General features: G+C 52.7%; 3 protein-coding genes across 3 annotated transcripts in view; all 3 read right to left on the reverse strand.

Moving 5' to 3' along the window:
• The window catches only part of LOC127587035 (neutral alpha-glucosidase AB-like), a 57,688-nt gene extending 32,358 nt beyond the window's left edge, over positions 1–25,330 (reverse strand). The window contains 8 exon segments of the mRNA XM_052045178.1: positions 999–1,098; positions 2,770–2,854; positions 10,809–10,874; positions 15,045–15,224; positions 15,847–15,974; positions 17,126–17,234; positions 19,430–19,531; positions 25,242–25,330. Of these exon segments, the coding sequence (XP_051901138.1) occupies positions 999–1,098; positions 2,770–2,854; positions 10,809–10,874; positions 15,045–15,224; positions 15,847–15,974; positions 17,126–17,234; positions 19,430–19,531; positions 25,242–25,270 (799 nt within the window). The 5' untranslated portion in view covers positions 25,271–25,330.
• Positions 25,331–34,696: 9,366 nt separating this feature from the next.
• On the reverse strand, positions 34,697–41,761 carry ints5 (integrator complex subunit 5). Its single transcript, XM_052045125.1, has 2 exons — positions 41,513–41,761; positions 34,697–38,036 (listed from the first exon to the last, which is right to left on the reverse strand). Exons 1-2 carry the CDS (start codon positions 41,560–41,562, stop codon positions 35,279–35,281), a joined length of 2,808 nt encoding a protein of 935 aa, XP_051901085.1. The 5' UTR covers positions 41,563–41,761; the 3' UTR covers positions 34,697–35,278.
• Positions 41,762–47,979: 6,218 nt separating this feature from the next.
• Positions 47,980–60,233, reverse strand: LOC127586916 (galectin-12-like). The gene is made up of 8 exons (XM_052044944.1): positions 60,213–60,233; positions 56,609–56,712; positions 53,859–54,069; positions 53,001–53,120; positions 50,859–50,897; positions 50,413–50,439; positions 49,436–49,524; positions 47,980–49,289 (listed from the first exon to the last, which is right to left on the reverse strand). Exons 1-8 carry the CDS (start codon positions 60,231–60,233, stop codon positions 48,956–48,958), a joined length of 945 nt encoding a protein of 314 aa, XP_051900904.1. The 3' UTR covers positions 47,980–48,955.
• Between the last annotated feature and the right edge of the window lie 715 nt (positions 60,234–60,948).

Here is a 60,948-nt window from a genome sequence, read left to right on the forward strand (position 1 = left end):
AATTGACCTGTACGATCGGTTTGCAAGAGAAGTTTTTCACTGGACCTCGGTACAAGTGACAATATTAAACCAATACCAGATGCTTCTCGACCCGCTGAGTTCTTCCAGTAGTGTGTTTTTTTTGCTCATCAATCAGTGCTTAAAGGGAGCAATGAACAATCTGCTGGAGGAACTCAGCGGGTCGAGCAGCATCTGTGCGGAGGGGGGTGGGATCTGTTGACATTTCAGATTGAAACCCTACATCAGGACTGAGAGTGGAGATGGCCAGTATAAGGGCAGGCATAGTAGTGTAGCGGTTAGCGTAATGCTATTACAGCGCCAGTGACCCGGGTTCAATGCTAGCCACTGTCTGTGAGGAGTTTGTATGTTCTCCCCGTGTCTGCGTGGGTTTCCTCCAGGTGCTCCGGTTTCCTCCCACATTCCAAAGACATACGGGTTAGGAAGTTGTGGGCACGCTACGTTGGTGCCGGAAGCGTAGCGACACTTGCAGGCTGCCCCCAGAACACTCTACACAAAAGGTGCATTTCGCTGTGTGTTTCAAGGTACATGTGACTAATAAAGAAATCTTATCTTATTTTAAAGAGGAGAAGGGAAGTGGTGAGAAAGGTGTCCGAGGTGATTGGTGGACTGAGATGGGGTGTAAGATGACAGGCACGTTGCACCAGGTAGGGGAGGGGAGTCGGGGTGGAGTTACTTATCACAGTCCAGCACTGGGAGCCCTTTGTGTTCCTGCTCATCTCCCCTGCCAGCTGTCTGCAACCTTCACCCTCCTCTTCCCCCACCTCGCTCCATCTGCCTCTCCGTGTATATTTTCCCCTCCCTCTGTATCTGCCTCCACTTCTTATTGACCTGCCACAATCTCCTCGCAGTCTCGTCTCTCCGGTTTCTCCAGCGAACGGTTTAGGCGCGATAGTGTTTTAACTACATCACGTACTTCGCATTCAGGTTAATTCCACAAGTTAACAAACTTTCTCTCTGGGCTGCCTGTGAAGTATTACCATTGGGTTTGGAGTCCGTATGAGTTTTAAATGTCTCCTCCCACATTCCAGCCTCGTCCTCGGTCGCCTCGCTCTCCTTTTGAGAATCTGCGTCTTCGGGCTGTTGGAAGGCAGTGACATTCACAGTTTACCACACAAGAAATAGGCCAAAGGCTCGCGCATTCCTTGCTCCTCCAACCCTTTCCAGTACCATGGGCTTTCCCCCTCAGTGTTCACCTCAACTGCTCCCCGTGGAAAGACTTCCACAACTCCCAAACTCTGTATCACATTTATTTTCAGTGCCCATCTCATACTTAGAACCTCCAAACTCACAGTCATAGAGAGATACAGCACGGAAACAGGCCCTTTAACCCACTGAGTCTGTGCCAACCAGCCATTTACGTTAATCCTACACTAATCCCATGTTTTATTCTCTCCACAATTTTATCAGCTCCCACCAGGTTCCACCCCTCACCTATACACTAGTGGCAATTTTTAGTAGCCAAGTTAACCTACCAACCCACAAGGGGATGTGGGAGGGAAAGGGAACACCCGGGGGAAACCCACGTGGTCACGGGGAGAATGTGCAAACTCAGGGTGCGTGCATGCATGCACGCACACAGTGCCGGAGGTCGGGATTGAACCCAGGTCTCTGGAGCTGTGAGGCAGCAGCTCATCTCTATGTCCACCTTTGGTCGGTTTATCTCAGAGCTAGGCATTTAGCAGTGACCTGATGGTAATCAGTCAAATGTAAGGAGCTGGGTAGGGTCTTGAATTTATAGAGTGTTTAAACAGATTGGGAGATGTGGATTTAAACTGCACAACATGACAGATGGGCTGGATCTAGCACCACTGTTTTGTCAGGGACTTAAGCGGTCTCTGGAATACACTGCCTACTGGTGTGCTGCATACTGATTCTCTGTGAGAAGGAGACGGCTTGGTTCTTGACTAGAGCAGAGATCACATCAGTTCAAAGATAAGCGACTTCCTAGACTAGTTCATTTCACTTACATGACCCACAAACAGCAAAAGGTGGAGAGCAATTCTCCAGAGAATTTCACCCCCTTTAACCCCAGACTTTTCACCTCTAAGAGGAGCAGCTGCAGAGATCAGAGGCAGGACCTGAACGAAAAGGTCTCAGACAGACACAAAAGATCGCAGACGCTGGAATCTGGAGCAAAGAACTGCTGAGAGGCAGCATCTGCGGAGGGAAATGGGCAGTCGATGGTTCAGGCCGAGACCTTTACTCTAGACTGTCTCACATTTCGTTTTATCCTCCTGTGCCATTCAGCCCATGGAGCCTATGCTAGTTCACAGAACAATCCCGTCTCCCACTCACTTCCCTATAACCTATTCCCTCTCACATGCCGACCAACTCCTCCCTAATTCTCCTGCTAGTCACATACACCAGGGACAATTTACAGCAACAATTAACCCGCTAACCCGCACGCCTTTGGGATGTGGAAGGAAACCAGAGTACCTGGGGGGGGGGGGGGGGGGGGGGGAAGGGGAAAGAGGGGAAGGACCTACAAAGTCATGGGGAGAGCGTGCAAACTCCACATACAGACAGTGCTGGAGGCCAGGATTGAACCTGGGTCTCTGGAGCCACGAGGCAGCTGCATTAATTGCTGTAACACTGCGCCACTCAGAGAAGTCCCTGTCGTAACTGAGTGAGTTCTTCCGCTGCCCAGTTGAACAGCAAGTCTTCAGGGTTGATGGGCTGGGTTAGAAAGCCAGGGATATCATTACCACCTCTAGCTCACAGATCAAAGCCCTGCTACCTCGGACTGACCTGCCCCACTGGATCCGTTTTGCCATCGTCAGGCTCCAGCTCCTTTTTCACTTCCTCACTCTCCGCACTTTCGTCTTTCTTCTCGCTGAAAGATGGAAAAGTGAAATGGTACAGTCCTGCAGTCACAGCCGCACATTTGTTTAAATTCTCTTGCTGCTCAGCTGTGGAAACTGCTTTGAAGGCAACGCTCCAAGCTGCCCTCTTCGTCCTGCCATCCCATCCCATCCCACCGCATCCTCAAAGACTGCCCGCTTGTGCCACTAACAATTCACCAGACTGCCTGCACGTCTATGGGTGTGAACACCAAGGACTGCCAGCTTCTGCCATGTCCAACACCAGACAGGAGCTGGGATCTGGATGAGGACAACAGGCAGAGCAGTTTCATTGGTGGTATACAGGTTGCCAAAACCCCAAAGCGTCAATGAGGTCCACATTTCACCAGACCCCATGTCCATTTAAAAAGCAGCAGAGAACCACAGAGACATGGCCCATCTCTCTGTAAAGCTGGGCAGCAGGATTTTGGCTGACTTTGGGTCCAAACTCAAAGTGAGTCCCCTATACTGACCCCTGGTCGACCAACATCTCAGGCTTCAAATGTTCACGCTCATTTCTGAATTCTTACTCATTCCTCACCTCTCCCCATCCCCAAATTTCTTCCACCTCTACAAACATCAGGGATCTCTTGGTTTCTCCAGTTCTGGGCTCTTGGGGATCCTGATTGCTATTGACCTGATACCGAGGGTTGGCCCTCCACCCTCACCACCCAAGCTCCTCTGCCTCTTTCCCCTCCTTCATCTATTCCTTCCATTGACCCAGTTACCTCCTTGGGTGCATCAGGGTTAAGTTTCAGTTGGCATGGTGTTAAAAATTAATGGAGAGAAGTTTGGCTGCACAAAGTGGATAAATCACCTGGCCCAGACAGGATGCATCCCAGGTTAGGTGACGCTGTGTGATGCAAGGGAGGAAAGAAGTCATTGAGTCACAGCACGGAAAGAGGCCCTCCAGCCCACCGAGTTCGTGCCGACGATCCTATTTCATCCTCCCAGTTACTCGTCAACTCCCCCCCGGATTCTACCACTCATCTACATACTTGGGGCAACTCAAGCATCCAATTAACCCACCGACCTGCACAGCTCTGGGAATGTAGGAGGAAACCAGAAACCCACACAGTCTCAGGGAGAGCATGCAAACTCCACACACAGAAAGAGCATCAGAGGTCAGGATCGAACCCAGATCACTGGAACCACGAGGAAGTGGCTCCACTAGCTGCCCGGTAGAGAGACCCTAGCAATAACAGCCCATTATTTTCCAAATATCTCTGGATTCGGAGATGGCGACAGAGGATTGGAAAATTGCAAGCATTCTAAAGAAGTGGGGATATACTCAGCAACACTGGGGAAAATTCTAGAAAGAAGAAACAGGGCCAGATTACCTGACATTTGGACAAGTGCAAATTAATTGGTAAAAGGCAATGTGAATTAGTTAAACATGGTTTTCCTTTAACATAGAAAACCTACAGCACAATTCAGGCCCTTCGGCCCACAAAGCTGTGCCGAACATGTCCCTACCCTAGAAATTACTAGGCTTACCCATAGCCCTCTATTTTTCTCAGCTCCACATACCTATCCAAAAGTCTCTTAAAAGACCCTATCGTATCCGCCTTCACCACCGTTGCCGGCAGCCCATTCCACACACTCACCACTCTGAGTAAAAAACTTACCCCTGACATCTCCTCTGTACCTACTCCCCAGCACCTTAAACCTACGTCCTCTTGTGGCAACCATTTCAGTCCTGGGGGAAAGCCTCTGACTATCCACTCGATCAATGCCTCTCATCATCTTATACACCTCTATTAGGTCCCCCCCCCATCCTCCGTCGCTCCAAGGAGAAAAGGCCGAGTTCACTCAACCTGTTTTCATAAGGCACTCTCCCCAATCCAAGCAGCATCTCTGTAAATCTCATCTGCACCCCTTCTATGGCTTCGACGTCCTTCCTGTAGTGAGGCAACCAGAACTGAGCACGGTACTCCAAGGGGAGTCTGACCAGGGTCCTATATAGCTGCAACATTACATCCCGGCTCCTAAATTCAATTCCACGATTGATGAAGGACAATACACCATATGCCTTCTTAACCACAGAGTCAACCTGCGCAGCTGCTTTGAGCGTCAACAATAGGGTTTTTTTTAAATGAAGAAAGAGAGGGCATTGATGGGGGAAATGCAAGGCTTCCAAAAAGGCATTTCATTAAGTACCACATAATAGGTTTGCGGACAAGATCGAAACCAAGAGAATAAAAGTTGTAGTGTCATGGCTAAAAATTTGCCTCAGTAACAGGAAATGGTAGTAATGAAAAGTTGTTTTGTGGACTTGAGGGAAGTGTATGATGAAATCTCCCAGGGAATATTTATCAATGACTTCCAAAGCTGCAGATGACACAAAATTAGGTAGTAGTGTGAACTAGTGACAGACTTCGTGGTGATAGAAACAGATTGGTGGAATTAACAGATGAAATGCAGCACCGAGAAATGCAAAGTGTTACTGCTGGGTAGTAAGAATGCGAGGCAGCGATAAAAGCTAGAGGACATCATGGTTTAAATGAAGTACAAGGACAGATTAGGGACACTTGTGTGTAGTTTGTTGGACACATTGAGGAAGTAGTTTAAAAGGCATACAGGATCTGGAAAGTAATGCCCACTAAATCACAGTTGCACCCAGTACAAACCTAGCTGTGACTGACAGTAGGGCACTGAGTCACAAGATGGACAAAGTCTCCTCAGCTGGCAGCATACGAGTGAAGGAATTTGGGTCGATTTGCTATTACCTCTTCAACTGCTAAGAGGCTAATTGTCCAGCTGAGACTGGCTAAGAGCAGGTTGCGCTTCCAACAACAGACCAATTCTTCAGTCTGGGCCATTTCTGCTAATACAATATCGAAACCATAGCAGCCACACAGGAGAGAGCACTACCGAAATTAAATGGGAACAATCGATGGATCTGACCCTGAAGACCCACATCAAATGAACTACAGAATCGGCCCAAAGTCAGGAGCCAGAGCAGGTGGATTACTGGGTCCTTCAACAGCACAGCCAGAAGAGAGAGGAAAAAGCTTTGCCACAGCTGAGCTGCTGCTGAACCCTCACTGATCCCTGTGTCACCCAAACTGGCGACTCCAACATACCCCTTGCCAACCTTCCTCCATTTTACCTTCTGATCAAGACTACCCAACTCGAGGAGAAGGACATTTCCACCATGGCTCTCAAATGGTACACATGCCCCTTAATACCGACAAATCGGGGCCAGAACCCAGAGTTACATTTGCCCTCGATTTCCTTATGTTTTCATCTACCTGAGAGGTGTTCTGCTGGAGGTTTGAACAGAGTTGATTTTAAAATCCCAACATTAATTTGCAATCAGTAGTGCCTGCTAGAACAGGAGGGAGGGTGGATTTGAACCACCCGCTATCCCTGCTTACAGCCTGCAAAACCTGGCTTTGCCTAGGAGCCTTCTCCACTCCGCACCCCCCTCCTCCCCCCCACACACCTACTCTATTCCTCCTCCTATTTGAGATAGACCAAGTTTGTCCAATCCTGTACCAGGGAGTCCATGGTCACATGACCTTGCAGTCTTCAACCACTAGTTTTTCTCAAGGACCCTTTCGCAAGACGAGGGCATGGTGTCAACCTTGCATGCAGGACAGAGAATAGTGCACACTGTGGCAGTAGCAGGCTGTTAGGGCAGTGGAACCATGCAGAATCTATTCAAAATCTCCCGATGGCTGTGCATGTCGAAATCCCACACAGTACAGAACCAGGCCTTAGGGATTCGATTCCTGGCCGTGGCAGTTGAGGAAAGGAGGGTCCCTCATTTCATAGCCCTGAGATCTTCCCTTAATCTGCTTTATTCCAAAGAAAACACCTCCAGTCAAGCTTCTTCTCATAACTAGTGTCCAGCCCTAGGAACATCTTCAAATCTCCTCTGCAACCTTATTGCAATCACATCCTCCCTGTAACATGAGGACTAAAACCGTACATAGTGTTCTGACGGTGTACAATACTGTTCAAACTCAACCTCCACCACTTGCATTCCTTGGATCTCATACTTTGTAACCGCCCCCCACCCCCACATCCAACCTTTATGAACTTCATTTGACAGGAAGCATAGCCACTGGTTAAAACGACCAGGTCACCTCTACTGTCACAGGGGCAAGAAGAGCGTCAAGAACAAATCAGAAACTTGCAAATCATATACGTGATACATAGGTAAAATACTGGTGGATCTGAAATAAAAGCAGGAAATGCTGGAATCACTCAGCATCTGTGGAGAGATAAAAGGTAACGTTTAAAGTCAACTTGATGAACGGGTCATTGGCATGAAATGTTAAGATATATCCCTGCACAGTTAAATTTCAGCTGGGTTTCAAGGGATCGGCATGCATCTTACATTGATGAGGCAAAGATATTTGTCGCACTCCAGTCACTGTTCTCGATGCATCAAATAGGGGCTGTTGGTAGGACAATCATGACACCATCTCCTCAGCCAGGAACCAACTTCCCTCCCCTATAACCAACCCCAGTCCCAAAAACCAGAGGGTTGCTGCCCAACACCCACCACACAAAAAAAAATCCTCCTGATAGGATTAGTGGAATCGGCAACCAATAATTAAACCCAGAACCTGCAAGCCAATATTGCAATCAGTGTCCTACAACATTCAGACATCTTCAGCCTGTCATGCCTCGGCACATTAAAGAGAACTGAAAAAACCGGCATTCAGCTAAACGTGGTCAGTTTCGGTACAAGTGGGTGTGCAGCCATCAAGTAGCGGCAGGCAGTTAAGCCCCAGGAAAGGTTCCTTCTCAGGGCCACTGCAGATAATCTGCGTTTAAAACAAATCCGAGAAAAAAAACAGACAAATCAGCAATTACCGTTCCAAGTGATTAGCAAACACAGGAAAGGGACAGTTTCATTCTCCAGTCACAAGGCAGCTAGAAGCGGCAGATTCCCATTTTGAGTTTTGTTTTAGGGTTGCAACGTTGTACAAGGTTTGCTCGTGCTTCCAAAGTAGCTCCTTTCTCACCTCCTCTTGCTCACAGCCCCGGGCCAATCCCGGCGACTGTCCTCTAACCAAGAGGCGGGATGGCAGATTGTGGACCGGGGGGGGTTGGGGGGTGGGTTGTTTAAAGCACTGATGGTGCCACAGAGAGGCAGGATGTGTGCATCATTGCAAAGATTCTTCTGCCCCCTACGAGAAGGGGGATCGACAAGGCTAGAGGAGGAATAGGTTGGGGGAGGGGAATTGCCAGCCTAGGCTTCCTGTGTCTCATGCACCCCAGGAACACCAAGTGAGCCACATCCCAGCAAGTTGCTAGCCAACGGCAAGGAGGAACCACAGGGAGAACAAAGGCGTTAGTAATAAAACTCCAATAATCCAGCATCCTGACCGTTTGGCATCTGATTCACTGGTTAATCTGGAACATGAGTTGGAGGACATTCACAGTGTAAGCTGGCTGTGTGGACAGAGCAGTGCTTGTCTACAACCTGCTCTCTTTCAACTCATCAGGTTCACTGAAAATTTATTATACCACCATGTAACGTGCAAAAGAAAAATATTAGTGGGAGTGACATCCAATAACCCAGAAAATCTGCCAGTCCTGCACCAGTCCAAAGGGTGCCAAATTATCGGAGCTCTACTTTAGCAGGAAGAGCAAGGGCCAGTGATAAAAGAGTGCAGATGCCACACTAGTCTACAGGAGTTACTTCTCAAGAAAGAGCAGCACCAGCAAACAATGATAATGCATTTAATACCCGCGAGGCAAAGTGGAGAAAGAAAAAGGCCAACAAAAGGGGGGGGGATGGTGGAGAGATAATTTGTTACGTTAGTAAAGCACAACAAGCAGAGAGGCAAAGCATGGGCACAGCCTAAGGCAGTCACCCTTCTCCTCAACCCCCACAACACCACTGCTCATCCGACAATCCCATCCTATTTACGCTGGATCGGATTGTAGGATAAGCAATGGGATCCTACTTCCCACCTCCTCCCGTTTTGACAGCAAGGACGTTTCTCCTAGATACCACCCCTCTGAAACAGCAATTGGTTCCTTTGTCCTGTCAGTGTCCAATCAAAACCAAAAGGTTATTTTTACTCTGTAGTTTGAGTAAGGTGGACGAGATAACTCCTGCCTAGCCCACGAAGAGCAGGATGTGCTCGGATCCCCACTGACCAGGGAGCATGCATCATCCAAGAGGCAAGTAAGCCCTCCCCTAATAACTTGAAGCTAGTCTACACAACAGCACAGGCACCATCAGGATTGGTCCAGTGGACCTCCAGTGCAGGGGCACCACTTGAAGCTTCAAATGCACTACTGCCTCCCACCCAACGATTACCTTCAGCAGATGGAGGGAGACACGAGTATAGCTGGCCAGGGAGAGTTGCTGTGGAAGTACTATTGTTATACGGGGCATCCCTCTCCCAGACTAGAGTGCTGACCAAAAAAAAACAGCAACATTCACTCTTTCACCTCCCAATTCCCCGTCCACCCCTCTCTCCAAATCCATCACAGTAGTTTTGGTTTTAAATAAAAGAGGGTCAGGAAGACACTTTCGTTGGAAAAATGTCCTTAATAGAGGGGGGTGGTGGAGGCAGTAACTCATAACATTTAAGTATCAGAATGAGCACTTGAATAGCCAAGGCAGAGGAAGCATGGTAAATGGGATTAGTATAGATTGGTACTTGATGGTCAGCTTGGACACTGAGTTCTCGTGCCGTATGACCATGAGAGAGCAGAGGCTGGGAAGGGTGGAGGGCAGGGGAGACTCTGGAAGAAAAATTGGGAAGGAGTCACCTGTTGGGTGGTGGCGAAATCCCACAGGATTGGGTGGAATTTATTATCGACCCCCTGTCCAACGTTTTTCCCCAATGGGATGTAAGGAATAGTGAAACCAGCATGCATCTTCAGTGGTGAGGTTAGGCTGAGAGAGACACCTTCAACAACACACTGCTCCACTGAAATAATCCTCAGTGACTCCTAAGGTTAAAACAAAAACCTAGCACTCAGAAGTCTAGACATCTACTCCTTCCCCTTATTCCATGGTCCACTGTCCTCTCCTATTCAGATTCCAACTTCTTTGTCACTTCCACCTCCCAGCTTCTTACACCACTCTCCCCGGCTATCGCCCCTCCTTCTTGACCCAAAACACTGACTGTCCATTTCCCTCCACGGATGCTGCCCGACCCGCTGGGTTCCTCCAGCACCTTTCTGTGCTGCTCCAGATTTCCAGCACCTGCAGTTTCCTGTGTCCACATCTGCCTTGTTTTTATTTTGGATTCTGCTCAGCAGTTCCTGACCCGGTGAGCGGACACCCATCAATGATTCAACAGACGACCCCTCCCCACAAACTCCCTTCCCCAGGGGCAGAGCTTGACATCCAATAAACACAACTAGCCTGGGAGGCTGCTGAGCAAATTACCAAACCTAACCTCTACACAACATGCCGTGCAATCAACGCAAAGCCCTTCTGGGTTTTGAGATACAGAAGTCAAATATTTATAGATATTTTACTCAGCCCATCTAGAAGCGCAGTGCAAAAGGAAAAACAAGTTGCATGCAGTTTTAACACATGCAGTGAGTGTAGCATGCTTGAGGGGTACAGGCAGCTTTGGATTCATGCTTCCCAAATGGTTCTACCACAGGGGTGTTCCTCTCTTGCCTCGCACCTGGGTGTACTGGGAGCTCACTGATCGGGATATATTGCCGCGATTAGCCTTCAGGGGCACATCAGAAAGGTAAACGAAATAGGTACGAGTCACTAGTCTTCCCAATATTTCCTCTGATTCTGTAAAATATCCTCCCCCAGGTACCTTATGGAAACTCTACATATTTTGGCTAATTTCACAGCCTGGTTTTAAAAGGGGAGCTTCCAAAATTGAGGAGCTGTGTGGAGCATTTCTTGTTTCCCCACCGTTGCACATCCCTTTAATATCGTTGCAACCCTAAGCAACAGCACAAACAGGACTGAAAAGACAGCGTTGGTGCATCATTTACCTAATGAACACGTTCTTGATCTTACTCCACATGCTACCGACTGTGCTACTAATTTTTTCCGTGTAACTGAGGGGAGTTGCAAAGAAAAAAAAGGAGGAAAAACAATGGGGTAAAAGAATAACAAAATAAAAACAAAATGAGTTTTCAGTTGACGTAGTTCAGAAGACAGCAAAATACCACTAATTCATACATTGCAGAAAGAGGAAGAAAAATCTGCCCGTCTTCTGATGCCACAACTAATGGGATCCAGTACAACACTGGAGGCTGAAGAGTGGGGAGTAACGTCGGAGATAGGGAAATGTTTGAAAGATCGAGGAATTGAAGTGTGGGGAACTGGCATAGAAGAGGAGTTGTGGCCAGCATAGATCAGCTATGATCATACTGAATGGCAGGCTAGGCTTGAGGGGCCGAGTGGCCTACTCCTGCTCCTATCCTCTTGTATTATTGAGAACCCAGCACCTTAAATCATCAGGCTTCAGTAGCTCAACGGGTCCGTAAAGCGCTGCAGCATGCAACGTTGACGTTGGGGTGATATATGGAGCTCAGAAAAATAGAGGGCTATGGGTAAGCCTAGTAATTTCTAAGGTAGGGACATGTTCGGCACAACTTTGTGGGCCGAAGGGCCTGTATGTGCTGTAGGTTTTCTATGTTTCTATGAAGAGGCTATCGAGAACAATCAGGAGCTCAAGTTCCCAATAATTACTGCAATCTCTGCCCCAGTGCGAGGTACAAGCTCAGTAGCCAGAACAGTGCTCCAGAGTGGGAGACGTGGCACAGACAACACGATCTTCAGATGCTGGGTGATATTACAGCCCAGGCCCATTCCATTCACACCTAACATCCACACTCCAGTAGGGAATGTAAAGAGGGATTCATACTGGATCACCCTCCCTCTCTGGCAAGGAGACAAAGTCAGAAGTCCAGCAGATGGAATCAAACAGAACATCTGAGGGGATACAGCTTCAAAGGGCATGGGAGCGGCAGGGAGGGTAAGGAGGCAGCGATGTGACTGCTATAATCACTGGGATGGTCCAAGGAGATGCACAACAGCTGAACTGGACAGAAAAGACCGGCAGACTTTTCCCCTCCCAAGCAAAATTAGAGACAGTGAAGACAGTCTAAAGCAATGTTAACACTTCACATATTTTTAATAAAGTGAATGGGAAAAATCCACCAATCACGTGGAGGATGCCCTGCCCTTCATACAGAAGATGCATCGCACCCTTCACTGTGTAGAAAGGTATTTTCTCTCTCTCTCTCTCTCCTCCAGCTCCTACAAGGACATAAAATTCTCTACTCTCCAGACTGACACAAGGGATCAAGTGTACGCAGTGACAGGGTGGAGACCTTCCCCACAGAGGGTCTCATCTTCAGCAAGGGGGTGGGGAAGGGTAGAATAGACAGGAAGTGGGTAAAATATTGAAAAGAAGAACATAGATTGTGAAGGGAAGTAGTGGTAACAACTCTTAGAAAACAGGGCAGTGTTTCAAGGCCAGAGTACACAGGAAAATCTAAATGGACTAGAATACAGGAGACTCCAGGAGGTAATGTTGGAGGGAGCTGAACATCGCACAAATAGCTCAGGGACAAAAGGCAAGGAGAAAGGAAGGGTAAATAGTGTTCAAACACACAGTAAAGGCTGTTGCAGGGCATGGAATAAAACCCTACTTCAATGCAAAGATCAGACACAATTTCTGGACAAATCCATGTGTCTAACTTCCATCGGTACTACTCAGGAGGAGACATCCAACATCCTCCACCATCACCAACACACCCACTGCAAACATGATCAAGGCATTTGGTTACAATGTGAACAAGCCTTGGTTCTGACCGATTCAGAGTTTAGTCTTGCCCAACAGAGGCCACATTTGGAATATCGTGTTTGGTTTTGGTCACCCTGCTACAGGAAAAGATGCCATTAAGCTGGAAAGACTGCAGGGGAGATTTAGGAGGATGTTGCCAGGACTCGGGAGACTGGGTTATGGAGAGAGGTTGAGCAAGTTGGGACTTTTTTCACTGGAGCACGAAGAATGAGGGGTGATCTTATAGAGGTGTATAAGATCATGGGGGGCATACATAGGGTGAATGCACTCAGTCTTTTTCCCGAGGGTTGGGGAGCCAAGAACTAGAGGGCACAGGGAGATATTTAATAGGAACCTGAGGGGCAAGTTTTTCACCCGGAGGGTGGTCAGTATATGGAACGAGCTGCCAGAAGAAGTGGGTGAGGCAGGTACACAAACATTTAAAAGGAACTTGAACAGGTACATGGATGGGAAAGGTTTAGATGGACATGGGCCAAACACAGGCAAATGGGACTAAGCTTAGATGGGAATCTTGGTCGGCATGGACCAATTTGTTTCCGTGCTGTGTGACTCTATAACAGATTTAGTTTTTACAATTTAATGATAAACAGTCTGATCCCAAACAAGAGGGGTAGGAGGAAGAGGAAAAAAGTAGGTGCATCGTACATTGCCTTCAGGAAAGCTATTTAGAGGATTTTATTGTAAACTTAACACATTAATGATCTGGAAGCAAGCCAAGAAGGTTGTGTTATAATAAATATAGTCTTCATGGAAAGCTAAAGGATCAAAACTTAAAAATAACTTCTTCACCCAGAGGGTGGTAGATCTTCAGAAATCTTTACCCATGAGGGCTGTGAAGGCTGAATATATTGAAGACAGATGGATAGATTTTTGGATATGAAGGGAATCAAGGAATCCGAGGTAATGCCGAGAAATGGTACTGAGGTAAAAGATCAGCCATGATCTTATTGAATGGTGGAGCAGACTCAAGGAGCTGAATAGCCTGCCCGCCACGTCTATTTCTTATGAAACTACAAAGTGATACGATGAGAGAATAAGACAATAAAAGAAAAATTTACATTTGGCATTTTCCAAATGCAAGGTAATAAGGCATTTTTCATTAAGAGTGAAGAGACTCATTTCCTTAAAAAGACAGCAACAAGGTAACTGGGCACTAAGAATGCAAAAAGGTGATTACTTAAAAAGGTAACGATGAGACTATGTAAAGGACACAAGCCAAGTGGAAGAATGAGAGGAGACCTCATCGAAACTTACAAATTTCTTAAAGGGGTTGACCAGCCAGATATAGGGAAGGCATTTCTCTCGACTGGGATTCCTGGACCAGGGGCACAGTTTTAAAATAAGGAGTGGGTAACTTAACATCAAGATAAGAAGAAATTGTTTCATAAGAGGGTGAAACCTTGGAATCCTCTACTCTGGAAGCTTAATGTCACGATTGTTCAGAACTGAGGTCGATGGACTTCTGGGCAGTAGGCAAGTCAAGGGGTGTGGGGATAGTGCTGGAAAATGGGGTTGAGGTGAGAGGTGTGATCTTGATGTATGGTGGAGGCGGGTTGAAAGGCCACATGTCCTGCCCCTTCCAAAGCTTTAATAGGGGCTCACTCACAGTATTGGGCTCCACACTGTGGCAAAGAACATTACCTCCGTGGCAAGTTGACAGATTCAAAAGCAGGCTGGTTCTCAGCATGAGGAGATAAATATTTATCTGGAGTTATTATCACTAGAACAATGCACGTAAAGGTGGCGGGGGGAATAATGGTCAAGAAATCCTGAGATGGTTTGGCAAAATAGATAGCAGACTGTTGCAGTATGAGAGAGGGGGTGAGGACTCCAGAACAAGGGAAATGGAATCAAGATTAAAATTAAAAGATTTAGACCAGAATACTAGAGAAAGTTCACAACAGAGTTCAGAGGCTGGTGAATCAGTTCTAACGCTTAGAAATAAAGGGGAAAACAGTATCAACCTTCAAGATTAGATTGGACAAAGGACCAATGGAATACAAGAGCAGGGCGAATAAACATGATAAGAGCGGTTTGCTCACACGGAGAGCAAATACAGATATGGACTAGCCAGGTGGAATTGACCAGTTTCCCCGAGATTAAATGTTGATGTATTTTAAGGCCTGACAGTAAGATGGTTAGATAGCACTCAGGCTATAGCAGGCCAAGAGATAAGTAAGAAACATTCAAGATTTTTGGGTGGTTCTACTTGAACTGAGCTTAGAGTCACCACAAAGTTGTTCTAACAGATGAAATAATGAACTTAGGTGACACAAGCAGAAAATAATAATAGAAATAGTTTGCCTTCGCTCCAGGGTTGCCAGTCTAGGAGGATGGTGGAAGAGAGAGAAAGGAAATGGTGAATATTTTCCCCCCACCTGTTTATCGTTAACAGAGGCAGTCAGGTACTCACGAGTCCTTCCTCTTGCGCATGTGCTCGAACACCATCAGTCCCCGGGAGTTGATACTGAGCAGCAGCTCGTTCCCAGTCATGATGTCCATCCTGAACGGTTTGGAGGTGATGATCAGCTTATACAGGTTGTTGCCGAAACCCAGCTCTAGGCTGCTTTCGTCCTTCCCGATAACCGTTAGGCTACAAACCAGAGACAGCACCGTTCATTTCCAATGCTTCAGATCAATGTCAGAGGAAAAGCTTACAGATGTGGGTGCACTAACTGACCTTGGGGGTGGGGTGGGGTGGGGGGTGTGGGGAGTGCAGAGTGCTACCCTTTCAGTCTAACCAATCCCCATCTGTATGGGACCCCAGCTGAAAAGTCAGTGTTTCGCCAGTGGTCTACCCTATTCAGAAGGACTGCTGCACAATTCACTGGTAGAGTAGGGCACAAAAGGCACAGCCTGTAAAGCACAGTGGATGGGGAAATGCCATCCAAGTTGTTTACTCTACATACGTTTTGCAAGGGACACGTCCTTATTGACATCTAACCCCAGCGATGCAAAGCAAGGTCTGCAATGAACAAAAGGAGCTGCTCATTCATTTAACAAGATGTTCGATAAAACCTTGCACACTGATGGGCTGGGCAGAATATACCCTGCATCTAACCCATGCAACACCAGCCACTGCTTTCGCTTCCCAGACCAGTCCTGATCACCTCAGGCCACAACTTAAGTGGCATTAATAATCACAATTATGGGAATTATTTATGATTGGAGAGGAAAACAAATCAAGCAGCCAACTAACAATGTGTACAACTTACGGTACAGTAGGTGGATCTTGTACTAATACATCTTGGACCTCGTATCTGGGTTTCAATGGAATCAACTCGTTAATTTTAATCCTGGTCATGTTGCCTTGCAGACCGTACACTTCAAGCAGTAGAGGAACCTGCAAAAGCACACATACACACACAAGCATACTGACATCTGTGTACAACTCCAGCAGGGCGGGACAGTAAAACGCAGTCAGGTGTGACTGGAAGGAACGTCCACCCCTTCCCAGCCCTCGCCATTTTGTTTTAAGTATAAATGTTTATTAACTAAAAGCACTACAAAAGGACAACCAGTGTCAATACACTACAACTAATACAGAAAAAGGAGAAAACAAACTAAGCATCTACATAACTACAGCAAAAGAATGCTAAACACCCGTGAAACGCACACGCAACACAGCAAAGATAAACACCTGCCAAACGCACCATGCAACACTTCAGAGAAGAATCACATTCTCACCGTCCATGACACACACAACCGCTGAGGGGGCCACTAAGCGTGGATCTCAACCAGGGTGCCCACTGAGACCGCGTGCTCCCTGTCCAAGGACACCCACGCATGGGATTAAGCACGGAAGACAGGCAGGCAGGCAGGCTGACCAGCCGGAACCCTCGGCTGCCTGCCGCTGGGACCCGTGGATGGCCAGCTTGGCCAGGCCCAGCAGCAGACCCACCAGGAGATCCCCCGCGCGACCCACCAGGAGATCCCCCGCGCGACCCACCCCGCGCCGCACCGGGTGACTGTGGATCAGCAGCGTCGGGCTGAATTGCAGCCAGAACTTGAGCAGCAGCCCCTTCAGATACGCAAAGAGGGGCTGTCAGCCACTGCATTTGCTCAACAGGACCCTGTTCCACTTGCAGAAGTTAAACGGCGCTAACAGCTCTTGCCCTCAGCACGATTTTTAATCAGTTATTCGCCCTCCATTTTCCGATCTGATCGGCTCTGTGCAAACCCTCCCTTTCTGGTTGTGACCGGCAGTAAATGGATGCTTGGAGGAGGATAACAGGACACGGGAAGCCACAAGTAAACCATCCCCGAAAAGGTTAGAGTTTGTGGCTTTTCCAGGTTAACCATCGCGAGCTGGGCAGTGGCCATCTTGTCATTCCCAGAGGTGGGAAAAGGAAATGGGCACTCGCTGAAGCATGCGATGTAGAAAGCATACAGGCTGCCCACTTGAAATGATTGTCTCAAGTCCTTACCAAGCCTCAGGTCTTATTGTGCCCATGTGAACGACCTGCTTTATCCATGCTCCTTGTAGGCACTCACCTTATTGACTTCATTGATTAGCTGCAGCTTGATGCTTTTCTCAGTCACCTCCAAGGAGTTGAGCAGCGCTCGATACGGAGAATTTTCTGGTTTAATGTTCCTTTGTCGTCTGGAGAGAATGCAAAAAAGCTTCAATACCGTGCGCCAGAAGGTATCAGGCGTCTCTACCCGGTTTAGGTTTGTTTCTCTACAGCAGGACGCAACCCCCAGTCAGGTCAAGTTGCACCAGTAGTTCCAGTGAGCTTATCAGACAGGAGGAGGCAGTGCATCAGAGCAGGCATGAGCGGCCAAACGGTCTGCTCCTTCTTCTATCGTGGGTGGGTGGAAATGAGCTCGGACTCAGCAGCATGGTCCTGGATTCATTGGATAGGTTGTGTAGGAGATGGGGTTCCTGGAAGTGCGACCCTAACCCTAACACCTCCGGCCTGACCTCCGACACTGTCATTGTGGAATTTTCACATTCTCCCTGGGAGCGCTTGGGTTTCTCCCGCTTCCTCCCACGTTCCATAGATGTGCAGGTCGGTAGGATTATTGGCCACTGTAAATTGCCCTTAGCGAGTAGGTGAGTCACAGAAATGTTGGGAGAAAAGGTTACAGGGTAAATTTAATGGAGGGATGGGATTGCTCTGAGCTCGCATAAACTCGATGGACTGTACAGCCTCCTCTCATGCTGATCCTCTGCCTTCTGGCCTTCTTAACATTAAACTGTCATAAAGGACATCAACTATCTTTTCCAAACACAGAATCAGACCCTTTTGACGTCGTAAAACATCCCGGGGCACTATAAAGGGGAGTTAAAAAAATTGACTCTAAGCCCGACAAACAGATAATAGGGCAGGTGACCAAAAGCGCAGAAGATGGTTTTAACAGGAAGAGGGGTGGAGAGAGCTAGCGGGGGAATTCCAGAACTCGCGGCCCAGGCAGCAGGAGGTGTGGCTGCCAGAAGTTGGGCCGAGGAAGACGAGCAGCCAGAACCGGAGGGAGGGTCTTGCCGGACTGACTGCAGAGATAGGGAAGGATGGAGGCCATGAAGGATTCTGAGAAGGGGAAAGAACAAAACAAAAACACAGCAGAGGGGTTGCAGTTCAGGTCACTGAGCACAAGGGTGGATGGACCGACAGTGCTCACAGTAAGATTCAGATGGACAATGCAACTGGCCTGGAGTACCACAAGGAGCCAAGGACAGATGGAAGTGGGAAAGTGCTGCTGGCAGACAATGCCAGCTCATTCTGGCATGGAAGGTCACCCAGATTCTCAGCTACTCACCCAAGATGGACTCTTGACCTCACAATCTACCTTGTTATGACCTTGCACCTTATTGTCTACCTGCAATGCACTTCCCCGTAGCTGTGACACTTTACTCTGTACTGTTATTGTTTTTACCTGTACAAACTCAATGCACTCTGTACTAACCCAATGTATTTGCACTGCGTAATGAATTGACCTGTACGATCGGTATGCAAGACAAGTTTTTCACTGTACCTCGGTGACAATAATAAACCAATACCAAAGTACTTGACACATCCAGTTGAGGCCAGCAGCTTGTGAAAACAACACAAAATAAGGAGTAGACCACTCGGCCCCTCAAGCCTGCCCCATCATTTAATGATCATAGCTGATCTGCCCCAGGCCCCAACTCCTCTTCCAAGCCAGTACCTCAATGCCCTCAGTTCCCTGATCTTTCAAAAATATATCTACCTTGTCTTTAAATGATCCAGCCTCCACAACACTTGGGGAAGAGAGTTGCAGACATTCACCACCCTCTGAGTGGATGCATCACAGTTTGAATTAACCACCCATTAATCTTGTAACTTTGTCCCTTTGTCCAAGACTCTCCACGCAGGGAAACATTTCAGCGTCTACCCCTTACGATCTAATAAGTTCATCCCTCATTTTTTCCCTAAATTCCAAAGAATACAGCTCCAATTTCTTTAGCCATTTATGACAGGGCAGCCCTCACATCCCAGGGAAGTGGCCGAGTGAAATTTCTTTGGATCACAATAAGAAGCGTCACAGAAACACAGCACTTAAATGTCACCAAATTGCAAGCCTCAGGCTGAGAAAGGGAAGGTCAGTGGGTAGATTGCCAGGAAGAAAATGAGGAACAAGAGTCTGGGGCACTGAGATAACGTTCCTTCACATTATAATGACAATACTTTTTACCTGAAGGTGAAAAAGAAGAGCCATTTACTGCTGCCTAAACATGTTTCACAGACCCTTCGGAGACCAGCAAACAAGGATGTGGAAAGCCTGCATCACTTAAGAGAAATACTGAAGACCGTGATGGATTTACTCAACACTTACTTGCAGAATGAACTTTGTTCACAGGTCTTAAAGTTACTTCTGTCCACAGCTTCTGTCAGAGCAATGTAAAGAGCCACCCAGGCCAGGAGTATCTGTCGGAGGCTGAAAGTGAGACATTGAAAATCAGACCGTTCAGTGCAGAATGACAACACTCTCTCCCCACTGCACCCCACCCCATCACCAACAAAACCCACAAGTACCTTCAGAACAGGCAAGGTAGTGTAGCGGTTAGCGTAACGCTAATACAGGGCCAGCAACCCGGGTTCAATTCCGGCCACTGTCTGTAAAGAGTTTAGACATTCTCCTCAAGTCTGTGTGGGTTTCCTCCGGGTGCTCCGGTTTCCTCCCACATTCCAAAGATGTACGGGTTAGAAAGTTGTGGGCACGCTATGTTGGCGCCGGAAGCATGGTGACACTTGTGGGCTGCCCCCAGAACACTCTACGCAAAAGATGCATTTCGCTGTGTGTTTCGATGTACATGTGACTAATAACGATAGCTCCTCTTATCTCAGATGTTACATTCCCAAAGGCTTGTGATAGATTCTAACTTGAAACCTTGGCTGACACTTCAGCACAGTACTGAAGGACTGGTGTGGGAGGTGGAATCTCTCAGACAACAGAGAGCCAAGGCCTCAATCTGCTTGGGGGGTGGTGGTAATCTCCTGGCACTATTTTGATGGCATGATAGTGCAGTAGTCAGCGAACTGGATTCAATCATGACCTCGGGCGCTGTCTGTGTGAAGGTTAAACATTCCCCCTGTGACTGCACAGGTTTCCTCCTGGTGTTAAGGTTTCCTCCCACGGTCTAAAGATGTGCTGGTAGGTTAGCTGGCTGGTATAAATTACTCTTAGTGTAAGTGGTGAAAAGAAGCAATGGGGAATTGATGGCATACGTGAAAGAATAAATTGCAGAGATACAAGGAAATGTGGGGAATGGAACTGATGTGCTTGCTCTGCTGGGAGCTAGCATGAACTTGATGGGCTAAATGGGTTCCTTCTGTGTTGTTACAATTAAGTAAAGGGGAATTTTCTGCTTCCAGTATCCAGGGCTAAACATTTGTTATACATCTTTCTCCTCAGTCCTTTTACATAGAATTCACATCTTCAGAAAGAAAGAGCTGCCTGCTGACGTACTCACCTACAAGGGCCCTAACGGGAGAACCACCATCAAATTAACTGAAATAAAAATGTTGGGAAATAATCAAAGACCCCACCCACCCGGGTCATTCTCTCTTCTCTCCTCTTCCATTGGGTGGAAGATACAGGAGCCTGAGGGCACGTACCAGCAGACTTAAGGACAGTTTCTACCCCACTGTGATAAGACTATTGAACGGTCCCCTTGTACAATGAGATGGACTCTGACCTCACAATCTACCTTGTTGTGACCTTATTGCACTGCACTTTCTCTGTAGCTGTGACACTTTACTCTGTACTGTTATTGCTTTTACCTGTACTACATCAATGCACTCTGTACTAACTCAATGTAACGCACTGTGTAATGAATTGACCTGTACGATCGGTATGCAGGACAAGTCTTTCACTGTACCTCTGTACAAGTCACAATAATAAACCAATCCCAATACTCAGATCAGGCTGCATTTGTGGAAGCATTAACTGTTACGCTCTCAAGAGTGAAGTGTTATCTGTTTCTCTCTCCACAGGTGCTGCCTGACCTGCTGAGTTTTTTTTAATAGCATTTTCTGTTTTTATTTCAGACATACAGTGTCTGCAGGGTTTTCCTCCCCCTTGCTTTTGCTTGGCAACCACTAGTTTTCCCACAAACAGAGTTAAAATTGACAATACTAAATACAGCCAGGACTTTGCACTTCCTACGCTTGGCTGTGTTTCGAGTTGCAGAATGCCAGGCAAATTCACAGATGGCTGGCAATTTGTCACAGAAACAGTGAATTGACGGCAATGTGATTCTAATTTAACAACCCCAGGCATACTCCAACACGAAATATCAGTATTCTAAACAGGTCTTGCTGTTATACAGAACACCGCCAGAAATCCCACATTGAATTTTTTTTTAAAAAAAGACACTTCTTCTCCAAATGATATGGGCTAGAAAAGCATTTACTTTCCCTCATCACCTTTGAGAAGGTGGTGGTCTCTCCCTCGAACTGCTGCATTGTTGTTTGGGAAGGAGCTCTGAGAATTAGACCCAGCAATGACAGATTCAAGTCCAGGTCTGGATGGTCTGTAACTTGGAGGGGAAACTGCAGGGGATGGTGCCCCCATGCACCCACTGCCCTTGTCCTACTGGGTGGCAGAGGTTGTGGGTTTGGGAAGCGCTGTTGAAGAAGCCCTGGAAAATTGATGGTGTGCAACTACAGATGGTCAGCCTTAGCAATAAAGCGGGAGGATGTTTAAGATGGTGAAGGGGTAGCTTATAAGTGATTGCTTTAATGTGGATGGAATGAAATTTGAGTCTTGTAGAGTCTACACTAATCCAGGCAATTGGAGTGTATGCCATCATGTGCCTGACTGGCCTTAAGAGGCACACACAGGGCAAAAACAACTCAGCCTTTCATCTGAGTCGGACCAGTCTGTGGCCAAAGGGGAAGTTTCTGACGGATGGTCCATGTTCCTTGGAGTTTAGGGGAATGAGGGGTGACCTTATTCAAACTTTTAAGATCCTAAGGGGGGGGGGGGTAACAGCGAGCCACAAACAATCTGCTGGAGAAACTTGATAGAGATGTTTTCAATAGTAAGAGGGTCACTACTAAGGAAACATAGCTGCAAAATAAGGGGGGGCCCGGTCATTTAAAACTGAGGTGTGTAGAAATTTCTTCTCTGAGGATGTTGAATCGCTGGAAGTCTCTCCCTCCGAAGACGGTGGAGGCCAGATCATTATAGAAAGTGGAGATAGATAAATATTTGAAAGATTTGTGGACTACGGGGAATTGACACAAAAGAGGAGCCGAATCCAGCATAGATCAGCCATGATCATATTGAATGACAAAGCAGGCTTGAGAGGTTCAGTAGCTTACTCCGGCTCCTATTTTTTTTGTATGGGAACTTCAATACTGTCAATGCCATTGAATACCCAGGGGAAGAGACCTCCCATTACAAAATAGTCTTTTCAGAAAGCTGTCACTTTTAACTCCATGGATAACAGGATACCTGCTGTCCCTGAATCATGAGCACTCTTAACAAATTGCTGCCAATCTCAACTATTCAACTCTCTCCATTTCTATACAGAGCTACTGGGGCAGGAAACACCCATCTAGTGATCTGCTGAATTAGGTCTTTTGGACACCTTTTAAAACAGGGAGTGTAAGGCTCAAAGCAATCTCTGCACGCCCACCTGTTCTATAAAGAGAAGCCTTGCAAATCACAAAATCAGGATAAAATAGTTGGACAATCATCACTTTTGTGTGACCGTGACACATTATTGGGATCATTTGTCATGAGAAATTTTTTTCGAAGTCTTACTTTCCAAGACATTATCCTAGAATCATCCCCAGGATCTACAATAGATGGCTGACTACATACCAAGTTCCTACCAGTCACTAAATTTTGCTGCAATTGTTTTGAAGAGATTAAGATTGTAGCAGAACAAAAAAAATGGGACTGCATTTAAGTGAACAGTGGAGGGAAACCAAATGTTTTGAATTAATATATTCATTTATTCAGTGCTGCATTAGGCAGCATTCATTAAGCAAGGAGGCTAGCAAGGCTGCGATGGGAACACAACAAATCCCTTCCAACCAGCAAGCTCCAAGTGGTTAGACTGTGTTCACTCAGTGGATGCAAGGGATGTCAGCTGTGGGGAGTGGAGAAGTGTTCCAAACATCAATCTGTTCATTTGTAATCTGTACCAACCACCACTTCAATTGATATATGTGGTAAAATCTGTTGGCAGGGGAGGTGGCGAGTTGAGAGGAATGTGGGGAAAGTGAGATGGGCCAGATGAAGGGTCTCAACCCGAAATGTCGACTGTCCATTTCCCTCCACAGATGCTGCCCGACCCGATGAGTTTCTCCAGCTTTTTGTGTCGTTCCAGATTCCAGTATCTGCAGTCTCTTGCATTTGATGTACATTGTTTAGTTTGTGAGCTTCTCGCATGCAAGGAACTCCACCTGCACGTGATGATAAACTAATCCGAGTCTGACCCCCTGCTCCGCTTCCAATAACGGACAGAGAATCATTTACAGCCACTTCAAGTCCCCTCCAAAAGTGCACGACCACCTCTTGCACTGGCCAATGAGGGGAGATTTGATAGAGATTTACGAAAGTATGAGGGGTATAGACAGAGTAAATGCGAGTAGGCTCTTTCCACCTAGATTAGGAGAGATAAGTACAAGAGGACATGGCTTTAGGGTGAAAGGGGAAAGGTTTAGGGGGAACTTCTTCAATCAGAGTGGTGGGAGTGTGGAACGGGCTGCCGTCTGACGTGGTAAATGCGGGCTCACTCTTAAGTTTTAAGAATAAATTGGATAGATACATGGACGGGAGAGGTCTGGAGGATTATGGACCGTATGCAGGTCAATGGGACTTAGTGGAATGATGTTTCGGCACAGACTAGAAGGGCTGAATGGCCTGTTTTCTGTGCTGTAGTGTTCTATGTCAGCAAAGTGGGGCTCCAAACACCCAACTTTCGGGTGCAGAGGCGAGTGTGGACGAATGCAAAAGCCTCGAATCGCTGGAATAAGCGGCAACTTGGAGGCAGCCGGGGTAAAACCGCCTCTGCATTGCAGCAACCGAGGGGGCAAAGGGTGCAGGGGGAGGGTGGCAGCAGGACCCTGTGGTTCAGCAATCAGGGGTGGGGTGGGAAGGGGGGGGGGGGAGCCCCCGGGGATCAACAGGCCAGCTCCGAGCGGGGGCTTCAGGACGGAGCTCACGGCCTCCGGGGGTAGGGGTGCAGCGTGGGGAGGGGAGGGAGGGGAGGGAGGGGAGGGAGGGGAGGGAGGGGAGGGAGGGAGGGGAGGGAGGGAGGGGGGGGGGAGGGGAGGGGAGGGAGGGAGGGGGGGGGAGGGAGGGGGGGTGGGGAGGGGGGGAGGGTGGGAGGGTGGGGAGGGAGGGAGGGGGGAGGGAGGGAGGGAGGGAGGGGGGAGGGAGGGAGGGAGGGGGGAGGGAGAGGAGGAGGGAGGGGGAGGGAGGGGGGAGGGAGGGAGGGGGGGAGAGGAGGAGGGAGGGGAGGGGGAGGGAGGGAGGGGGGGAGGAGGGGGGGGGAGGAGGGAGGGGGGGAGGAGGGAGGGGGGGGAGGAGGGGGGGGAGGAGGGAGGGAGGGAGGAGGGGGGGAGGGGGGGAGGGAACGGGGGAGGAGGGAGGGGGGAGGAGGGAGGGGGGAGGAGGGAGGGGGGAGGAGGGAGGGGGGAGGGAGGGAGGAGGGGAGGGAGGGAGGAGGGGGGGAGGGAGGAGGGAGGGGAGGGAGGGAGGAGGGGAGGGAGGAGGGAGGGAGGGGGGGAGGGAGGAGGGAGGGAGGGGGGGGAGGGAGGGGGGGGAGGGAGGGAGGGGAGGGAGGGAGGGGGAGGGGGGAGGGGGGAGGGGGGAGGGAGGGAGGGGGGAGGGGGGGAGGGAGGGGGGAGGGAGGGGGGGAGGGAGGGAGGGAGGGGGGGGAGGGGGGGAGGGAGGGAGGGAGGGAGGGAGGGAGGGAGGGGGGGAGGAGGGAGGGAGCGGGGCTGCAGCCCGGGAGAGTTCGGAGGGGGAGCCCGAGGCTCCCGGGCCCGACGAGGTGCAATCAAACCGGACCAGACGGCCGGCTCCAACCCGCCCTGAATCAGGTCCCGGGGACGCAGGACGCTGCAATCTCCCCTCCCGGCCCGGTCCCCGGACCCCTGGCCCCCGCCCGCCCAGCCCGCCCTACCTGAGCCTCCCGCCCGCCAGCGCCGCCATCTCGGCCGAGCTCCAACCGCTCTGGTGACGTCAGCGCGCACCTGACCTTCAGCCTCCCGCCGGCCCCGCCTCCTTCCCGGCGCCGACACGTCAGCGTGATCCGATTGGACGGCCCGCTGCCAGGGGCGGGGCCTCCCCGGTGGGTGGGGAAGGGGGGACATGATTGACAGGCCGGTGTCAACCCCTGAGATTGATTGGCAGCTGTGGTTGAGTTTGCACACAGGGAGCTTTGGATTGAGTTTGTCCAAGATTTAAATGGCAAATTGCAAACCTAAGTGGGTGCGAAATTGACACAAACTTTCACAGCAGGAGCCTGTCATGAAAGCAGAACATTCTGAAAACACTCATAGATGGCAGTGGCTGCCGAAAGAGAAAGTCCTCATTGAGGGGTCCGCGGCGGAAAGGGTGAGCAGCTTCAAGTTCCTGGGCGTCAACATCTCGGAGGGTCTATCCTAGACCCAACGCACTGATGCAATCATGAAGAAGGCACGCCAGCGGCTCTACTTCGTTACGAGCTTGAGACGATTTGCTATGTCACCTAAAGAGTCTTACAAATGTCTACGGATGTACAGTGGAGAGCATTCTGACTGGTTGCATCGCAGCCTGGTATGGAGGCTCCAATGCACAGGATCGCAAGAGGGTTGTAGACTCAGCCTGCTCCATCATGGGCACAACCCTCCCCGCCATCCAGGACATCTTCAATTGGAGGCGTGGGTTCGAATCCCACTTCTGACACCACGTTCTTCATCAAGAGACAAACTTCACGTGGGTTTAACATCTGAACATTTTATTAACCAACACCAGAGTGGCTTGCTTTCCCTTTTTACAGCCACTTCCTGTTCCCCCATGAGACCCCTTGCATTGCCTACTGGGAACTGTAGTTCTTTATTATAACTACATAATGACACCATGCCTCAAGAGGGCGGCATCCGTCACTGAGGACCCTCACCACACGGGACATGCCCTCTTCTCATTACTACCATCAGGGAGGAGGTACAGGAGCCTGAAGACCCACACTCAATGTTTCAGGAACAGCTTCTTCCCCTCTGCCGTCAGAATTCTGAGCGGTCCATGAACACTACCTCATTATTCCTTTCCTTTGCACTATTTATTTAATTTTGTAATTTATATTAATTTTATGTCTTTGCACTGTACTGCTGCCACAGAAAAACAAATTTCACGTCGTACACTTCAGTGATAATAAATCTGATTGTGATTCTGACACTCACCAGATAAGGCAGTATCTGAGGAAAGAGAAAGATTAACTGTTCCGCCGATGCTGCCTGACCTGCTGAGTGTTTCCAGCACTTTCTGTTTTTATTTCAGATTTCCAATATTGGCATTTATTTTAAAATTCCAGTTGCAGTCAGTGGCCGGTGACAGTTTAAAGAAAGGATTTTGTACTGAAGTGGACGAAATTCCTTCTTTAAAGTTCTCTGATTATCTCTTTAACTTACTTTTAAAGCCCCAAAATACTGGAAGAAGCAAATACAGACTGGGTGATCATTTGCAGAGCAGCAGAGTTCAGTCCGCAGGGTCGACCCTGGGCTTCCCGTTGCCTGCCACTTTAATTCTGTATGCTTTCTATACTGCATCAGTACAAGTTGGTGAGGGTCAAAGGGGATGTGCCAAATACCTAGAGAGGCATAGATAGCGTAGAGTCTTTTTCCCAGGGTGGAAATGTCAAATACTAGAGGGCATAGCTTAAAGGTGAGAGGGGGTAAGTTTAAAGGAGATTTACAAGGCAAATTTTTGGCACAGAGACTGGTAGGTGCCTGGAATCTGCTTCCAGGGATACGGTGGAAGCAGATATGCTGGCAATGTTTAAGAGGCACCAAGACAGACACATGAACAGGCAGGAAACGGAGGGATGTGGATCACGTGCGGACAGATGGAATTAATTTGGCATCGTGCTCCGCACAGACATTGTGGGCTGAAGGGCCTGGTCCTGTGCTGTACTGTTCTGAATTCTACTGCAGTTTGGTGTGAAATCTTGTACAATAACACTCCTGTCATGCACATCGGTTGAAGGCAGTGAATAATGGGAATAACTATTGCTATCTGAAATGGAGACATGGTTGAAATTTGAGAATTTGTTTTGATCAAATGCCTTGCTTTAGAATTTTTGAGATACCAGCACTTTTGCCTTGAGATCTGTTAGTCCTTTTATAATAAGTCTTTGATGATTGACCCATTTATTTTGGTTGACTGAAAATATCTTTCTTCATATTGTGCCTTATCACTGAATGGAGCTTTGATTCTAACATATCATTCATACAATGTATTGGTATTGGTATATTACTGTCACTTGTATTGAGGTACAGTGAAGAACTTGTCTTGCATACCGATCATACAGGTCAATTCATTACACAGTGCAGTTACATTGAGTTAGTACAGAGTGCATTGATGTAGTACAGGTAAAAACAATAACAGTACAGAGTAAAGTGTCACAGCTACAGAGAAAGTGCAGTGCAATAAGGTGCAAGGTCACAACAAGGTAGGTCGTGAGGTCATAGTCCATCTCATTGTATAAGGGAACCGTTCAATAGTCTTATCACAGTGGGGTAGAAGCTGTCCTTAAGCCTGGTGGTACGTGCCCTCAGGCTCCTGTATCTTCTACCCGATGGAAGAGGAGAGAAGAGAGAATGTCCCGGGTGGGAGGGGTCTTTGATTATGCTGCCTGCTTCACCAAGACAATGAGAGGTAAAGTCCAAGGAGGGGAGGCTGGTGTCCGTGACGTGCTGAGCTGTGTCCACAACTCTCTGCAGTTTCTTGCGGTCCCGGGCAGAGCAGTTGCCATACTAAGCTATGATACATCCAGATAGGATGCTTTCTATGGTGCATCATCATTGAGGATTCGCATTACTAAAATGCAAGTTGGGAATGGGGGGGGGGGGATGTGGGAAAGTTTATAGGGCCATGTTTCTGGGGTGGGGGGCAAGAAAGGCAAAGTGGGGCAAATCAAAATAAATGCCTAGGATCCCTTGAACTAGTCTTTCAGAGTTTTGTCTGTCTAGAGGCAAACCAGAGCAGATGATCACAGTTCCGACAGACTTTATTGAGCTTGGTAGCTCCATATTCAACCTGATACCACCAATTCCACCTCTACTTAATTAGCTAAATTTGAATGTACTGCCAAGTCCAAGGTGTGAAATCACATTCTTCTCACAACAAAGGCCACTCAGCCTATCATCTATACTGGCCCTCATAGCATTCCCATCAGTCCCATTCCCCACAATTCCCCCAACCCAGTCAATCTCTCCTTTCCCCCTTTCCATCTGGCAGAAGATACAAAAGATTGACAGCACGTACCACCAGGCTCAATGACAGCCTCTGTCACGCTGTTATAAGACTATTGAACGGTCCCCTTGTACGATAAGATGGGCTCTCGACCTACAGAAGCCTGAAGTCCCACACCACCAGGTTCAACAACAGCTACTTCCCTTTTGGTTTTCCCTTTTGGCACAACCCTAATCACTGCCTCAGTACAGCAACACTGGGACCACTTTGCACTACAGAGGATTTTGACTTTTTTTTGTTCTAATTGTGTTCTTTCTTGTAAAAAGTGGGTATAATTTATGTTTCTCTTGTGAATGCTGCTTATCTGATGCTCTGTGCCTGCGATGCTGCTGCAAGTAAGTTTTTCACTGCACCTGTGCACACACGGACTTGTGCATCTGACAGTGAACTCGACTTTGACTTTGATTTGCAATCTAATCATACCTTCTACGGTCACATCCAAGTTGATAATATACATCACAAACACCGAAGGTCCCAGACTGATCCCTGTGGTACACCACTGGTCGCAGACCTCCAACCAGAAAAACATCCTTCTGCCACTACCCTCTGCCTCCCATCTCCAAGCCAATTTTGGATCCCATGCACCTTAACCTTCTGGACCAACCTACCATAGAACAGCACAGCTCAGGAACAGGCCCTTCGGCCCAACATGTTGTGCCGAACTAATTAAACTGGTAATTAAACGCCCAACTAAACTAATCCCTTCTGCCTACACAACGTCCACATCCCTCCGTTCTCTGCACATCCATGTGTCTAAGAACCTCTTACCAGGCACCCACCGCTCTCTGTGTAAAAAAACTTGCTCCACATATCTCCTTTGAACTTACCCCCTCTCACCTTAAATGCACGCCTTCTGGTATTAGACATTTTGACTCTGGGAAAAAGATACCGGCTGTCTACTCTATCTGTGCCTTTCATAATCTTATAAACCTCTATTAGGTCTCCCCTCAGCCTCCACCGCTCCAGAGAAAACAACCCAAGTTTGTCCAACCTCTCCTTATAGCACATGCCCTCTAATCCAGGCAGCGTCCTGGTGAACCTCCTCTGCACCCTCTCCAAAGCCTCCACATCCTTCCTATAATTAGGCAGCCAGAACTGAATGCAATACTCTAAATGAGGCTTAACCAGAGTTTTATAAAGCTGCAACATAACTTCCTGACTCTTGAACAGAAGGCCTCGACTAATAAAGGCAAGCATACCATATGCCTTCTTTACCACCCTGTCAACCTGTGTGGCCATTCGGGACCTTGTCAAAGGCCTTACTAAAGTTCACATAGACAATGTTTACTGCCCTGCCTTCATCAATCTGTTTCTTTTGTCCTCAAAAGTAACTCAAGCAAATTAGCAAGGCAGCATTCCCCCCCCACCCCACACACACACACGGTCATGCTGATTACTCCTGATCAGCCCCTGCCTTTCCAAATATTCATAAATCCCACCCCTTAGGATTTTCTCCAATCATTTCCCACCACTGGCCTGTAGTTCGGAACAACAGTAGCTGTCCTCTGGTGCAGAGGGTTGTAGACTCAGCCAGCTCCATCACAGGCACAACCCTCCCCGCCGTCCAGGCCATCTTAAAGAGGTGGTGCCTCAAGAAGGCGGCATCCATCACTCGGGACCCTCACCATCGGGACATGCCCTCTTCTCATTACTACCATCGGGGAGGTACAGGAGCCTGAAGACCCACACTCAACGATCAGGAACAGCTTCTTCCCCTCCGCCATCAGATTTCTGAACGGTCCCTGAACACTACCTCGTAATTCCTTTATTTTTTGCAATATTTATTTGTTTTTGTGATTTATAGTAATTTTACGTCTCTGCACTGTACTGCTGCTGCAAGACAACAAATTTCATGTCATCTAAGTCGGTGATAATAAACCTGATTCTATCCTCACCTCACGGAAACCAGCCTCCCCTCCATGGACTCTGTCTACACCTCGCTGCCTCAGGAAAGCAGCCAACATAATCAAAGACCCCTCCCACCCCGGACATTCTCTCTTCTCCTCCCTCCTATCGGGCAGAAAATACAAAAGCCTCATAGCACGTACCACCAGGCTCAAGGACGGCTTCTATCACGCTGTTATAAGACTATTGAATGCTCCCCTAGTACGCTAAGATGGATTCTTGACCTCAAAATCTACCTCATCGTGGCCCTTGCACCTTATTGTCGGCCTGCACTGCACTTTCTCTGTAGCTGTAACACTTTATTCTGCATTCTGTTTTTGCTTTTCCCTTGTACTACCTCAAGTACTTATGTTTTTGAAATGATCTGTATGGATGGCATGCAAAACAAAATTTTCCACTGTATCTCAGTACATGCAACAATAATAAACCAATTACTTTCTCATGTGGCTTTCAAGTCTCATCTCGTTCTCCTAGCACCCACCTACACAGTGGTCCATTAGCCCACCAGTGTGTCTTTGGGGTGTGGGAGGGAACTGGAGCACCACGCGGTCACTAAGAGGAAGATGTAGATTCCACACCAGAGCAGCCAAAGTCGGGATTGAACCAGGGTCGCTGGAGCTGTGTTGTAGAAACGTTACCTGCTGGGCCGGTCTGACGCTTATATCTCTAGATCTTCAGTATCAGGCCTCTTGCTGCCAAGAAAATGTCTCAAGATGGTGCCAGAGCGTGGCAACTCGCCGCAAGCTACTCGCTGCAAGCTGCTCTCTGCAGACCAACTCATTTCTTCTACTATAATCATTCCACTCTCTTAAATCTAAAATCTACATCTCTAAGAATTACTGATAATGTTCTTTTAAATCTTCTTACAGGGCTGTCAATCTTCTGACCTCCAGGAGCTGATCTACCAACTCCCGGTTCCACACGGGTACAACCAGTGAGGCCCAGGACGGGCCCGTCCACGTGGAAGCCCGCGCAGGGTGAAGAGCCGACCCCACTGAGTCCCCCCGCCATCCAGACCCGACTCCCTGGACCCCACTGGAGCGTGTCCGGCACCAAGGACCTACCAAAGACCTGACCTGCAGGAGCGCCCGACGACGACCCCGTGACCCGACCTACCTGGAAGCCGAGTCCCGAGGTCCGACCCAACGCTGAAGCCGGGGCCCCTCTGGATTGGAAGCCTGACCCTACTGAGCAGGAGGGGACAGGTCCCGATGCCGAGGCTCCCCTAGACACCCCCACTTACCTGCTGGGGCAGCCCACTCCTCTTCAGGACCTTCAGACCAGTATGGGAACGACTTACTTCACAGGCCAGCCGAATCTGCTCCAGGTCTTCCAGGTCAGTCCTTAAGCAGTCACTTATCTTCCAATCCAGCTGGCTCCTCTCCAGGTCTTCCAGGTCAGTCCTTAAGCAGTCACTTATCTTCCAGTCCAGCTGGCTCCACTCCAGGTCTTCCAGGACCGACCAGACACAGCCATTTACCTTGGAAGTGAGGTAAGAGGACTGGGCTGCAGGCGAGGCTGAAACAGCAAGACCCACCCTCCCCAGCATACTACTAGCTAAGGTCCAGGCCATTGATAACAAAGTTGATGAACTAAGGGCAAGACTGACCTACCAAAGACAACTGAGGGACTGCTGTGTGCTGTGTCTCACCGAAACGTGGCTCACACCTGCTTCATCTGACCGTACCATACAACCTGAGGGCTTCTCAATCCACCGGCTGGACCGTACAGCATCCTCAGGCAAAGTCAGAGGCGGAGGGGTCTGCTTCTTAATTAACACCTAGTGGTGCTCGGACGTGACGGTCCTGGCGAGTTCCTGCTCACCCAGCCTGGAATATCTAACGGTGAAATGTTGTCCATACTACCTGCCACAGTTCACTTCAGCTATCCTGACGGCAGTCTACATCCCACCCCAGACAGACGTGAAGCCTGCACTCGATGAACTATACTCTGCGGTCAACAGCCTTGAAATAGGATACGATGAGATGGACTCTGACCTCACGGTCTACCTTGTTGTGACCTTGCACCTTATTGCACTGCACTTTCTCTGTAGCTGTGACACTTTACTCTGTACTGTTTTTGTTTTTACCTGTACTACATCAATGCACTCTGTACTAACCCAATGTAACTGCACTGTGTAATGAATTGACCTGTACAAACAGTAAGCAAGACAAATTTTTCACTGTACCTCGGTACAAGTGACAATAATAAACCAATACCAATAGCAATACCCTGAGGCCCTCTTCATCATTGCCTTTCAACCAGGCCAACTTCAAGAGTACCAAAGTACTACTAGCGCATCTCCTGTCCCACCAGGGGCCCAAAAACACCCTTGACCATTATTTTTCCCAGGGTTGAAATGTCTAATACTAGAGGGCATGCATTTAAGGTTGGGGAGGGGTTCAAATGAGGTGTGCAGGGCAAGTTTTTTTTTACACAAACAGTGTTGTGTGCCTGGAATGCGCTGCCAGGGGTGGGGGTGGAGGCAGATACGAAAGAGGTATTTAAGAGGCCCTCAGATAGGCCCATGGATGTGCAGAGAATGGAGGGATGTGGACCTTGCATAGACAGAAGGGATTAGTTCAATTAGGTGTCTAGTTTAATTAATTCAGCACAACATCGGGGACCAAAGAGCCTGTTCCTGTGCTGTACACTATGTTCACTGCACTACAAATACACCCACACTCTCAAAGTCAAACTCGAGTTTGCTGTCAGATGCACAAGTCCGTGTGTGCATGGGTGCAATGAGAAACTTGCAGCAGTATCACAGGCACAGAGCATCAGATAAGCAGCATTCACAAGAGATAAACACAAATTATACACAGTTTCAACAAAGAAAGTCAATTTTAGTGCAAAGTGATCTAAGTGTTGCTAAACTGTAGTGATGAGGGTTGTGCTGGTTGGTTCAAGAACCGAATGGTTGAAGGGAAGTCGCTGTTCCTGAACCTGGTGGTGTGGGACTTCAGGCTTCTGTACCTCCTGCCCAATGGTAGGATGGAAAGCCGTGTGGTAAGGGTCCACGGACAGAAAGTTACACTACGGGCACCGAGAGGCTGCTGTGCCGTGAAGGGGCGCCAGACTGTCACGAGGTGGCACAGCACAGTCAGATGGACAGAGAAGTGACAGTGAGCCGTCAGGTGAGAGGCAGGCTGCCACACTGATGGACCCTGAGCAAAGGCAGCTGGAGAAGAGCCTGCTTGTTGGCAGGAGCTGTTCCCTGTGCAACACCAGACCCCCTACACAGTCAGCGGCAACCTCTCTGCACTCTCGAGCCCGGTGACCATCAGCAGAAGGGAATTGTTCCTTTGGTGATTATTCCAAACCCGGGAAAGGAGGGGAATTGGGATCAAGGACAAATGTGACCCGTACACCCCTCCTATCCAGATGATAACCCGGCACTGACTGAGGATTGAACCCCAGCCCATCCTGAGCTGGGCCTTTGTACCAGGGACTGCTCTGATCTACCAAGGAGAGTTATAAGTTCAGCTTTAAATTCCTGGGCAATCACAAGGAAGGCGCACCAGTGTCTTTACTTTCTTAGGAGGTGAAGGAGGTTTGGCTTGTCACTGAACACTCTAACAGATGTACTGTTGAAAGTATCCTGACTGGTTGCATCACAGTCTGGAACAGCAATTCAAAAGCGCAGGAATGTAAGAAGCTGCAGAGAGTAGTGGACTCAGCCCAACACATCACGGGCACGTCCCTCCCCACCACTGGGAGCATCTACAGGAGTACAGGAGTACCTCAAGAAGGCAACATCCGTCATCAAAGATCCCCACCATCCAGGCCGTGCCATCTTCTCACAGCTCCCATTGGGCAGGAGGTACAGCAGCCTGAAGTCCCACACCACCAGGTTCAGGAACAGCTACTTCCCTTCAACCATTCGGTTCTTGAACCAACTAGCACATCCATGATCACTGCCTCAGTACAGCAACACTGGGACCTCTTTGCACTACAATGGACTGTGTTTTTTTGTTCTAATTGTGTTCTTTCTTGTTAAAGTTGTGTGTAATTCATGTTTCTGTTTTTCTTGTGAATGCTGCTTATCTGATGCTCTGTGCCTGCGATGCTGCTGCAAGTAAGTTTTTCACTGCACCTGTGCACACATGGACTTGCGCATCTGACAATAAACTCAACCCTGACTTTGTGCAGTATTTACCCACAATCTACGCGCTGACACTGGCAATGTTGAGATCCTTCAGTGAAGATACCCAGCAGAAAGAACGCACAAATATTTATTCAAATCCACAATGTTTCTCGAAACGTTGTGTCCAACAATTTACAAAAGGAAAAGGTTAATATTCACAAGTCTCTTGATGCCCAAGAGTATTTGACGGTAGGAATCTCCCCCGACCCCACCATCGCTGCACGTGTCACAGGTCACAGTGTGGGAGGCAGCAACAGGGACCCGTCCAACCCCGAGCGGGCAATAATGTTTCGCCTACAACTGCAACCCAGCCAATAGGTGGTCATTCACTGCGGTTTGACTGGTGGGACAGGGGAAACTACTTGGGCCTGAGATGGAGGCCATTCAGTCCATTGTTGTCCAATGCTGGCTCCCAGCAGGTCAATCCAATTCCCGTGTTTCTGCAGCCCATCCACACAATACCACTCTGGCCCAAACACATCACCCCCCAGCTGCAGGGCAGACCCAGGGCACAAAATTAAACAAGGACCATTACCCCTAACACGATCGTTTACGTCCCAGGACTGTGGGGGGGAAGGAAACAGGTCTAACTTTGGGCCCCCAGGGGGGGCACATTTTTGTTGCTCTACCTGACCCGGGACGTGGGACACGGGTGGTCAGAGCTGGAAGTGGCCGTAGAGGTGACCCAGGCGGTCGATGTTCTTGTGCAGGACGCTGTGCAGCACCTCCAAGCATTTGGCCACGTCCCCGTCACGGGAGAAGTCCCGGTAGAAGCGGCCCGTCTCCGAGTCGAAGCTGAACTTCTGGGGCAGCGGCCCGTTGGCCCTCAGGTAGGCCCAGACACTGAGCAGGAGCAGGCGGACCTCGAAGGGGGTAAGGAGGTGGAAGATCTCGTGCATGCTGCCCAGCGTGGGGGGCAGCAGTTGTCCCTCGGCCATGCAGGCCAGCAGCTCACAGGAGGCGTGAAGCTGCCAGGGCGAGGAGGTGGTGCTGAGGTGGCGGGAGGCCTCCCAGTGGGACACCAGAGTGGCCAGCAGGCCCCGCAGCAGCACGGAGCAGTAGCAGAGGGCCGGGGGCCCCAGCGCCACCAGCCGCAGCAGGCTGAAGAGCAGCGGGTTGTCCTGGAAACGGTTGCGGATCTGCAGGTCCCTCTCCACCGTGCCGCGGGCCTGTTCCTCGGGAGGCCAGGCCAGCTCGCTGGCCGTCACGTCGGGGCACAGGCCCTCGACCAGGGCAAGGGCCACGGCCTGGGCTGCCTCGGCGCTGACGTGCCCCGGCGCCTCGCCGCCACTGCAGCGGACAGCCAGCGCCAGCAGCCGGAAGGCGTTGCCGCTGGCCTCAGCCTGGGGGAGAAGGCCCCGGCCCGGTGGGGGCTTCAGGCCGCGGCCGATCACCCCGGCGTGGAAGACGGCCCAGACGCCGCCGAAGCCAACGGCTGCACCGAACTCGCGGTTGACGCCGAGCAGGGAGTCACCGGGGGAGGAGGCGGAGGAGGAGGAGGAGGAGGGGGAGGCCGCGGGTCGGGCCGGCTTCCCGCCAAAGAGCGAGGCGTTGCCAGGGTGCAGGGCGGAGGCCACCAGCTGGCGCAGGACGGCGCGCAGGGCCGGCAGCGAGGAGGCGGCCAGGCGGGCCAGCAGCTCGCCCGCCGAGGCCTGGTCGGCCCAGCCCCGCCTGAGGGCCAGGAAGAAGCGGGAGGTGGCGGCCCTCACCAGGCCCAAGAGCTGGGCTGGCCCCAGGGACGGGGGCAGAGGCAGTGCGGCCAGCAGCAGCGCCGCCCCCCCCGACAGCCCGGCGTCGCCGTGGGGCAGCAGCCGGCCCAGCTGCGGGGCGTGGGCCGACAGGGCCTCGGCCAGGCCTGCGGCCCCCTCGCCTCTCACCAGCGAGGCCAGGTTGAGCAGCAGGCGGCGGGCCTGAGGCCCAGCTGAGTGCAGGCGGGCCACGCAGCGGCCGGCGGTGGCTGGAACCAGGCCTGGGACGGAGGAGGACAGGGCCGAGTGGAGCTGCCCGGCCAGGGCCAGCTCCTCGGGGCAGGAGGCCAGCGCCAGCAGCTGGCACAGGGCCTCGGCCGCCCAGCTGGGGCCACAGTAGACGGCCAGCAGGCCCAGCAGCTGGTGCTGCCAGGGGTGTCTCTTGCACTCAGGCCTCAGGGCCTCGCGGCACAGCTCAGGCAGCCGCCCCTTCAGCCCATCCAGGAAGGGCACGGAGCGGGCCTGGGGGTCCCCCGGACCCCCGGGGCCCCGGCCGTACACCAGCCTCTGCAGGTGCAGCAGCAACAGCTGCACCACCCTCTGGCAGGCCTCACGGACGCTGTCCCGCACGGCCAGGCCCGGCGAGGTGATGACGGAGGCCGGGGCGGCCGTCTCCAGCAGGAAGCGCAGCACCCGGTGGGCGCCTGCCCCGCTCTGGCACACCAGGTGGACCAGCAGCCCCAGCAGGTTGTCCGCCTCCTCCCTGCCCAGGCCTGAGAAGCGCTGGTGGAGCTGGTCCAGCACTGGGGGCTTGAGGGAGTCCACCAGCTCGGCCGAGACAGCCCCCAGCAGGGCCGGTGACATGGCGGCCAGCTGCAGGAGGAAGGGGACGGTGGCCTCCTGGTGCTGGGGCTGGGGGTCTCTTCCGGGGCCCAGGCTCTCATGGAACATCAGCAGCAGCTCCTGCTTGATGCTGTCCGAGTGCCTGGTGGCCAGGTGCCCCAGGATGCCCACCACTGAGGCGATCTTGGGCACCCGCTGGTCAGCGGAGGAGGGCAGGAGGGGGTCTACGGAGGATGGTCCCCCGTGCAGGCAGAAGTCCTTCAGGCCACAGGACAGGACCCGGCTGATGATGGTGTTGGGGAACGAGGAGCCGATGTGGGCCACCACCCAGTCAAAGTGCGGTGAGTGTTGGACGGAGGTGTCCAGGAGCGCGTCGACGCAGGCATCGGGGCAGGTGCTGATCATGGAGGACAGGCACTGCACGTAGATCTCCATCAGGGCCCGGGTAGCCTTGCAGGACATCCAGAGCTGCAGCAGCTCGTTGAGGCTGCTGGCGTGAGGCACCCGGTGACGGCCAGAGTACTTGCTGCTCAGCTGACCCATCAGGTCGATGGACCAGCCGGAGACCAGGGGGGCCCAGGCCTTGGGGTTGGAGCGAACGAACTCAGACAGCACGGCCTGTATCTCCTGCGTCACGTCATCCAGCCCTGGGCTGCCCAGGTGCCCCGCCGGCGTCCCCTCCCGCTCCAGCTCCAGGATGTAGCTGCCCACCGACTCGTCGAAGACGCCCCTCAAGTGCTCCAGCACGGCGGACCGGGCCGGCGGCAGGTTACGCAGGAGCAGGATGCCACACCGGGCATGCTCCTTCACTGTCAGCTTGTGGCCTTGAACTGGGTCTGTGCCGCTGATGAACGCCTTTACCTCCTGCAGCAGCTCCTGCGAACTGGAAGGGGGAAAGAGAAACAGGGAGAGTCAGAGGCAGCCACACAGCACACAGGAGACGGCCATTCCAGCCGTCACAAAGGCGAAGGAAATCCGGCACGTCCCCGACGACCCTCGCCGATTTTTACCAATGCACAGTAGAAAGCATCCTATCCGGATGCATCACACTTGGTACGGCAGGACCAGGACTGCCAGAAACTGCAGAGAGTTCTGGACACAGCCCAGTGTGTCACAGAAACCAGCCTCCCCTCCACTGACTCCGTCTACACTTCCCGCTGCCTCGATAAAGCAGTCGACATAATCAGAGACCCCTCCCACCCCGGACATTCTCTCTTCTCCCCCCTCCCATCGGGCAGAAGGTACAAAAGCCCAGGCTCAAGGACAGCCTCTATCCCGCTTCCGGCGCCAACACAGCATGCCCACAACTTCCTAACCTGTATGTCTTTGGAATGTGGGAGGAAACCAGAGCACCCAGAGGACACGGGGAGAATGTACAAACTCCTCATAGACAGTGGCTGGAATTGAACCCTGGCCGCTGGCGCTGTAATAGCGTTACGCTAACCGCTACACTACTGTGCCTGCCCCTGTGAACCCATCAGCTACAGCACCCAACAGAAATCCAGGAGGTCAAAGGAAAGCTCAAGGTCAGGATCGAACTTGGGTCCCTGGAGTCACGAGGCAGCAGTTCTAAATACTGCCTGCCAATAATACTCGAGAAACAAAGGACTGCAGATGCTGGAATGTAGGTGAAAAAACAACAAGATGCTGGAGGAACTCAGCAGGCCAGGCAGCATCCGTGGAGAAAAGCAGGTGGTCAACGTTTCGGGTCAGGACCCTTCTTCAGCACTGAAGATAGGAAAAGGGGAAGCCCAATATATGGGAGGGGAAAGCAGAGCAGTGAAAGGTGGACAAAAGAGGGGAGGCGGGGTGGGCACAGGGTGGTGATAGGTAGATACAGGTAAGAGATGGTGATAGGCAGGTGGGGGGGAGGAAGGAAGAGCAGATCCACCGGGGGAGGGGTCACAGGTAGGGAGGCAGGTGCCTCATGAGGGGAGGGGAGGAAGAACAGAAAAGGCGAGGAGAAAAAAAGAGGCGAGGAACGTGAGAATGTGTGAGCGAGTGGGGCAGGGAGTGCACATACGTACCTCATTCTAACATCTTCATCTCTCATACAGTTGCAACATTTGGTTGCACAAGAGATTGCAGATTTATGTTACAGGCACACACACACCCAGGGTATAAATGGCATGAATGTTAGATTTTTTGCAGCAGCAGCTCAACACATTACGGACATGTGGGAAGCATCCTGACTGGCTGCATCACGGCCTGGCGTGGGAGCTCCAGGAACGCACGAGGCTGCAGAGAGCGGTGGGACTCAGCCGGTTCCATCACGGGTACAGCTCTCCCCACCATCGAGGGACATCTACAAGAGGTGACATCCACCATCAGGGACCCCCACTGTCCGGGCCGTGCCCTCTTCTCGATGCTGCCATCAGGCAGGAGGTACAGGAGCCTGAAGACCCACACTTCAAGGTTCAACAACAGCTTCTTCCCCACTGCCGTCAGGGTCTAGAACCCACCTGAAAAACCCCAACACTGCCTTGGACTGTATTTCCCTCAACTTGCACTGAGGTTGTTATGTTTAGTTTGTCATGTAAGTAATGTATAATTTAAGTTAATTTAAGTTTATGTTTGTAATGTACTGAGCTGTTGCTGCATAGAGCTAATTTTCATGGCATTTATACCTTGGGCATGTATGACAATAAACCTTAAACATAAGTTAATGCAGACTTAAACTAACATAAATATAAATCTAGAGCAACACACAAAAAGCTGAAGGAACTCAGCGGGTCAGGCAGCATCTACGGAGGGAGATGGAAACGTTCGACTGTCCATTTCCCTCCATAGATGCTGCCTGACCCGCTGAGTTCCTCCAACGTTTTGTGTGTTGCTGTAACATTTGGATCCCCCCGATTCACACTTACACTGGAGGTCCTGCACCGACGGGCAAGCGTAATTAAAACAAAAATGAGGGGGATATTCGACAAGCCGGGCAGCATCAGCGAAGAGAGGAGCAGAGTTAATGTTTGAGGTCATTGACCATTCATCACCCTTCTGACATCTGCCTCCTCTACGTTAAAGGAGAACACTCCTGCTGCTCATCCTGAATGGAGTAGTTTGCTCTGGAGCTGAGAATCACCCACGTTAGTGTGGGGCTGACATGGTGCATAAAGCAATCAGCAGACAAGGTCAGTGTTACAGGTGCAATTCCTCATGCACTGGGGTTCTTCAGGGCAGTGTGCCACACCCAACCACCTTCAGCCGCTTCAGCAGTGACCTTCCTTCCGTCAGATGTTCACTGACGACTGCTCAGCTGTTCACTTCCATTCACGGCTCCTCGGCATATGAGCCAGCTCTCCGCCTGCATGCAGCAAGCCCTGGACGACACTCAGGAACGAGCTGATCAGAGGCAGGTAGCATCTGAGCCAGGCAATGACCATCTCCAAAAAGAGAGTCTAACCACCTACCGTTGCGATTCAATGGTACTTTCATCGCTGAGTCCCCCGCCATCAACACCCCAGGGATAACTACTGACTGGAGACTTAACTGGAACAACCGCACCATTAGTTCAGCACAACATCGTGGGCTGAAGGGCCTGTTCCTGCTGTGGAGCGACAAATAATCTGCTGGAGAAACTCAGCAGGTTGAGCAGCATTTGTGGGAGGAAAGGAATTGTCGACGGTTCAGGTCAAAACCCTGCATCAGGGCGAGTCGACAATTCCTTCCCCCACCCCCCAACAGACACTGCTCCACCCGCTGAGTTCTTCCTGCAGATTGTTTGTTGCTCCAGATTCCAGCATCTGCAGTCTCTGGTGCCTCCGCTGCTCCTGTGTTGTATTGTTCTGTGTTCTTGACCTCAGGATCTACCTCGTCGTGGCCCTTGCACCTTATTGTCTGCCTGCACTGCACCTTCCCTGTAACTCTAACACTTTATTCTGCATTCTGTTATTGCTTTTCCCTTGTACTACCTCAAAGTAAATTGGTTTATTATTGTCACATGTACCGAGGAACAGTGAAAAACCTTGTTTTGCATGCCGTCCACACAGATCATCTCATCACAACAGTGCATTGAGTAGATTTAACATTATTAGTAATTCTTAAGACTCATAGAATTTTGAAATGATCTGCAGGGATGACAATGCAAACAGAAGTTTCTCACTGTACCTCGATCCATGTGACAATAGTGAACTAATTTACCAATATTTGCATTTCTCACACTTATTACAAACTTTTTCTGCCGCTCAGTACCGGGACCACTGCAAACCCCACCCAGCCTCGCGCATGCGCACGACACGGCCGCCGGCAGCCGCCGCCAAGACGGCGCGCCTGCGCAGTGCCGGCCGTGCCGCCCTCGGACGCCGCGCCTGCGCAGAGCCGGCCGTGCCGCCCTCGGACGCCGCGCCTGCGCAGACTTGCCTGATCCCCACTCGGGAGTTGGCGCTTCCCTCCATGGCCGCGGCCGCCATCGGCTGCCCGCAGCGAGAGTAGGCGGCGGAGAGCCGGGGGGGGGGGCTCGGACGGTGGAGCCGTCCCTCCGGTACCGGCGGCCGCTCGCACGACACGAGGCCGGGAGAGCCCGCGCACCGCGGCCGGACGCCGCGCCGACACCGTGCAGGCGGAGTCACACTTGTAATGCGCCGGCTGGAGCACCGCGGCGCCCGACTCTGGTTCCAGCAGCCCCGCCGTCCGGGACGGGGCACCGCCCAGTGCAATCCGTCCCACCCAGCCAGGGCGGCGCAGGTTGCACACATTACAGCCCGAAAGCAACCAATCACTGCAATTTTCCAAAAAGTTGATATAATATTTTATAACAACTGTTACGTCCCAGCAACAATGAAGCGCACTGAGCCATGTACAGGTGTTAAAAACTTTTATTAATAACTACTTGTAGTAATAAAAGTTAAAACGTTAGCTATCAAACATAATCCCCAAAACTAAACTCAAAGTGTGTTTCTCAAAGTTCAGTTCGGCCAGCCGTAAGGTGAAACGTGAGCAAAGGCTTTTGCGAAACCACCGTTTGACTGAAGAGAGAATGTAGAGAGAATTTACGAACTCCACATGTTCTGCGATGGAACCCATACGACACCTCAATCTCCCATGATCTCCACTGCTTTGTTCCGAAGTGTCTGCCACCCCGAAGGCATTCGAGACGTGGCCGTCCACAGAAATACCTGTTTCCCACTACAGGTTAACGACAGTGGACTCCACTTCTTTGCTCCAAAAATCCATACATGGATTGTAGTGACAGACACAGCTATTGTTCTTCATCCATTGTTACGGAGACCAGCAAGTCAGTGTCTCTCTCTCTTCTCCGACTCACTTCGATTCACTGAGCAAAACAGCCAGCAAGTTGTCATCTTGCTGTCTGGATGACAGCGCGCGCGCGCACCCACACACACACACACACACACACACACACACTACTACTACTCTACTGTCCATGCCTTAAAGGGACATTCACCAAATAGCAACCTGACTCATAACACAACTTTTAGCAAATTGGTTTATTACTGTCACCTGTACAGTGAAAAACTTTGTTTACCCCTGTTATTCTGACTTCTGCCCTTTCTTTCCAGTCCTGATGAAGGATTCTTTTTTTTACACTATTTAGTTTTGTAATTTATAGTAATTTTATGTCTTTGCGCTGTACTGCTGCTGCAAAAACACAATGAATTTCACATTATCTAAGTCAGTGAAACCCGAAACATCGACCGTTCATTTCCCTCTGATAGATGCTGCCTGACCCGCTGAGTTCCTCCAGTTTTGTGTGTGTTGCTCCAGATTTCCAGCATCTGCAGTCTCTCTTGTGTCTCAGTCTTTACTTTGCACGCCATCCACACAGATCATTTCATCACATCGGTACATTGAGGTAGTACAAGGGAAAACAATAATAGAATGCAGAATAAAGTGTTACAGTTACAGAGAAAGTGCAGTGCAGGCAGACAATAAGGTGCAAGGTCCACGATGAGGTAGATTGTGAGGTCAAGAGTCCATCTTATCATACTAGGGGACTGTTCAATAGTCTTATAACAGCAGGATAGAAGCTGTCCTTGAGCCTGGTGGTACGTGTTCTCAGGCTTCTGTATCTTCTGCCGGATGGAAGGGGGGAGAAGGGAGAATGTCCGGGGTGGGTGGGGTCTTTGATTATGTCGGCTGCTTTACCGAGGCAGTGGGAAGTGTAGACAGAGTCCATGGAGGGGAGGCTGGTTTCCGTGAGGTGAGGACAGAATAAGGTTTACTATCACTGACTTATATGACGTGAAATGTGTTGTTTTGCAGATGCAGTACAGTGCAAAGACATAAAGTTAACTATAAATTACAAAAATAATGCAGAAAAAGGAATAACGAGGTAGTGTTCACGGGTTCATGGACCCTTCAGAAGTCTGATGGTGGAGGGGAAGAAGCTGTTCCTGAATCATTGAGTGTGGGTCTTCAGGCTCCTGTACCTCCTCCCTGATGGTAGTAATGAGAAGAGGGCATGTCCCGGGTGGTGAGGGTCCTTAGTGATGGATGCCGCCTTCTTGAGGCACCGCCTCTTGAAGATGTCCTCAACGGCGGGGAGGGTTGTGCCCGTGATGGAGCTGACTGAGTCTACAACCCTCCGCAGCCTCTTGCAATCCTGTGCATTGGAGGCTGTGATGCAACCAGTCAGAACACTCTCCACTGTACATCTGTAGAAATTTGCAAGAGTCTTTGGTGAAATGCCAAATCTCCTCAAACTCCCAACGAAGTAAAGCCACCGACGTGCCTTCTTCATGATTGCATCAGTGTGTTAGGCCCAGGATGGATCCTCCGAGATGTTGACGCCCAGGAACTTGAAGCTACCCATCCTTTCCACCGCTGACCCAGAACCTATGTGCTTTGATGCTGCAGTTTTTCAATGTACCTGTATCTGAGTACCTCATTATACCTGTCTCATTAACTCCACTTGACTTGACCAGAGGTCGGGATCGAACCCGGGTCCCTGGAGCTGTGAGGCAGTGGTTCTACCCGCCGTACTGCCTACTCCACACCAATGTCACCTTCGTTTGCTCGCCCCCAGCACTTTGCTCTCTAATCCCCTAACACTTCAGATTTATGACACACTGTGGGGATTTTAATTAGCCCTGCGGCTCAGTGGCCCCATCTGGTGGACGTGAACCTCGGCTGCAGGGCAGTGGGACCGTGGGGGTCGGGGCGAGGGTTTGGAGGTCGGTGAGTTTCTCAGCTCTTTCCCCGAGCCCAGCTGACACTGCAGCTGACGCACTTGAGCCGTAATACCGCCTCGGTTCATCGCAGAAGGCGGATTAGAGTAAAATCCTGATGCAGGGAGCTGCAGGCAGAGTACTAATCCCGAGATTAGGGAGCCGTTTAAAAGTCCCCACCGCTCACTGCCCGGGTTCCCATTTGCTGAAGCGAAACGAATCTTTGTGGCCTTTCTCTGTGCTCGGGACTGTGGTGAGAAGGTGCCCGAGGGAGAGGATGGGGAGCAGAGAGTGAGAGAGCAGAGCGGGAGAGAAACAGAGGTGGTGGAGAGGGGGAAAGGTAGCCTGAGAGAGGGCAAAGTGTGTGAGAGGGACAGAGAGAGACAGACAGAGAACAAAGTTAGAGAGAGGGGGGGGGGAATGAGAGAGGACAAAGTTAGAGAGGAAAGGAGCAGACATAGAGAGAGGGAGGGAGGACGAAGTTAGAGAGAGGACGAAGTTAGAGAGAGGACGAAGTTAGAGAGAGGACGAAGTTAGAGAGAGACAGAGAGAGAGGACAAAGTTAGAGAGAGACAGAGAGAGAGGACAAAGTTAGAGAGAGACAGAGAGAGAGGACAAAGTTAGAGAGAGACAGAGAGAGAGGACAAAGTTAGAGAGAGAGAGAAAGTTAGAGAGGGGGAAGGGGCAGACAGAAAGAGGACAAAGTTAGAGAGAGAAGGGACAAAATCAGAGAGGGCAGACAGAGAGAGAGCGGAGACGCCCCGGACGAGTGCGGCGCTGGGATGTCGAAGGCTCAGGTGGAGACCCTGCTGCGAGAGGCGGAGCAGACCAGGGCCGAGTGCCGCCGGCAGGCGGAGGAGACCAAGCAGGCGGTGCAGGGTCTGCGGGAGGAGCACGGGCAGCTGCTGCAGCGGGTCGAGCGGGTCGAGCGGGAGCTGGAGGAGATGAAGAAGACGGTGGGCGAGCTGCTGGACACCAAGATGGCCTTCGAGGCCCGGGAGCGGCAGGTCCGCAAACTCAGCAAGCAGCTGTAGGCGGATGATCGACTGGGGGAGGCGGCGCTCCCCGGCACCTCGCCGCTCCCCCCGGCAGCACGATCCGCCGAGGACTCCTCGCACTCGCCCTCTCCACGACCAGACAGACCCAGGTCTCTCCTGCGGGCACAGCAAGCTCCCAGGCACAGCAAGATCCCAGGCGTTTCGGCCCGACCGGTCCGTGCTGACCAAGATTCCCACTCCCTCTGGCAGCTCGTTCCACGTACGGACCACCCTCTGGGTGAAAAAGTGGCCCCTCAGGTCCCCTTTAAATCTTTCCCCTCTCCCCTTAGACTTTAGACTCCCCCACCCTGGGGAAAAGACTGTAAGCATCCACCTTATCGATGCCGCTCATGGTTTTATAAACCTCTATAAGGTCACCCCTCAGCCTCCCTCACTCCAGGGAAAACTGTCCCAGCCTGTCCAGTTTATAACTCAAACCCTCCAGATCCTGGTGGATCTTTTCCGCACCTTCCCCAGCTCAGTGACTCCCTTCCCGTCTCTGGGCAACACCCGTCCCGTCTCTGGGCGAGCAGAACCGCACACAACACCCCAGGTGCGGTCTCACCAACACCTTGCCCAGCTGTAACGGGACGTCCCGTAACTCCTGCACGTTAACCTGCCGCAGTTCCCCCTCTCCTGTCCGGGGAAGGAAGGGGAGGGGGGGGGGGTCGTCCCGCCACCGCTTCTCCCCAGCTCGTCCGAGAACCGGCGGGGCGGGGGGTCGCCTCGACCGATGTGTGCACGGCAAGATCCCACCGGCGGCAGAGGCGACCACCTGCAAGGTGCATCGGCGGACGGACCTGGGTTGGACTCGGGGTGTCTCGTCCTCTGTAATAGCGGCGGTGGGGGTCTTCCACACCTCCCTCAGGGGCAGGGGAATGGAGGGGAGGGGGGGTTTGTTTAAAATCTCGTACGAAAGCCAGCACCTCATTGCCGCTCCCTCCTCGCCGCCCCTGACCCTCCCCCTCCTTCCTCACTGCCCCCCTCCCTGTCTCCCCCCCCCTTTCTCTTCCACCTCACTGCCTCCCTCCCGACCCACGATAACCCTCTGCTCCCATGGCTTTCCCTCCCGCTCACTACTGCAATGAAGTGAGTTTGTTCTGTGGGTGTCGAGTGTCGGGGGGGGGGGGGGTAGTTTCGACCACTCTGACGCTGTGTTGAATTCACTGCAATAAAACCAGGCGACTCCCACCGGTGTCCGTGTCCTTCTCTGGCCCCCGGGGACGGACCCTCACCGGGCAGCACCCGGCTCAGCCCCATCCTCCCACTAATCTCCCGAGGCGACTGACACCGAGCCATCCAAGGTCACAGCCCTTGGGATTGTGGACGGATAAACTTGTCTCTCGTTGAAGAACTCGGGGTGGGGGGGGGGGGAACTTAAGAGGTGGCAGGGGCGGGGATCTGGGAGGGGCAGAAGCTGCTGGAGGGGCTCAGCGGGTCGAGCAGCATCTGTAGGGGGGGGCGTTGGCGGGGAAGGGTTGGTCGATGTTTCGCGGTGAGTGTGTGCACTGGGAGTCGGACGGGAGGTGAGGACGGGCGGTTCAGTAGGGGTGGGTGGGAGAGGGAGGAGGAGGAGGAGGGGCGGAGGGGAACGAGAGGGACTAGGGGGTGGAGGGAGGGGAGGGGGACGAGGAGGCGGCGGAGGGTAAGAGCAGGGGGGAGTGGGAGAGAGAGGGAGGGAGAGAGAGAGGGAGGGAGGGAGAGAGAGAGGGAGGGAGGGAGAGAGAGAAGGGGGGAGGGGGAGAGAGAGAGAGGGAGGGGGAGAGAGAGAGAGGGAGGGGGAGAGAGAGAGAGGGAGGGGGAGAGAGAGAGAGGGAGGGGGAGAGAGAGAGAGGGAGGGCGGGAGAGAGAGAGGGAGGGAGGGAGAGAGAGAGGGAGGGAGGGAGGGAGAGAGAGAGGGAGAGAGGGAGAGAGGGAGGGAGGGAGGGACTGGTCAGCGGACGCACAGCCCAGGGGGGCCGGTCAGGGCTCCGGGCTCCGGAGACACTCGCAACACGCACACACCAGCCTGCAGGGAGAGCGGAGTTTATTCCTTCACAGACGGACAGACCACGGGCTCCGAGGCTCAGACGGCCTCCCTGGGCGACTGCCCCTCCGCCCAGTACAGGAGCAGGTCCCCGCCGATCCACAGCTGACGGACGCGGGGCAGGCTCAGCGCCGGGGGGCTGTGGTCGCACAAGTGGGCGCCGTTCACCGCCAGGCGGAACCGGCTGCTCCCGCACAGCAGCAGCACCTGGGGGGGGGGGGGGGTGCAGTCAGAGAGAGGGGGTGGGGGGTCCACAAACACGGGTCCCGAGTACGGACACTGGGGCTGCGTGCACGCAGGATGGTTCGACATCTCGGGGGGAGTGGGGTTAGACTGGGGGGGAGTGGGGTTAGTCTGGGGGGGCGGGAGTGGGGTTAGACTGGGGGGGGAGTGGGGTTAGACTGGGGGGGCGGGAGTGGGGTTAGTCTGGGGGGAGTGGGGTTAGTTTGGGGGGCAGGAGTGGGGTTAGACTGGGGGGGCAGGAGTGGGGTTAGTCTGGGGGGGGCAGGAGTGGGGTTAGACTGGGGGGGCGGGAGTGGGGTTAGACTGGGGGGGCGGGAGTGGGGTTAGTCTGGGGGGGGCGGGAGTGGGGTTAGACTGGGGGGGCGGGAGTGGGGTTAGACAGGGGGGGCGGGAGTGGGGTTAGTCTGGGGGGGCGGGAGTGGGGTTAGTCTGGGGGGGCGGGAGTGGGGTTAGACTGGGGGGGCGGGAGTGGGGTTAGACTGGGGGGGGCAGGAGTGGGGTTAGACTGGGGGGGGCAGGAGTGGGGTTAGTCTGGGGGGGGCGGGAGTGGGGTTAGACTGGGGGGGGCAGGAGTGGGGTTAGTCTGGGGGGGGGCGGGAGTGGGGTTAGACTGGGGGGTGGGTGCTCAAGGTTGTAGAGAGTGAGACTACTATCGAGATGGGGAGCGAATTCGGGAGGTGAAAAGAAACCTGGGGGTCCCAGTGCAGGATTCCCTGAAGGGTAACCTGCAGGTTGAGTCGGCAGTCAGGAAGGCGAATGTAATGTTGGCATTCATCCCGAGAGGACTAGAATATAAAAGCAAGGATGTGATGCTGAGGCATTGGTCAGACTGCATTTTCTGAGCAGTTTTGGGCCCCGTATCGAAGGATGTGCTGACCCCGGAGAGGGTCCAGAGGAGGTTTTCACAAGAACGATCGAGGGGACGAAAGGGTTAATTTGCAAGGAGCGTTTGATGTCTCTGGGCCTGGATATCAGAAGGACGGGGGGGGGATCTCAGTGAGACCTCCCAGATACCGAAAGGCCTGGACAGAGCGGACATGGAGAGAATGTTTCCATCAGTGGGAGAGTCCGGGATCCGAGGGCACAGCCTCAGAATGAGGGGATGTGCCTTTAGAACTGAGATGAGGAGGAATTTCTTCAGCCAGAGGGAGGTGAATCTGTGGAATTCGTGGCCACAGAGGGCTGTGGAGGCCAAGTCATTGGGTGTGTTTAAGGCAGAGATTGATCAGGAAGGGGGTTAAGGGTTACGGGGAGAAGGCAGGAGAATGGGGTCAAAAAAAATGATTGAATGGTGGAACAGACTCGATGGGCTGAGTGGCCTAATTCTACTCCTATATCTTATGGTCTTGTGGTGGGGTTATTAAAATTTTCAGGGAGTGACGGGGGGAGTGGGGTTGGACTGGGAGGGATGTTGAAGAGTGTGGGGGGTGGCATGGGACAGGTGCCAGTGTCCGACTGGTGCAGAGGTGGGAGCCCAGCCCGGCCCGGTGACACCCATTACTTCGAAGTACCGTCCTGGGTGGAGGGAGGGAGGGGGCCTCTCCTCCTCCTCGTGACTCCAGACCTGCCCCACACAGGAGCCACGCACCAGCACGTCCCGCCGGAAGTCGACCGTCATCCTGAGGGGAACGTCCCCGGCCTCTCCCTCTCGAGGCTCCCCGGCCTCCCCACCGCGGGGGTCCTCGGACAGAACCAGCACGAACCTGGGCAGAGAAGGAGTGACCTTCAGAAGGGAGAAGGACGGAAGGGTGGCGGGGGGGGGGGCGCCGAGGCGAGGGGGCGGGTGAGGCGAGGGGGGGGCGGGAGGGGTCTCAGAAGGAACATGGTGACACCTCCAGTCGACACTTACTCCTGGGCGTCTGCGTGAAGTTGGCCCCGGATCGTGATTCTGTGTCCTGGTGCCAATCCACTTTCAATCCGACTCAGCAGTGGGACGTCCTGGGGAACAGAGGGGGCAACAGATCAATTCAAGAGTTCCCCAGAGGGCGAGAGGTTCACATCAGCCTCCCGCTCCCACCCAGGACATTCTCCCTTCTTCCCCCATCCGTCAGGCAGAAGATACAAAAGCCCGAAAGCGCATCCCACCAGGCTCAAGGACAGATTCTATCCCGCTGTTATAAGATGATTGAACGGTTCCCTAGTACAATAAGATGGACTCCTGACCTCACAATCTACCTCATCGTGGCCCTTGCACCTTATTGCCTGCCTGCACTGCACTTTCTCTGTAACTGTAACACTTTATTCTGCGTTCTGTTTTCCCTTTTACTACCTCGATGTACTGATGTGATGAAATGATCTGTCTGGATGGCACGCAAAACAAAGTTTTTCACTGCACCTCAGTACGTGTGACAATAATAAACCAATCCCGATCAGATCTCTCCCTGTTCCCCAGCTGATACCATCCCAGCACCACAGTCCACATCCACCCCCACCTGACACTGGTTCCCACTGCAAAGGTATTTAGCCTGGACAGAAAAGCAAGATCCAATACAACAAACGTGATCAAGTCACATCAGGGAGGCTCTCTATGGGACATGTGGACTGGAACTGTGCACGGTGACTCCCGGCATGGGATACGGAGACCAGGAACTATGCACGGTGACTCCCGGCGTGGGATACGGAGACCGGGAACTGTGCACGGTGACTCCCGGCGTGGTCTAACGAGGCTCTGGACAAATTGAACTGAACTATCACCAGTCACCCTCCGTCTTGCTCCTCCCTCCGACTTCTATACACCAGCTACCTTCCCTCCACACTCTCAGTCCTCATGCAGGATCTCAACCCAAAGCATCAGCCACCCAGTGTGCAGGGACTGGGGATACTAACCAGAGCTGGATCCTTCAGTGAAAATGGCTGGAACGTAAACAGAGAAGAGAACAAAGTTCACACAGCGATCACACTGATCAGCACAAGAAATATTTGCATAGAATCTGCCCGAGTGCACAGTACTACACCAGTGGGGTCAGCGTAGAGGGAACTTCACTGTCTGACCCCGGGAGTGTGTGACAGGACGGTGCGGAGGGAGCTTCACCCTTTGTCTGACCCCGGGAGTGTGTGACGGGACGGTGTGGAGGGAGCCTCACCCTGTGTCTGACCCCGGGAGTGTGTGACGGGACAGTGTGGAGGGAGCCTCACCCTGTGTCTGACACTGGGAGTGTGTGATGTTGTCAAAGTGCAGGTGAATTCTGGCTAAAATCCCACACCATCCCCCCCCTCGTGTTATTATTTTCTGCCCCCCTACACCGGTGCCGTCAGATTCCAGACAAACTCACCACTTGCGACGGATATTGGGTTTGCAGAGGGTGGTATGGCTGTGGAAAGAGCAGAGAGAAGCAGTCAGCACGAGCTGGTGTGTGCACACATTGTGGACAAGGCTGACGAACCTCCCCAAACTAGTCACAGAGTCACACAGCACGGAAACAGGCCCTTCAGCCCAACTGGTCTGTGCCGACCAAGATTCCCATCGAAGTCAGTCCCATTTACCCACGTTTGGCTCATATCCCTCTAAACCTTTCCTGTCCATGGACCTGTCCAAGTGTCTTTTAAAAGTCGTTACTGTACCTGCCTCAACCACTTCCCCTGGCAGCTCGTTCCACATACGGACCACCTTCTGGGTGAAAAAGTTGCCCCTCAGGTTCCTATTAAATCTCTCCCCTCTCACCTTAAACCTGTGCCCTCTCGTTCTCGATTCCCCAACCCTGGGAAAAAGCCGGTGCGCATTCACCCTATTGATGCCCCTCGTGATCTTATACACCTCTGTAAGGCCTCCCCTCAGTCTCCTACACTCCAAAGAAAAGAAGTCCCAACCTGCTCAACCTCTCTCCATAACTCGGTCCCTCGAGAGCTGGCAACATCTCCGTAAATCTCTTTTCAGCTGAACGTCATCTCTCCTACAGCAGGGTGACCTAAGCTAAACGCAATACTCCAAATACGGCCTCACCAACGCCTTGAACAGACTTGTCTCACCATCAATCCCAACCCCTCTGGTACCTTTCTTGCACCAGGGAGATCATCCCAGCTTCTCCACTCTTGAAACATTCACCAAGTTCCACATCGCTGGAGAGGACACCATTAAATCTTCTCCTGACCCCTTCCACAGCCTCTTGCTGTCTTTCCTGGTGACGAAGGTAGGAGGGGCAGAATTGGCCTCAATCTTGTGTTTTACCCTCCTGAGGATCTCAACAAGCTCAGGACTGGAGGGCTGGAGTTATAAGGAGAGACCGGACAAGCTGGCACTGTTTTCCCTGGAGCGACAGAGGCTGAGGGGTTTATAGAACCATGAGAAGCATCTTTTTCCCCAGGGAAGGGAAGTCTAGAACTAGGGGGCACAGGTTTAAGGTGAGAGGGGAAAGATTTAAAGGGGACCTGAGGGGCAAGTTTTTCCACACAGAGGGTGGAGCTGCCAGGGGAAGTGGTAGCGGCGGGTGAGATTATAATGTTTAAAAGATGTTTGGACAGGAAAGGTTTAGCAGAATAAGGGACAAATACAGGAAGATGGAGCTAGCTCAGATACACATCTTGGTTGGCATGGATGAGTTGGGCTGAAGGACTACAACTCTCTCTCTAATCATTTGTAGATTTTTAATAACCAATGGACTGTATTCCTGCTCACGCCCAGGAAATGAAAGTCAGAAAAACAACAACCTGGGAATCTGAAATAAAAACTGAAAAATGTTGGAAACACTCAGCGGGTCAGGCAGCATCTGTGGAGAGAGAAACAGAGATCCGACGAACGGTCTTTGACCTGTAACGTGACTCTGCTTCTTTCTCCACAGATGCTGCCTGACCTACTGAGTATTTTTTTTAGGGGGGGGCATTTTCTCTTTCGGTTGACACAGTGGGGGCAGTGGGTAGAGCCACTGCCTCACAGCTCCAAAGACACAGAGACAACAGAGACACACAGAGACACACACATAGAGAGAGACAGAGAGACACAGAGAGAGAGAGACACACAGACTGAGTGAGTGTGTGTGTGTGTGTGTGTGTGTGTAGTTTGTACGTTCTCCCTGTGACCACGTGGGTTTCCCCCGGTTCCCCCCCACATCCCAACGATGAGCGGAGTCAGTGGGTGAGTCAGCCGCGAGTGTGTGGGTGAGGGGTAGAATCTGGAGGGAGTTGATGGGAATGTGCGGAGAATTGAAACAAAAGGGATCGACGCAGACACAGGAGACTACAGATGCTGGAATCTGGAGCAACAAATGCCAGAGGGTCGAGAAGCCTCGGATGAGGTGGGGAAAATAGGAATTTTCGACATTTCGGGTTGAGACCCTGGATCAGGGATCAGTGTAGGATTGGTGCAAAAGGGTGCGCGGTGGTCAGCATAGATCGGTGGGCCGAAGGGCCTGTTTCCCTGCTCTGTGACTCCACCGGGGAATGCAGAATTCCCAAAATCCCTGCCCGCGCTGGGCACCTACATCTTGGTTAATGAAGCCGATGACTTTGATTAAGACGGGACCCATGACCTTCAGGGTGTCCATGGTCCGCCGAGGTCGACGATACTTGAACTCCAGCAGCCGGTTTCCGTTGGCAACCACCTGGAGGGGAAGGAGTCACAGAACGGACCTCAGCGTCTCTGCGCGGAGATACGCGGCCATGCCACACGTTAGAACGTAGAACAGTACAGCACAATACAGGCCCTTCGGCCCACAATGTTGTGCCGACCTTTAAACCTCACCTAAGACTATCTCACCCCTTCCTCCCACATATCCCTCGATTTTAAATTCCTCCATATGCTTATCTAGCAATCTCTTGAATTTGACCAACGTACCTGCCTCCACCACCACCCCAGGCAGCACATTCCATGCCCCAACCACTCTCTGGATGAAAAACCTCCCTCTGATATCTCCCTTGAACTTCCCAACTATTAATTTAAAGCCATGCCCTCTTGTATTGAGCATTGTTGCCCTGGGAAAGAGGCGCTGGCTGTCCACTCTATCTGTTCCTCTTTTGTACACCTCTATCATGTCTCCCCTCATCCTCCTCCTCTCCAAAGAGTAAAGCCCGAGCTCCCTTAGTCTCTCCTCATAATCCATACTCTCTAAACCAGGCAGCATCCTGGTAAATCTCCTCTGCAGCCTTTCCAACGCTTCCACACCCTTCCTATAATGAGATGACCAGAACTGGACACAGTACTCCAAGTGTGGTCTGAACAGAGTTTTGTAGATCTGCAACATTGCGCAGACCCCGAGACTTGGCCACCGTTTTTTTCCGTTGGGAAAACACTGGGTGCTTGTGGACACGGCCAGCATTAAGTGGGAAGGTTAGTCCTTTACCAGAACACTGTCCTCCTGGAAGTGGATGAGGAGATGGAGGAGGCAGCCCTCCTGGAGGGAGAGGGCTCTGCACTGCTGCCTCAGTCCCCACCGTCCGTTCCACAGGGCAGAGCAGGAGACGCAGGGGGAAGCCCCGAAGGTGGCAGTGAGGCGGAAGGGCACATCAGCCCGAGGCCGGACACTGCTCCCGCACTGGAAGTCCACCCAGAACCTGTGTGGGAAAACGGGCAGGGTCACAACGGGGTCCAGGAGGAGGGCGAGCAACTCCCCCACCTCTCCCGCCCAACTCCCCCCCGGAGACCTTCTCACCCCCTCAGCTCACGACATCAGTTAGGTAACTTGGTCAGCACAGACAAGTTGGGCCAAAGGGCCTGTTTCCTTACTGTGTCACTCCATGACACTCTCCCACTCCCCCACACTCCCCCCGCCCCTCCCTCTCCCCCCACCCCTCCCTCTCCCTCACACTCCCTCCCTCTCCCCCACACTCCCTCCCTCTCCCCCACACTCCCTCCCTCTCCCCCACACTCCCTCACACTCCCCCCGCCCCTCCCTCTCCCTCACACTCCCCCCACCCCTCCCTCTCCCCCACACTCCCCCCACCCCTCCCTCTCCCCCCACCCCTCCCTCTCCCTCACACTCGCTCCCTCTCCCCCACACTCCCCCACCCCTCCCTCTCCCCCTGCCCTCCCCTCTCTCTCCTCCCACACTCCCCCTCTCGCTCCCCCCACACACTCCCCCCCACACGCACTCCCCCCCACACACGCACTCCCCCCTCCCTCTCCCCCCCACACTCTCCCCCCCCACACACACACACCCTCCGTCTCCCCCCACACACCCTCCCCCTCCCTCTCCCCCCACACACCCTCCCCCCTCCCTCTCCCCCCACACACCCTCCCCCCTCCGTCTCCCCCCACACACCCTCCCCCCTCCCTCTCCCCCCACACACCCTCCCCCCCCTCCATCTCCCCCCACACACCCTCCCCCCCTCCGTCTCCCCCCCCCCACACACCCTCCCCCCACTTTCAGTAATTGTTCTTTTTCAGACGCTTTCGATGCCCTGCACTGCCAGACCGTGTCGGGACGGTTACCGTACCCAGTGATTTGTGTGTATTTTCCAACTTACGGACAAAATTGACCGACAGACATCTATGAACAGAACCTGCTCCCACAGCTGCTAACCCGTACGACTTTGGAATGCGGGAGAAAACCGGAGCACCCGGAGGAAACCCACGCAGACGTGGGGAGAACGTACAAACTCTGCTGCTGTCTGTAAGCATGGGACTAATAAATAAATACCTTATCTAAATATCTTATCACAACCCAGGGACAGTCTAATGTCCCCGCAATTCTTCTGTACAGGAACCATTCTCGTCAGCCGAGGTAATGTTGTCAAGTTCCTGAAATATCTCACAAAACACACAACCTCATTACCTGGGAGCAGGCTCTCCCTGCTACAGAGTCACAGAGCAATACAGCATGGATACAGGCCCTTCGGCCCAACCAGTCCATGCCGACCACAGTGCCCACCCATCTAGTCCCAATTTCCTGCGTTCGGCCCTTATCCCTCCAAGCCCCGCCCCTCCATGTACCTATCCAAGTGCTTCTTAAATGACACTATTGTACCTGCCTCACCCACTCCCTCTGGCAGCTCGTTCCATACACTCACCACCCTCTACGTGAAAAAGATTAATTCAGTAAGAGTGTGGATTACTAGACTATAAACTTAACTCCACGTTCCTACCCAAACCCAGTACAGCGCCTCTACTTCCTCAGAGTGCTAAGGAAATTTGGTATGTTCCCCATTGACCCTCACCAATTTTTACAGATGCACCATAGAAAGCATCCAATCTGGATACTTGATACGGCAACTGCTCTGCCCAGGACCACAAGAAACTGCAGAGAGTTGTGGACACAGCCCAGCGCATCACGGACACCAGCCTCCCCTCCACAGACTCAGTCTACACTTCCCGCTGCCTCGGGAAAGCAGTGACCCCTCCCACCCCGGACACTCTCTCCCCTCCCGTCCCCGTTGGACAGAAGAAGCAAAAGCAACAAAATCCGCTGAGTTTCTCCGGCAGATTGTGTACTGCTCCAGATCCCAGCATCTGCAGTCTCTTGTGTCTCCTGACCTCACAATCTACCTCATCGTGGCCCTTGCGCCTTATTGTGTGCCTGCCTGCACTTTCCCTGTAGAAATAGAACATAGAACACTACAGCACAGAAAACAAGCCATTTGGCCCTTCTAGTCTGTGCCAAAACTTTATTCCACTAGTCCCACTGACCTGCACCCAGTCCATAACCCTCCAGACCTCTCCCCTCCATGTATCTATCCAATTTATTCTTAAAACTTAAGAGCGAGCCCGCATTTACCACGTCAGACGGCAGCTCGTTCCACACTCCCACCACTCTGAGTGAAGAAGTTCCCCCTAAACCTTTCCCCTTTCACCCTAAAGCCATGTCCTCTTGTACTTATCTCTCCTAATCTAGGTGGAAAGAGCCTACTCACATTTACTCTGTCTATACCCCTCATACTTTTGTAAACCTCTATCAAATCTCCCCTCATTCTTCTGAAGCTGTAACACTTTATTCTGCACTCTGCTTTCCTTTTGTACTTCTGTATTGAAATGATCTGCCTGGACGGCAAACAAAAGTTTTTCACTGTATCCGGGTACACGTGACAATAATAAACCAGTTACCGATTACCCCTCCTGCCGTGACCAGACCTGGAGGTTTAACCCTCTCCGCCCCACCGGATGCGGTCGTACCTCCTGCAGCTCCTGGGCACCGTGCTCGCGATACACACCATCCTTCCCTGGCACAGACCTCCGAACACGGTGGTGATATAGGGCAGTACCTGTGGACCGCAGCCAGGGTGTGAGCAGTGCAGAGAAAGATCCCGGGTAACCGATGGGGGGGGATCACCCCTCCTGTCACACTCCAGACACATCACTCCCCCTCCCCACTCTTCCTTGCCCTGCCCCCTCTACTCTCCCTTCCCCTACACTCCGCCCACCCTACTCTCCCTCTCCACCCTCCCTCCTTTCACCCCCACCCTCCTACTTCCCTCCTCCTCCCCCCCTCCTCCTCTCCCCCTCCCCCTCCTCTCCTCCTCCCCCTCCCCCTCCTCTCCTCCTCCCCCTCCCCCCTCCTCTCCTCCTCCCCCTCTCCTCTCCTCCTCCCCCTCCCCCCCTCCTCCTCCCCCCCTCCTCTCCTCCTCCCCCTCCCCCCCTCCCCCTCCCCCCCTCCTCCTCCCCCCCTCCTCTCCTCCTCCCCCTCCCCCCTCCCCCCCTCCTCTCCTCCTCCCCCTCCTCCCCCTCCCCCCCTCCTCTCCTCCCCCTCCCCCCCTCCTCTCCTCCCCCTCCCCCCCTCCTCTCCTCCCCCTCCCCCCTCCCCCCTCCTCTCCTCCCCCTCCCTCCTCCCCCTCCCCCCCCTCCCCCCCTCCTCCCCTCCCCCCCCTCCCCCCCTCCTCTCCTCCCCCTCCCCCCCTCCTCTCCTCCCCCTCCCCCCCTCCTCTCCTCCTTCCCCTCCCCCCCTCCCCCCTCCCCCCCTCCTCTCCTCCTCCCCCTCCCCCCCCTCCTCTCCTCCCCCTCCCCCCCTCCTCTCCTCCCCCTCCCCCCCTCCTCTCCTCCCCCTCCCCCCTCCCCCCTCCTCTCCTCCCCCTCCCTCCTCCCCCTCCCCCCCCCTCCTCCCCTCCCCCCCTCCCCCCTCCTCTCCCCCCCCTCCTCTCCTCCCCCTCCCCCCCTCCTCTCCTCCCCCTCCCCCCCTCCTCTCCTCCTTCCCCTCCCCCCCTCCCCCCTCCCCCCCTCCTCTCCTCCTCCCCCTCCCCCCCCTCCTCTCCTCCCCCTCCCCCCTCCTCTCCTCCCCCTCCCCCCCTCCCCCTCCCCCCTCCTCTCCTCCCCCCTCCTCCCCCTCCCCCCCTCCCCTCCCCCCTCCTCTCCTCCCCCCTCCTCCCCCTCCCCCCCTCCCCTCCTCCCCCTCCCCCCTCCTCCCCTCCCCCTCCCCCCTCCTCTCCTCCCCCTCCCCCCCTCCTCTCCTCTCCTCCCCCCTCCTCTCCTCCCCCTCCCCCCCTCCTCTCCTCTCCTCCCCCCCTCCTCTCCTCCCCCTCTCCTCCCCCCCCCTCCTCCCCCCCTCCCCCCCCCTCCTCCCCCCCCTCTCCTCCCCCTCCCCCCTCCTCCCCCCCTCCCCCCCTCCTCCCCCCCTCTCCTCCCCCTCCCCCCCTCCCCCCCCCTCCTCCCCCCCTCCCCCCCCCCTCCTCCCCCCCTCCCCCTCTCCTCCCCCCCCTCCCCCCCCTCTCCTCCCCCCCCTCTCCTCCCCCCCTCCCCCTCTCCTCCTCCCCCTCTCCTCCCCCCCCTCCCCCTCTCCTCCTCCCCCCCTCCCCCTCTCCTCCTCCCCCCCCTCCCCCTCTCCTCCTCCCCCCCCCCTCTCCTCCCCTCCTCCCCCTCCCCCTCTCCCCTCCTCCCCCTCCCCCTCTCCTCCCCTCCTCCCCCTCCCCCTCCCCCCTCCCCCCTCCTCCTCCCCCTCCCCCCCCCCTCCCCCCTCCCCCTCCCTCCCTCCCCCCCCCCTCCTCCTCCTCCCCTCCTCCCCCCTCCCCCTCCCCCCTCCCCCTCCTCCCCCCTCCTCCTCCTCCTCCCTCCACCTCCTCCTCCCTCCACCTCCTCCTCCTCCCCCCCCCTTTCCCCCCCTCTCCCCGATGATGACAGCTGCCCTCACTGGATAAAACACCGGAGGCTGCAGCAAGGTGCTGGGAGGGGCCGGCATGGCCGGGTGTTGCCCTTCGCTGCTGACCTCAGACTGGGGTTGGAGGGGAGACCTTTGCCTCTTTAACCCCCCTCCCCACCCCTGAGCTGAACAGGAAGTGACATAATCACAGGTGGATCACATGGTCCAACAGGAAGTGACAAGTTGCCATGGCTCCCATCCAAAGCCATTGGGCCTAGCAACAGGCCCTTCAGCCCATCGTGTTGATGCTGACCACCAGTCTGTACCGAACCCATTTGGCAGCCTTGTGGCTCCAATGCTCTTCTAGGTCCCTGCTAAATGTTGCCGGGGCCTCTGTGTCCATCCCGATGATCCTGACTGGATAATTGGCAACGGCGGAGAGTTGGGGAACAACTTTTCGAGTTTAAAGAGGCTGCTCAGCGTCTCCGCCGTTGAGGGTCAATCCGTTGGGATTGATCCGGGCTCTGAACCCAGGAATGCGGCCCTCCGTAACGGCAATGGAGAGACCAGCATTGGCCGTTGAGCTCTGGGACTCCCTCACGCCCTGTGTCGTCTTATTAACCCTCAGGGCCCCCAGCTAGAAGGCCCCCCACCCCCACGTCTTGTCTCCCCCACGCTTTATCCGCGGAGAGACCGAGAGGGAGGACGAGGCTTGGCTCAGGGAACACCTGGGCAGCCAGCTGAGCCGGCGTCGAGCAACAACCTGGTGCAAGGTTTCAACCTGAAACATCGACAGTTCCTTCCCCAGCTCCCCCGCCCACCCCCACAACACCGATGGTCCTCGACCCCCTGAGTTCCTCCAGCAGACTGTCTGTTGCTCCAGATTCCAGCATCTCCTGTATCTCCAAGCAAGTGTCGAGGTGGTTCCCACGACCGGTCACCTGGGTGTGGGAAACGCAAAGGGATATTGCTGGGGTTGGGGTGGGTGTCAAAGCTCAGGGGGTCCGGTGTCGGTCTCCTCCCGTTCCTGTAGGACAGCAATAAGGTGCTGAATAGTCTGCTGTCACCATATCACAAGTAAAGAACCAGTCAGACAGCTGGTTGAACAAGTTTAGCAAACAGATGTGGCTGATAAGAGGAACTCGAGTAGGCTGGGTGACAAGGTAAAAGAGCAGAGATCGATCGAGCGGAGGTCGTCAGAGGCTGTGGGGAAGGCGGGGAGAGAGGGAGAGTGTGTGAGAGAGAGACAGAACGAGAGACAAGAGTGAGAGGGAGATAGAGACAGACAGCAGGAGAGAGAGTGAGAGGGGGACAAGAAAGAGAGGCAGCATCCACAGAGAAGGAGAAAGAGAGACAGGGTGTGGCAGGGAGTCAGAGTGACCAAGTGAGGGACGGAAGAAGAGAGAAGGAAGACGGCAGATGAGGAGAGAGTGAGAGGAGTAGAGAAAGGGAAACAGCGAGAGCTCATGGAGACAGAGGCAGCGGCAACATCTCCCAGCTAACCGCACGACGTCCGCTGATACGCCTCGGAGCCGGCTCCTGTTCTGGTCGAGACATTCCGGGGTTAATCCTCACGATTCCCACCAGTGGAGGAGGAAGGCTCATGGCTCAGGTGAGGCACAGAACCAGGGCTCGTTCGGTGCAGGATCCAGGAGCAAGAGGAATAGGAGGGTCTTTGTGTTGCAGCATTTGTACCACACTCCGATAATCCGGCATCTCGGGATTTTCAGGTTATCGGACTGGCAGATTTTCCGAACTATTGGATATTACTCCCATTAACACCGTTACACACTTTTAATTCAATTTTTTTAAAAATGTTACACAGTTGTTTAATATGTTTTCCAGTAAAACAGGTGAGTTTATAGGGAGTGTGTGAATCAGCAGCTCCCGAGCCAGGTACCAAACCATCGGAATTTCCAAGCAATGGTTTAAGTCCTAATGTGTAACCTCATGGGTTCAACGATTCCATTGCAGGTCAGGGTAGTTCGAAGCTTTTCACAGCTGGTGAGGCATTTGTACTGAAGGGAGCTACTTTACGTGCTCCCTCCTCGCCGCCCCTCCCACAGCGCGGCGCTCCCCCCTCACCGCCCCTCCCATGGCGCGGCGCTCCCCCCTCACCTCCCCTCCCGCAGTGTGGCTTGTGTGCACAGTCAAGACCCCACTCAGGAAACAAAGTGCATTTACGTGTCACCAGGTCTCAAAGCTTGGCTTCCAAGTCCGACACATGGGGTTCCCGTTGAGAACGAGTACACTGAAAAGTGATTGGCTGAATCTCAGAACATCTCACCAGGGGATCCTTGGCAAGGAGTCCAGTGGGACTCACTGGCTTCAACCCATCCTTATTCATTATCAGGAACTGAATCCCAGTGGTAATGCCTCTCCCTAACTGCCCCTGAGCTTGGAGGGCAGTTAACAGTCAACCATGTTGGTG

Source organism: Pristis pectinata, chromosome 38 (genome assembly GCF_009764475.1).
Source record: "Pristis pectinata isolate sPriPec2 chromosome 38, sPriPec2.1.pri, whole genome shotgun sequence".
In the NCBI taxonomy this organism is placed as follows: domain Eukaryota; kingdom Metazoa; phylum Chordata; class Chondrichthyes; order Rhinopristiformes; family Pristidae; genus Pristis; species Pristis pectinata.

Bases quoted from the DNA above. Each gene is read 5' to 3' on its own strand.
- ints5 (XM_052045125.1), bottom strand. From the start codon at position 41,562: ATGGCGGCCGCGGCCATGGAGGGAAGCGCCAACTCCCGAGTGGGGATC. The intron at 38,037-41,512 runs GCAAGTCTGCGC...TCCCCCTTCCAG, and splicing joins AACTCCCGAGTGGGGATCAG to TTCGCAGGAGCTGCTGCAGG.
- LOC127586916 (XM_052044944.1), bottom strand. From the start codon at position 60,233: ATGCCGGATTATCGGAGTGTG. The intron at 50,440-50,858 runs GTGAGTTTGTCT...TTTACGTTCCAG, and splicing joins CCCAATATCCGTCGCAAGTG to CCATTTTCACTGAAGGATCC. The intron at 49,525-50,412 runs GTTAGTATCCCC...TCTGTTCCCCAG, and splicing joins CACTGAAGGATCCAGCTCTG to GACGTCCCACTGCTGAGTCG.